Genomic DNA, 72089 nt, shown 5'->3' on the forward strand with positions numbered 1-72089 from the left:
CCCTGTTGATGCCATGGTGGTGGAGGCGGCCACCAAGGAGTAGTTATCCGAAACTTCTAAGTCTGTGTCCACCGAATAAAGATTCAAGAGTCATGGACAGATATGGAAAGCGCATGCTTACTTCAGTGACTTTTGCTCTTAGGTCACTGAATTATCTTATGCATTTCACTAGATTGCAAAGAGATCTCCTAAAAGACCTAGGAGATGCTCTACAGAGTTCAGTAGCTGCGGGGGTCTCAGATAAAATATCTTCACAGCTCTTTACCCTCAATTCCCTAACAAACTCGTCCATGCATTTGCTTTCGTATGCAGTTGATGGAGGGAGTACAGGAATTGCTCTTAGGAGACATTCCTGGATGCACTTATGTTCTTTTGTGGAGCCCTTTAAGTCATGCTTTATCAACACCCCTTTTGAAGATTTATCCCTTTTTAGACCCAAAGTGAAAGAAACACTTACCAGGTGTGAACAAGACAGGAAGACTCTGCTATCGGAGTCTGTTTTTCCACTCCTACTGGACCCTACCCCAAAGGTCAGAAAGGAAGAAAAATGTGGTTCCAAAAAACTCGAGGAGCCTTTCGAGACACACGTGGTGAAACCCCTTCCAGAGGCAGAGGAGGGGGTCATAATGGAAGACACTGTCCACACGATAGAGGGGGTCCGCAGAACCAGGGTGACAGATCAGTTCTTTGGGAAGCCCTACCAGCACTCCTGAGAGGAGGCCCACCTATCCATCTCTGGAGGCAGTTGGGGGACGCTTATCTTTGTACCCAGACTCCTGGCTAAAAATAAGACAGCTGGGTACAAAGTATCATATCCAGAGGTTACTCTGTTCTCTTTTTCGCCCCACCTCCCCCTGTAAAGAAAATCCCAGACATTCCACCCAGTCACAGGGAACAAGCAACCATAGAAGTTCAAAGGTTGCTAAACAAGAGTCATCCAACCGGTCCCCACAGACCAGATAGGATCCCGAACTTACTCAATGTTCTTTTTAGTTCCAAAGAAAACGGGACTCGAGACCCATTTTGGATCTTAGCAGACTGAACAAATCTGTAAAAAAGATGAAGTTGAGGATGATCACGCTGCAGTCAATGCTTCCTTTTCTAGGGAAAGACAATTGGATGTGCTCGATAGATCTCCAGGATGCTTACTACCACATAAAAATGGCCAGACCATCCAGAGATCATATGTGCTTTCGACTGGGGGCCAGTCACTATTAATTTCAAGCTCTGCCCTTTGGTCTCACTACAGCTCCCAGTGTGTTTACCAAATGCATGGCAGTAGTCATGGCTCACCTGAGACTTTTAGGTTTCCTAGTGTTTCCATACCTAGACAACTGGCTCCTAACCGCTACCACCAGGCATCAACTCATTCAAACAAGGGACACTGCTATGAATCTCTGCTGTCAGTTGGGTATTACCATAAACTTAGAAAAGTCTACCTTATTGCCATCACAACATACCGTTTTCATAGGAGCAGACTTGGACAACACCGCAATGACCCTAAAACTTCTGGCAGAAAGGGTTTGTGCTCTTTGACAACAGGTTCTAACTCTTCTGTCAAGACAAAAAGCCCCAGCCTCCATGGTTCTCAAATTGTTGGGTACAATGGCAGCAGCCATCATTGCAGTTTCACTGGGTCAGATGCACATGCATGTACTACAGTGGCTACTTTTCATGCAGTGGTCATTTCAAGATCTCCCAATGTCTCATCAGGTCATAATCACGAATTCTTGCAGAAAGGATCTCCAATGGTGGCTAATATCGCAGTGGGTAACAACAGGCTGTCCTTTTGTTCTACCTACCCTATAGCCATAGTGACCACGGATGCTTCCCTGATGGGGGGGCATTACCAGGGAAGAACAGCTCAAGGCACATGGAATCATTGAGGCCAATGTCCCATACAGTATCCTACAGATGAGAGCAGAACTTCTAGCATTGCAGTCCTTTCAGGACTCTCTTCCTCAGGGGACCATTGCAATACAGATGGACAACATGTCAGTAGTCTGGTACAGCAACAAACAGAGGAACCAAATCTTACCCCCTATGTTGAGAAGCCCTGAGAGTATGGCAGTGGGCAACCTCCACCCAGAGCTTTCTGATAGCAACTCGTATCCCGGGGAGGTCCAAAGTCATAGCAGACAAACTGAGCAGGGCAATTCTATTGCCTTATGAGTGGTCCCTAAAGAAAGAAGTAGCAGAAAGGATATTCCACAAATGGGGCCAGCCTTGCTGCGATCTCTTTGCCACTCCCACAAACACGAAATGTAGCAGCTACTTTGCCCTAATTCCTCCTCAAGGGGATGCCCCAAGGGATGCACTTGTTCACGATTGGCCCCTGGGTCTTTTCTATGCTATTCCACCATTTCCACTGATACCCAAAGTTTTACAGAAAGCCAGTGCTCCGGGAAGGACTATCATTCTAATAGCCCCCTACTGGCCTCGCCAGATTTGGTTCCCCTTTCTTCAGCCTCATCTGTTGGAAGAACCTTGGATCCTGGACCCAGTTTCAGACCTCCTGAGTCACTCATCAGGGGCTCTTCATCCATTCCTGCAGTCCCTGAAATTGACAGCTTGGCTGCTCCACTTCCAAACATAGCCAGGCTGCAGAATCTTTCAGCTGCAGCACAGCATATTTTGACATTCTCTTACAAATCATCTACCAGAAAGTTGTATCTCAGCAAATGGAAAATATTCTCAATATGGTCATTACAAAATTATATTGTTCCTTATTTAGCTCAGATATCCTCTATTTTGGAATTTTTGACTAGGCTTTTCAATGAATGAACAGCCACCGCTACTGTTAGAGTTCAGTTGGCTGCAATATCTAACTTTCATCTTGGTAATGAAGGATCCAATATCGTATCACATAGACTTTCCAAGGCATTTCTTAAAGTTACTATACATTTGAGACCACCTATTAAATCTCCAATTACTCTGTGGAATCTGAAATTTGTTCTTTCAAGAATCATCCTTCCTCCCTTTGAACCAGCCTCCTCATGTGACCTAAAGCATCTCACATGAAAAAACATATTTCTAGTAGCCATTACTTCCGCTCCGAGGGTTTGAGTTACAGGCCTTGTCCATTAAGCCCCCATATCTAATTTTTCATAATGATAATCTCTCTTTGGACTAACCCCCCCCCTTTTTTTTAATAACCAAAAATATGTTCAGAAACTAACCTCAGTCAGTCGATAGAGTTGCCAATCTTCTTCCCTAAATATGGCAGTAAGGTAGAGTATATGCTGCACAAGCTTGATGTTCACAGACAGCTTTGATTCTATCTAGGTAGGACCAAGGATTTCAGGAAAACAGAACAGCCCTTCATTTCTTTTTCAGATTCCAAGAAAGGAGCTCCTGTTGTGAAAACCACTTTATCAAAATGGTTATCTGATTGTATTTCCTTTACTTATAGTTCAGTGAGTATACTGCTACAAGACCAAATAAAAGCCCACTCAACTAGAGCTGTTTCCACCTCTTCATCCTTTACTGCCAAATTACCGATAGATACTATTTGTTCAGCAGCCACTTAGTCAAGGCTGCATACCTTTATCATTCATTGCAAAGTAGATAGGGCCTCCAGGGACAGAGCTTCCTTTGGTTCCACTGTCCTGAAGAATATACTCCTGTGAGCCACCCAAGAAAGATGGTGCTTGGGACACTAACCCATAAGTAAGAATGAAGGTGAGATAGGACAACTTCATATAAAGAAATTATGTACTCACCATAATGTTCCATGTGAGTTGTTCATCTTGCCGTCATTCTTACATCCCACCTTTCAACTCCCATCCAGGCTTCTTGAGGACGTAGTTTTAAGGCAAAGCATGGCTGTATGTGATCCTTATGTAGGGCTTTCTATACTGTTGGTATGTCAAGAGTGGCATATATTTTTATTAGCAGCAAACAAGATCTGAGGGAATCACCAGTGCATCATGGGATAAGGAGTAGGCCATGACCTGGTTGAAGACCTCGAGCTTTTGCATTTGGCTGTGTCAGAGCTGAAGATCGGCTTCAACCCCATCAGTAAGAATGAAGGCGAGATGAACAACTCACATGGAACGTTATGGTGAGTACATAACTTCTTCTTTTTTTTTTTTTTTTTTTTTTAGATGATTGGCCCCAACGAGTATTGGATCAGTTAGATAAGAAAATAAAATGCTTCAAGCTTATCAAATGATATATAAGGCTTAGTATATACCAAGAATATGTATATATTCCTTGTTCTGAAGGAGGCATGGGTCTCCTCGAAGTTGATTACTTGTATTAATCTGCAATCCTAGACCTCCACACACGCATGCTAACCACACAATTTTCAAACATAATGAATGTTTTAAAACAGGAGGAGCACAAGTCTAAGATGACTTGCCTGCTTAGATTAGCCAAAGCACAGCAGTATCAAGCGGGAATTTAAATCAAACCAGAAGTAGACAAAAATCAGACCACAACTGAATATGCCATAAAACAAAAGAAAGAATATAAGGAGAAGGATCAGATGAGAAAGCAAGAAATATGGAAAGGAACAACCTGTCAATCAGGATCTGATGCAGGAATGGTTTAGGAGAGGTGAATTTAAACCAAAAGATGAAAGGTTTAATATTGGTGGTCCAGGACAGTAGACTGCTTGCACATTGGTTTACAACCTCCATTGAACATATGGGAGAAATAGACAAATGTCAGTTTTGTAAAACATAAATGGAAACCGTCACATATGTTGTTTGCTGGGTGTGATGTACTAAAGGCAGAGGGCCTATATACTGAAAGGTATAATGTGGCAAGACTGTTGCATTGGGAATTGTGCAAACATTACAATACAGAAGTAGTTGAGAAGCATTGGAGATGTGAGCCACAAAGCATAATAGAAAACAAAGTTTATATCATAAGGCATCACCCATTACAACAGTTAAAAAAATAGATGTGAGAAAAACAGATAAAGTAGAGTAAAAGAAGACAAAAGTAGCATTGACATTGCTAATATGAAAGAAGGATGCCATGATAATTCCAGTAGTAGCAGTAGGAGCAAAGGGTCTCATAAAAAAGAATTTACATATGTGTTGTCCTATCTCGCTTTCATTCTATGCTGGCTGGGTTCAGAACCAAGCATCAGTTCTGACTCATCTTTACTAAAGCTTGAGAGCTTCCACTGGCTCGAGGCTATACCCTATCCCATCATGCTTAGGGAAGATTACCCAGATCTCATTTGCCGCTAAACTAGATTAGGTTGCTTCCTACTTGGCTCCAGGCTAAGTAGAAAAGTTTCTTTGTTTTGACCAATAATTCTTGTCCTTTTTTCTACTGTTGAGAATAATTAGTGTTACTATTACTTAGAGTTGTCAAATTTGCTTGTTTTTTTGCTGCGCTTTGTGTGTTGCTGGCCGTCGTCCTACCCTGTCTCATGTCCAAACTCCCTTTCTATCACAGGGTTTGTGTGGATTTTATTGTTGTAATTCTTCCTCTGATTTTGACAAGGAGTTCATTTAAGTTAGAGGACTCCTTGAATCGGCCTGTTTCAGTTAGAAGGCTTTCTCTTCCCCTTTCTCACCTATTTGCTTATTGGGAGTTGTTGAAGTTAGAGACTTCTCCTCTGGTTCCCCTTTCTACTGTTGTGGTGTGTGTTCCCTTTGCTTGATATTTAAAAAAAAAAAAAGGCTTGGTTTGTGCTTTAGTGTAGTTCTTGTTATAGCTAAAACCGTTAGTATAATTTGGTTTTGTCATAGTTTAAAAAATTAACAGTCATGTCTAAGGATGGTAAAGAACCGAAGCCTTCTGGCTTCAAGAAGTGTGACCAATGTACGCAGATGTCTTTAACGAATGGACACACGAGTTGCATTTACTGTTTGGGTGCTGTCCTCCTACAGGAATCCAGTGCTATTTGTCATGGGTTTAGTTCTAGTTTTTTACAGGAAAGAAAGAACAAACTCATTGTGAGAGGTCTTTAAGTCCTTTTTGAGGCTATTGAAGGACAACAGAGTTCTTCCTCTAAATCACCAATGTCAGACAATTCTTCTAAGGGAGCTTCCTCCTCAGTGCCAGCATCTGAACTGGCGAAGAAGCAGGCAAACAATCAACCAAGGGCCTAAAGGCTTTTGGGCCCGAGAAATCTCTCTTCAGCTCCACTGATCCCTTGGGAACCGATAGAGAGTCGTAGTCAGGGCCGGTTCCCTATATTGGAACCGGTCTCGTCAGTACTACATTCACCCATTCTGCAGTCAACCAGATCCTCTGCTCCATCCTCTTGGTCTTTCAGGAGCTGTCCGACGACATGGAGCGGATGGTTGAGACTGCTACGGGACACTGGCACTGGCCAAGATTCTGTTGAGCCTTCCCAGAATGGAGTCTGCTCCGACAACCATCGCCAACCCTGTGACAACTCCTCCTCTTACCCAAGTTGTGGCTTCAGAGCTGGAGGGCTTGGATTTGATAGTGGTGGAAACCTCAGAACCGAGACCTGCTCCAGGATCTTCAGTCCTGATTTCTGCTCCAACTTCCTCGGTGACATTCTCGGGAAAGCAGTCTAGGGGCCGATGCTCCCCCATAGGGTCTGGAGAGGAGGGTCAGATTGGACAGCTCTCTGATCCAAATCTACCTCTCGGGGCATCGGCGCAGGTCATCTCGGAGCCTACATCTGCCTCGGAGCCTACTGCCTTGATTCAGGGGCAGTCTCCTGGTTTTTTGGAGCCTGGGGCTCTGTCTGAATGGGATTGTGGTGCCTTCAAGCCATGAGTGTGCTGTCACCCCAGTCAGCTCCACTCTCGGATCCAAGCTCTCTTCCCTCAAAAGTGCTAGAGTCTGTCACTCTACCATCCACCCCTAGGCATAGAGACCCAAAGTCCCAGGACGCCCCAGTGGGCAAAATAGTCTCTTCTGTCCCTCGAAGGAGAACATGTAAGAAGAAACATCTTCACTGCCCTGAGGAGTCTGTCATTTCAGACATGGACCTAGATGATTCAGAATGGTCCCTACGGGTTACCCTCTAAGGATGTCTCATTTGCGGACATCCTGGACATCCTTAAACAGAGAGGTGGGTGGAAACCCATCAACCATTCTGAGGATGAGTCTGTGTACCTGGAGGCTTTTGGGTCTCACCCCTCCACCTCTTGGGTGACCCCACCTTTCGACCAGCTCCTTAATGTAGTCATTTGAAAGGCGCGGGGCTGTGCAGAATCTGTGGAACCCGTTCCGAGGAGACCCAACAAGTTCATTTCTGCCCTCTCTGACAAGGAATTTTTGTCCAACTGTGTCCCAGTAGATGCTGTGGTGGTGGCGGCGGCCACCAAAAAGGAATTGTCTGAGACTTCCACATCTGTCCATCGACCAAATAAAGAATCTTGCACGATGGACAGATACAGAAAGCGTATGTTCTCATCAGCAGCCTTTACACTCAGTTGAACTACTTCATTTCTGTAGACTTTAGAGGGATCTCCCGAAGGGGTTAGGTGATACCCTCCAAGGTTCTACAGCTGCTAGTGTTTCAGACAAGGTGGCCACTCAGCTTGCTACCTTAAACTCTTTAGTTAACTCCTTCATGTGGCTTATATCTTATGCAGCTGATGGAACGAGTAGGGTGGCGGGTACAGGAATTTTTGTAAGGAAGCATTCCTGGATGCACCTATGTGAGTTCGCAGAACCCTTCATCTTCCTTTACCAATAACCCTTCTGATGGCTCCTCCTTGTTATGGCCCAAAGTTGAAATAAACTCTGACCAGGTGTGAACAGGAGGATAAGACTCTTTCTGCCATGGGAACACATTTTTCTCTTCCTACCAGGCCTTACCCCAAAGGCCAGAAGGGAAGAAAGATGTCGTTCCATAAGTCCCAAAGAGTTTTCCCAGACGCATGTGGTGAATCTTCCCCTAGGGGTAGAGGGGGAAACAACGGAAGATGCCGACCTCGTGGCAGAGGGGGTCTGCAAAACTAGGATGACATAGATGCATTCTCTGCTAGGCCCTTCCAGCTCTCCTGAAAGGAGGCCCACCTGTCCACCTCTGGAGGCAGTCATGGGTCGATTGTCACTGTACCAAAATGCCTGGCTAAATATTACACAAGTCAAATGGGTACAGAAGATAATATCCAGAGGCTACAACATTTCCTTCACTTACCCTCTGTTAGAAAAAAGATCAGTCCCGGATGTTCCACCCAGTCAGAGGGTCAGACAATCCTAGAAATTTAAAGGTTGCTAAGAGAGTCATCCAAGACATCCCCACAGACCAAACTGGATACGAAACTTACTCGAGGATCTTTTTAGTTCCAAAGAAGACAGGGGACTGGAGGCCTATTTTGGATCTCAGCAGGCTGAACAAGTCTGTAAAAAAAAAAAAAAAAAAAAAAAAAAAAAAGAAATCAAAGTTCCGGATGGTGACACTGCAGAAAATACTTCCCTTTTTGGGAAAAGACAGTTGGATGTGCTCAATAGATCACCAGGATGCGTACTACCATATAAAAATGGACAGGTGATCCAAGAATCACCTACACTTTCGGCTGGGGGCCAGTCACTATCAGTTTCGAGACCTGCCCTTTGGTGTCACTACAGCCTCCAGAGTGTTCACCAAATACAAGGCAGTGGTCACGGCTCACTTGAGATGTCTAGGAATTCAGAGTGTTTCCATACCTGGATGACTGGCTCCTAACTGCCATCACCGAGCATCTACTAATCAATGCCACTCTTCACCTGTGTTCACAGCTGGGTATCACCATAAACTTCGAAAAATCTGCCTTGTTGCCATCACACCATATTACATGCATAGGAGCAGACCTAAATACAAAAGACATAGTAGCAAAACTTCCTTAAGATGGCCTACAAACACTGTGTTGTGTCCAGTCTGCTTGCAAAAAGGAAAGTACAGGCAAAGGTTGTACTGAAGGTTGTGGGTACCATGGCGGCAGCGATTACTCTGGTACCTCTTGCACGTCTACACATGAGAGTACTCCGGTGGTTACTTTTCACTCAGTGGTCCATGTCCCACAAGATCATCATCACAGACTCCTGCAAGAGGGACCTCAGTTGGTGGCTTAGATCCACCCAAGTAATTCTAGGCAGCCCGTTCAATCTCCCACAACCATTAGCTAAAGTGAACACAGACGCTTCCTAGATAGAGTGGGGGGGCATTATCTGGTAAAGACAGTCCAAGAACCTTGGCAAGAATGTGAATACCACTTGCATATCAATGTCGTAGAGATGAAAGCAGTGGTCTTGGCATTGCAACCATTCCAGAACTCCCTTCCACTAGGAACTATTACAGTTCAGACGGACAATATTTCGGTTGTGTGGTATATAAACAAGGCGGAACCAGATCTTACTCCCTGTGTCGAGAACTCAGAGTATGGCAGTGGGCAGTCTCTTCCCAACACTTTCTAATAGCAATGCATATCCTGGGGAAATCCAGCGTTATAGTGGACAAGCTAAGCAGAGCTATCCTAATGCTTCACGAGTGGTCTCTAAAACTGGAAATTGCATAACAGATTTTTCGCAAGTGGGGCCAGCCTCGCTGTGAATTTTTTGCCACATCTATGAATACCAAATGCAGCAGCTATTTAGCCCTGATCAATCCTCCAGGGGAGTTACCAAGGGATGCACTTGTACACGATTGGCCCCTGGGTCTTCCGTATGTCTTTCCTCCATTCCTGTTAATTCCCAAAGTACTCCAGAAAGCCCTTTTGTTGAGAAGCAGGATAATACTCATAGCCCTGTACTGGCCTCATCAGATTTTGTTCCCCTTGATTGGCCCCATCCACAACAGGAGCTGTGGACTCTGGGACCCAGTACCAGACCTCCTAACACATCCGTTGAACGCTCCATCCTTCGATCCATACCCTCAGATTGACAGCTTGGCTGTTCCACTTCCAGTCTTAGCTAGGCTCCCACACACATCCCCTGCTGGTTTCATCCCATAAGACCACAACTAGGAAACTTTGTTAGCAAGTGGAAAAGATTTTCTCATTGGGCTTCCATCAGTCATGCTGATCCTTTCACAGCAATGTTAGACTTCTCGACAGAACTTTTTAATAAAGGAGCAGCAGCAGCAGCTACCATTCGAATTCAACTAGCCACCATATCCAACTATCACATGGTGAGATATGGGATCAGAAATAATGTCTCAGACTGTGAAAGGCCTTTCTGAGAGGTACCGTTTTGATAAGGCCTCCAGTCAAGGAACCACCACCTCCCTGAGACCTCAACCTAGTATTATCCACCTTAATCCTTCCACCTTATGAACCAGTCCAGCTTTCTTTTGTCACCTTAAGTTCCTAACTTAGAAGACAGCATTTTTGGTGGCCATCATGTCACCTAGGAGGGTGTCAGAACTTCAAGCATTATCCGTATGCCCTCCCTATTTAGTTTTCCATAAAGATAGTCTCCCTTAGAACTAATCCATCCATCCTTTCTACCCAAAGGTTGTTCTGAGAATAACTTGAATCAATCCATTGACCTACCTGTTTTCTTCCCGAATTATGGCAACAGGGCAGAATATAAACTTCATCAATTTGATGTGTACAGGCAGTTATGTTTTTACCTACACAGGACAAAGGAACTCAGGAAATATGATCAATTATTTGTATCCTTCTCAGATAACAAGAAGAGTGCTCCAATATCAAAGGTCACTCTGTCAAAATGGCTTACGGATACTATTACCTATTCATACACTTCTCAAAGTAGACAATTGCCTGGTAAAATTAAGGGTCACTCAAGAGCTATTGCAATCTCAACTGGTTTTCAGGCTAGGTTACCTATGGATTCAATTTGTGCTGCAGCGACATGCGTTAAACCTCGTACCTTTATCAATCATTACAAAGTAGATGTGGCCTCCCAGAACAGGGCTTCCTTTGGATCCACTGTACTGAAGAGTTTGTTCCCTTGAGCCACCCAAGAAAGAAGGTGCTGGGGACGCTGTCCCAACCAGCAAAGAATGAAGGCGAGATGGGACAACATAACATAAAGAAGTTATGCACTCACCATAATGTTCCATGTTTGTTGTCCATCTCGCCTTCATTTGTGTGTCCCACCCTCCTTCCCCCAACCTCCTCTCTTGGAGGCTCGAGAGGCCTTTAGTGGATTTAGTACTCCATGTTCTCTGATTTCCTTCCTTAGTCCTATATGGCACATGTTATGGGTGTGTGTGTGTGTGTGTGTGTATGTATATATATATATATATATATATATATATATATATATATATATATATATATATATATATATATATATATATATATATATATATATCTGGGTAACCAGAATGAAGGCGAGATGGACAACAAACATGGAATCTTATGGTGAGTACATAACTTCTTTTTATATTCAGATATCCTACTAATACATATAACTGTTTGAATTGCAGGAGTCATTTCTGGGCACATTGTGGGTGCTAATAGCCATTTTGGCTAACATCAAAGACTGAAACAATATTAATTTCATAAATTGTAAAATTAGTTTGACTTATGAATGGGGTCCATTCCTGTCATGGAACTAGAAACTTAAAAGACTTGGAGAAATTAAACTGGCAGACGAGTTGGGCTAAGCCATGCTTTTGTGAACAAATTCTACTCTGCTGTATGGCATGTGCATCCACAGTAAATTTATGCAATGTCACACGATTTAATTTTGAGGTCAAGGACATTTTCATTATGTGGTTTTTGCCAGTCTAAGTATCCTGTATACAGCTTATGTATTATTCTTTTAACTAGGTTGCCCCTCAGAGCTCAACAGTGGTGTCTGTTTTAGGCAGTCTTGGAGCACATGCTCCTCTGTGATAAGCTAGTTGATACAAAATTAAAAGTGACAGAAACTGGGAGCAGATTAAGCTGATTGAATACAACTGCAACTGTGCAAGATATTGTGCATCTTGCAGAGTGGGACTGATCGGGGATTAGCCATTAAAATATAATATGAAGTGTTTTATAACAGCATTTTACTAACAGATGATTAAAGGAAAAATGCTAAAAAGGGTTAACTGAAATGTGAGCTCAGACCTTCCTAAACTGGATGAATAGTTACAGGAAATGTTGAGCAGATAAGATAAGAAACAAGACTGCCAAACAAGTGGCTTGAGTTTTTCTAAAATGCTCACATGCAACACTATTTGGTAATTATAATAAAACATCACAATTGTGCATATATGTCACTGATAAAAATAAAAAAAAACCTTGGTTACATCAAGTATAGCCAGCAGATGGGTTATAGTATACGTGCAGTTTAAATAAAGTAGACAGGAAGGTACAAATAACTACAACTAGTAGAAGTAGACAGCAAAGAAAACAGAAAAGATTATCAAATCAGACAGGGGTCTATAGTTTGGTAACCTAATAAAATAAATGTAAAACCAAAGTGTTGGGCTGACATACGTTCTATTCTCACAGTATAAAGCAGATAAACAGTGCTGCAGTACTACAGGGGGAGAGGTACTTTCTCAGTTTTACACTGACTGTATAAGCAGTATTGCACAAGAGTCAGAAATAAAGCTACAGAAAAAAATAAACAACAAAAGGAAGGAAAAAACAGGTATTAGTGTATTAGACATACTGCTAAACTGGATTAAACCTTACAAAATAAGATATTTTACAAGTTGCTAATAGCTATCATAATGGTTATTATTGTATTGTTTAGTATTAAATTGTATTTACAACCTGTTAAACTGTAAAGTTATACAAGAGATGGTTTAAAAAGCAAGAGATGGCTTAAAATTGATAACAGCTATACAAGAGAGAGTAAAGATATGTAAAAAAATTGAACAAGATTGGTCACTATTTCAATATGTTTTTGGCAATATTAATGCTGTTAAATTTGTAAGATTAGACTATATTTACTTTATAGTCTTTGTATGTACAAATACAGAAGAATTCAGTACAAATTAAATTAATGTCTAGCAATGAATGTGTCAAAAACCATGTTTTAAAAAAATTGGTTTCAGGATAGCTGCTAGATTGAAATGCATGAATAGCAAACAGTCTGTGTAAATACATACTGTACAGAATACATTGTAATAAGTTTACAAGTAATTTGTCAAGTTGTAATATCACTAGTTTTACCCCAGTAAAATAATTGCTTTCAAATATTTTATCTAAGCCCAGTTCAGTATTTTACCAAGATGTTAATGAGCAGTTCAAAAACATGATCACAATGTTATGGTTAAAATGACATTGAAACTGTATATTTTCAGTAGTGTATAAATGCTTGCAGTAGCACATGGTTCTTGTCTCTTATAGTTAATTCAACAAGTTGCAAAGAGTTAATGAAACAGTTCTAAGACATAAATTAAACTAAAGCAGACACAGCTCATAACTGATAAAATATTTTCACAGAATGGTCTGCAAAAGAAAAAGTTGTTAAATACATTCAGTTTTGGTAGTGATACTTAATATCATTGTACTAACTATGTAAAATTGCATTTTGATCAAAAGAAGACTAAAAGTTTGTTTCTTGTGTTTTCTATATAATGTGATAAAAAATACATATCAGTATAAAATGTTTTGAGTATGTTTAAAAACAGAGGGAATTGTTAGATATTATGAATTTAAGGTTGAAATTAATTCTGTTGTAAATATGCTGAAAAAAAAAGCTTGCTTAAATGCATAAACAGAGTTTAGTAATATGTGATCAGCAACCATACTAAATGACTGTGGCTTAAAAAAATAAGGAACTTACTTATGAGTGTATTACACACATCAAGAAAGCTGACTTCTTACAGATGTGACAAGAATGTAATCTGCTTTCACTGGACAACAGGACATGTTTTTCTAAGAAAGTTTAAAAATGTGCTTTTCTAATCCGCAAGGCGTTTCCTTGAAGACAGTTTACTTATCAGCATTTGCACAAGAACAGATGTGTTAGCATTTGTGTCATCAAGCCAGTATCTTTCCAAAACCAAGAGGGTGTGTGTTTAACTAAAATATGTATAAAAAGTCTATATTAAATCTAGTTATGTTAGAGGTATGGTAAGGACACAAGTCCTGAGGTAAATGTTATATCTCTCTCACATCATCTGTACTATATGAGAAGTAAAGTTGGAACAGTACTTTAAGCTGCAACGTTTGTCCAGTTTGGTTTATTATAAAAGTTATTGGTTACTGCTCTTAAAGACAGGTGCTGCAAAGTATATTATCTCATCACTGTATATTCTGAAAGTTTCTGTATGCGACAGACTGTGAATGCAAATATAACCAGACTTTGAATTTTAGCAGAATCCAGCCAGCAAGACTGAGTGTCTTAAGAAGACTTCAAATCCCACAGTAAGAGCAAGAAGCAAGAAGCAGCAGTGAGCAGATCAAAATATTTTTTCATACCCATCTATAACTATAATGTCATTAATATTTAAATTCATAAGTATACTAATACATTTGGTGTATTTCCAGTCAATCAAGGACTCTGATTAGCTAAAATGGGAAATGGATGTCCTGTAAGAAAAGGAACCTTGGAGATAACCCTCACCATTGTAATAATACAGAAAGTAGTGGTGCACTAAATTCCAAGTCAGATAGCATAAATTTCCTACAAAGATATTCAGCTTTAGCTTTGAAACCCCAGCAGGTAAAGACAGTACTACACTAGGCTTTGAGAACAGCCACCATTATATCATATCCTCAAGAAGATATAGATGTGCACAGTGGAAAACAGTAATGCTGTACAATATTCTTTTCTATTTCAAAGTTTGTTCATAAGCTATGGTAATGATCTAAAGTAGTTCCTATGTACAATGGAGAATCTGCTGCTTCCTTTGGGACATATAGAACCATTACTGTCACCAGTAAAATGTGCTAGGTAGAAGAGGATTATTGTACCTGTTCAGGCAGACATGGGTGGGCTTCTGCATCCAGATAATGTTATTGGGTAGGATGGTATCATGGAATAAATAAACTCAGATGAAAAAAGTGATGAGATTTGGTCCTTGTCAGTAGGGGGAGCTGTGCTCCCCACCAACTGTAAATTCCTCTATGGCAAATCGGACCACAAATTACTCTCAACCTCTTAGCATAAGAGATCTGCACAACACCTTCCATGACGTCAGGTAGTCAGGGGTATAAAGCATGCAGCCGACACCATTACATCAGTCTTTCTAGCCGTGTGGTGCCCGAAGCAGTAGTAGTTCACAAGTGCCGGTCAGCCAACTCCTGAAATTTTCATTTTCGAGTTTCAGAACCAAAGTCTTCAACTAAAGCCAAGTACCCCTTTGGGGAAACTTTTTCTTGCTCTAAACAGATGTCAGTAAAAGTCAATAATTGTATTTCTTGTGGAAAGCAAATACCTCATAAAGATTTTCATTTGTACTGTATTCCTTGCCTAGGCCCTGACTACGACGTTCCTCGCTGTCAGTTTTGTGCCTTATTTAAGCAATGAACCATTTGTCGTCGGTATATTTATGCTTCTAAATATTTTGGTACTCGGTTCAATTATCCAGATATGGCTTCGGTAAGCCACCCTACTACCAACATTCCAAAAAAAACACAAAGATAAAGACAGACAGACCGCAAAGGTCCAAAGCTGCTGACAGCACCACTTCTATGCTAGTCGCTAGTTCGCCGGTACTCAGTGAGGCGCTTTTGCAGCCCCTGATAGCTGCTACTTCAGATTCGCAAGCCTCTACTGAGAACCCTTCGGAGTCTGGTATGCCACAAAATGCTTCAACTGTAGAACCTACGGATGTCTCTACCTTGGATGGGTCTGAAGCCGCTGTGCAGGCACTGGCTTCTAAGGGTGTATTCAGGCCTACTGACTTGCATATTAAACTGATGCCATCTTCTTCTTCAAGGCCGAAAACTCGATCCATGCCTAGAAAACCAATGCCTAGACCGCATGGTCAGGCCTCTATGCCTAAAAAACAAATGATAAGAATGGCTGAAGACCTTATTAATTTAATCAGGGGAAGTCAACCTTCCCCCGCTAAGAGACCTAGGACTGAATTTTCTTATGATTCTTCAGATCAGGATTCTGAAATTTCTGTTTCCTCTGATGACCAGGATTTACCTTATCTACCTATAAGTATTCTGATGCAGAGGACTCTATTCCCTCTGCTTCCCCTCCAGAGGATTTCTCTTTTGGTGAAACCTTGTATACTCTTAGGGAGCATTTTCGCTGGGAAAGCCAGGATTACTCTGACTCCAAAAAGAGGCTTAGGGATTTCTTACTCCTGCCCCAACACAGGTCTTTAGCTATTCCCCTTGTATTGGACATTGTTGATGCCTTTTCGGAATCTAGCTTGGCCCCTGACTCCTTACCTCCTGCTCCCAGAAAACCAGATAGATATTACAGGGTTCCTGACTCAAGTTCCTCTTTAAAAATCCTACTGCGGATCCTGAGACCATTTCACAGGGACCCAAGGGCATTAAACGCTACTACTGCCAATAATCCTACCCCTTCTGATAGAGACTCCAGGGCACTGGATAGATGGGGTAAGAAGGTATACACTTCTGCAACCTTGGCCATTAGGGCCTTAAACTGCCAGTTTCATATGTTAAAGTATCAGCAGCATATTATTGGATTGCTTAAACAGAAAATGATGCTGATTCCTGACTGTGCTGAAAATAAAGATTTACAGGATTTAATGCATTCTGCTGAACAAGTTGAAAAGCATACTTTGCAATGTGGTTTTGATTCACTACAGGTATCTAGCAGGGCTGCTGTTACTGGGTCTCTACTTAGAAGGCATGCTTGGCTTAAGGAGCAGTCTTTGCCAAATCATGTTAAAGCTAAATTGCTAGATGCTCCCTTAAACCAGGACCACCTGTTTGGCAACAAAGCAGAAGTAGTACTTAAAAAGATGGAGGAAAAAGCTAAATCTATGAAAACTGTTAAAGATTTCCTGCAAGTCCAGCCTCCCAGATTTAGTAGGCATTGGCCCTCTAAGAATTGGTCCTTTCCTGCCTCTTCCAGGCCTTCTCAGTTGAAACCCAGAGCCAGCAGAACACCCAGGCTTCAGTCCCAAGGTACACACAGGACTAAGCAGTGGGGGGCTCCCGCTTCCAAAGCAAGGAGTAGTAAGGCCCCCCCCCATGATAAACTGTCTCAATGACTTAACTTTAAAACTTCCATGCCTTTCTCAACTGACTACTCCTTTAGGTGGAAAGATTGCTCTGCAGGCAAAAAATTGGGAACTCATTACCCAGGACAAATGGGTTTTAAATATAGTTTCCTAAGGATACTGATTCCACTTCCACACTTTACCAACCCAAAATGGTTGGCCAGATCTACCCCCAAATCAGTGGGCAGGGGCTCAAAAGCAAGTTTTCTCTCTCAAGTATCAGGGCTATTCAGACTGTCCCAGAAGAGGAAAGGTGGCAAGGTTTCTACTCAAGACTTTTCCTGGTGCCCAGAAAAGACAACTCCTGCCATCCTATCCTGGACCTCTCCATCCTAAACACATTTTTGGTGATCCCAAAATTCAAGATGCTAACTTTTCACCAGTTGTGTCCTATGCTAGGCAAGGATGCCTGGTTGGCAACACTGGATATAAAGGAAGCCTACCTGCACATCCCAATCAGGGAATCTTGCAGAAGATACCTATGCTTCAAAGCAGGCTTCATGCACTATCAGTTCTCTGCACTGCCCTTTGGCTTATCTACTGTGCCCAGGGTATTCACAAAGTGCCTAGCTCCAGTTATTGCATTTTGCAGGTAAAACAATATTCAAATATACCCATACCTGGATGATTTTCTAATTCAGGCAGAAAGCCAGGACATACTATTGAATCATCTGGCATTTGTACAGAAATTGCTAACTTCTCTGGGGTAAACCATAAATGAAAAGAAATGACATATTGTGCCCTGTCAACAAATTGTATTCCTGGGAGCAAGCTTGAACACAGTTTCCCAGATGGTTTTCCTCACGCCAGAGAAACAAGTTCATTTGACAGCCTACTTCAAACTAATGGCCACAAAGACCCTGCTATCTGCAAGACAAATACTGCAAGCCTTGGGGTTCATGGCCTTCTGCATTCTTCTAATTCCATATGCAAGACTGCATATGAGGAAACTACAATGGTATCTAAAAAGCCTATGGTGTCAACGTTCTCAGGATCTCAAATCAATGATTCCTATCATACCTTGCCTACAGATAGAGTTCCTTTGGTGGGCAGAGGCCTGCCACCAAAACAAGGGACTGCTATTCACTGTACCCCCTGCCACCCAAACCGTAACAGATGCATCAGACTATGTGTGGGGGCGTCACTTGGCAGGGAAGTGCATTCAGGGCAAATGCACCTGCATATCAATCAAAAAGAAATGTTAGCTGTACAGAATGCTCTGACAGCCTTCAAGGACCACATTCTTCCAAAACAATTAATGGTAAACATAGACAACACCACTGTTATGTGATACATAAACAAGCAGGGGGGAACCCACCCATACACTCTCTGCAGACTAGCCATGGCTCTGTGGAACACAGCCTTGAGCTACCAAGTACACCTACAGGCTCAATACCTGTCAGGAAAGCTAAATACACTGGCAGACGAACTAAACAGAAATCTCATGGACCCCACATGCTTGGAAACTGGGAGCAAAGAGATTTAACATGTCGATAAACAAATGGGGGAGCCCAGAGATAAACCTGTTTGCCTCCCCCCAGAACTACCAGTTGGACAAATTCTGCACAAGGACTGCCCACAAACAAGCTTGGAAAGTGGATGCTGTTAGAAAAATATGTATTAATGTGTGTATGCTTAATGCCAATTAATAATCAAATGATTTAATATGCTTTTCATTCTATTTTTCATGCACTGTGTTATATATAAATTGAGTTTCATATGAGACTGAAATGCTTTTTGAAAACTGCAGTATGCTTTCTGAAACTTGCAAGTTGCCCTCTGACCTAGTAACTGCTAGCACAGCAATATTCATGTTTATGCCTTTTGGAAATGTACTTGAGAAGCAGGTGCTTATCTGCTAGGTCAGGAACGAATGAATGAACAATACTATATTCTGTAAATGTAATGATTTTAGACAATCAGCTCTGTTCGAAGCATGAGAACATGTGCAGCTGCAGTAACTTAGAGATAAAGTAGACAAAGGATTATTAGAGAAATGAACTGCTAGCATTGTGGTTGAATTAGCCATAGTACCTTGAATGGTAACATAACATGTATCTAACTGAGAGTAATCAAGGCCATGTTGTTTTCCTCAGGAAGTTTCACATAAAAATTGATAAATCAGCAGAAATTCATGGGAATGATGGTCAACAGATGATGATGAGAAAGGTGGTAATCTGTTACGTCAGCTTGGTAGGCCATGACAAGTTAGAGAATGTATAAAAATGAAAGTATTTCCTGTTTCTGGTTAGACAAACTCTGTATTAGCATGTTTTTGTCTCCTTGCTGCAAGATTAAAGTGCCTTAACCTGAACCTACCGTGTTTTGATCATTTTTAAAGTATATTTTTCCTTTGACAGATGCCCTGTCCTTCACCTGGAAAAACCTATCAGTTTATGCCTTTCCTCCTCTGCCTCTCCTCTTCAAGGTACTACTAAAGATCAAACAGGACAAACCAAGGACGATTCTGATTGCACCAGACTGGCCACGCCAACACTGGTACCCCCTCTTGCGCAGTGTCACTGCTGGCACCATGGCACCTGCCTCAGACCCCTACCCTGCTGTCCCCGCAGGAGGGCCAGATTCTGCACCCTCAGCTTCAAACCCTGAATCTGGCAGCCTGGCTAATTACCTGATCTCTCCTTTACCATCCCTCAGTAAACAAGTGTTGGATGCCATTCTGGAAGCAAGGAGGCCTAATACTAGAAAATCTTATGCTGAAAAATGGAAAATATTCTTTTCCTGGAACCAAACTCAGGGGATGGGCACAACAGTGCCAATTTACCTCAGATTCTTCAATACTTAACTGAGATGCTTCACAACAGCCTTTTTTTTCCTCCATCAAAATTTATATCTCAGCCATTTCAGCTCGTTACAACAGAGAACCACCCCTCTTTTCTCATCCACTGCTCAAGCAGTTCCTCAGATGGGCCACAACCTTAAGATCATCCAGGAGAGCTCCAACTCCAGCCTAGGACCTTAACTTTGTAGTGGAAAAACGCACTCTACCTCCTTTTGAGCCAGCTGCAAATGCAGAGCTGAAATTCCTTTCTTGGAAAACAGCCTTCCTTTTAGCCATCACTTCAGCAAGAAAGGTATCTGAATTACAAGCCCTTATGGCAGTGGAGCCTTTCATCATCTTTCATGTGGACAGGGTGTCCCTCAGGACCAATCCCTCTTTCATGCCCAAGATGGTATCCAGTGTGGCACTTAATCAGTCCATTCATTTGCCAACCTTCTTTTCTAATCCACAGAACAAAGGGGAGCATATTCTGCACTCCTTAGATGTTCTCAGACAACTTGGACAGGACTAAACCTCTCAGGAAATCTGAACAGCTGCTGGTTGCATTTGCTGCAGGGGCAGAGGGGAAGGCCATTTCAAAGCAAACCATTTCTAAATGGATAGGCCATTGCATTCATTTATGCTATAAGCACCATGGAAAATCACATTCAACCAGGGCTGCATCTACCTCCACAGCCTTTCTCATAGGTGTCCCTACTAGGGACATCCTAGAAACTGCTACCTGGAGTTCTGTACATACTTTCTCCAAGAATTACCATTTGCCAATTTTCTCTAAATCCAGAGCTGGCTTTGCCACTGCAGTCTTGCAGGTCCTTATAGCTGGCCCTAATGCTATCTAATTTCCTCCTCCCATCCTTAGCTTTGAGAATCTACTCAAATGTGATGACTGCAACAGTGAAACATGAAGAACATAGTACAGTTGTGTACACTTACCATAAATGTAGATGTTCACGTGTATTCACTGTTGCAGTCCTGGTTACCCTCCCTCCAGCCCCCTGACTTCTTTTGGCTATACCTCTATTATTGTTTACTATGTTTTAAGCTTTTTAGTGTATTTGCATTTTTGTTGGAGGTGTAGCCTTGTGTATGTATGTATATATATATATATATATATATATATATATATATATATATATATATATATATATAAATTGCTTCCCATTATGGGGGCACCTGACATCTGGGGCAAGAAAAAACTGATGTAATGGCGCCGGCTGCATGCTTTATATTCCTGACTACCTGACGTCATGGAAGATGAGACAGCAACCGATGCAGGACCCAAGACTTTGATAATCTGGCCAACTGAGGGCTACTGCAAGCAGATAACCCAAATGTGATGACTGCAACAGTGAATACACTCTAACATCTACATTTATGGTAAGTGTACACAACTGTACTTTTTTGCAGTAGCATGCTTTTTCCGATGCATATGAAGTGAGAAACTCAAATGTATATCATTAATTAGTGACTTCAGTCTTAATTGATTTGCCAGAAAACCTCAAATTTGTATGAGGAACAGATCAAAAATATGAGTGAAAGATCTGGACATTGTGCAGAAATGTTCAGAGTTATGCCACAAATCATTCACATTCACCATAAGACTGAAGCCTGAAGCAATTTTGCAAACATCAGTATTCAGAAATTGTGCAAAGGCTTATATGTGAAACTGAATGATAACCTGTATATCCTTATATATATATATATATATATATATATATATATATATATATATATATATATATATATATATATCCCATTCAGAATCTTGAGTTTTCAGAAAGTTGAATTTCACATGGTTGAGACCATATGATCAACTTTCTGAAAACTCAAACTTCAGAAAACAACAAAAATCTACATTTTTCAAAGTTTTTGCAAGGTGACAAGCTCCCCCTCCACCCCCTGCATGTTGTATATGCCAACTCTAAGATTGCACTACTCTGGGGAAAAGGGTACATTTCCTGATTCTCACTATACCACGATTGCTGTTCAAAAGCTTTGAGTTTTTAGAAATTCGATCATACAGTCTCAACCATACGAATTTCAGCTTTGAAAACTAACTCGAGCTTCTGAAGGGGATCTGTGTGTGTGGGTATGTATGTATGTATGCATGCATGCATGCATGCATGTATGTGTGTGTGTGTGTATATATATATATATATAAAATGTGTTGTGTGTATAATTTGATTAGCTGAATTCTGCTCATATTTACTCACCACTTAATGAAAAATTTGTTAAAACTGAAATAAAATGGTCCTCTCCAAACTTCACCCATCAGCTTAAACTTAGCAGCCTAGTAAAATTGTATCAAGTGAAACAAGCCAAGTCAAATAGTCCTTCAAAACAAACTGTCCAGTGGTTTGAAAACCCTAGTGTATAGTGTTACTGACAATCAAGCATGCATATTTTCATTGTTTCTGATATTCTTTACAGCAGTCATAGTACCTCCACTCTTCCACAAGACGAGACTGTAAAAAAGAAAAAAAAAGAATGCATTTAACAAAAAGATTATAAGTCACAGATGGTAAGCATAATCAAAAAATGTAGAAGAGTTGATATACACAACATGTTTTATATTTTTTGCACCAATGTTGCTTTACTCTTTATATTTATGTGAATCCTAATGCATGTCTGCATATGGGTGTGAACATTTGTTATATTACTCAGAAGGAATGGGTGGTCCTTGCTACTGTGTATACTGGCTAGCAAGTGGTAGTCCCCTTCTTGACAATTGTTGCAGATGCTTCCACAGAGAGGTACTTAGTTGAGTCCCTCAGGGATCCATGTCAGGACTTCTTCTATTTAGCATATACTTCTCTGATCTCCAAATCATATAAGGTGTTATCTCCACGTTAACCAAATTTAAGGATGATTATAAACTTTGTCTCATCCTAAGGTCTCTGTGTAACTTGAACATACATGTTAATAGCTGGTGTTCAGAGAACAGGCTAAAACTAAATGCTAAAAAAAATACAATAATGTCACATATGGAAGACAATACCTCAGTAGAAAACACCCCTTTCCAAAATGAACATATTCTGAGAGACCTTGGAACATGGTAGATAATTCCCTGTCCTTTAATCATTTTCACAAACAGTGGCTATCACATTCAGTCTGTGTGGAACAGTTGATTACATCTCCTCAAGATCCAAGTAAGTCCTTACTTTCTATATTCTGCACTGAACAAACCTGTCATAGAATGCAGTGCCCCCTTTGGGATATGTATTAGACACATCAAGCAGTTGGTAAGACCTCAGTGGTTCTCAACAACAAAACAGATCATGGGCCTATAAGACTGAGCTGTCAGGTGCGACTGGAGGCTCTATCTCTAGTCAGTGATCTGTAAGCTCTGTAAGAGTGATGCATGCCTTGATTTTCAAGCTGTTAGGGATCTGGCAGGTCAAAGACCTCTTGTATATCCATAAATCAAACCATCCATCAAACAACAGCAGGACCAGAGAGCTGAACCAGTTTTGGCAAATAAATGGAGAGACAGATTCTTCATGCAATGTCTGTCCCTTCTCTGGAGTAAACTTCCACTCCAGATCAAGAAATGTGAAACTGTATCTTTCTTTAAAAAGGAGTTAGAGAATTGGATGGGAGTTCACAGTTTCACCCACAACTTGATTGGCCTAATGCTCTTTGAAAAAGGAGGTAAGGTCTAAGGGTGGTACTGGTAATTACAAGTAAATGGCGACATGTCTCATTTGCTTGTATTTCTATGATTCTACAACTGAGACTCAAATGACCCAAATAGATGTTCATAGCCTGGGGGAAGTGAGTGGCATTGGCATACATCTATCCCATCCTAGGGATGGGTGGAAATCTTCTGTGCAGCATTGTTTCATCTCACTGAAGATTGCAGGGAGGTATGAGTCAGCCAGGGGCACATGCTGAACTCCTACCAAGCTGCTTCATCAGTAACCTTCTGAGGAGACATTGTATTCTTAGGATGGCTTGCATGGAAGCATGCAAATATACCAAATGGAAGGCCATTGTAGGGCTGTCAAGGGGAGGATTGTTAGGGTTTCCAAGTAAAAGCCCCTGATGGCTACCTAAATAACAGTCCCTCTTTGCTAGCTATCACCTGGGAAAAGGAAATGGGTGGCTAATTGGTCAGTGGTGGGGAGGGATGATGGTTGGCTGGCAGCAGGGGAGAAGTGATAAAAAGAGAAACAAGAATTGAAGCCGAAAGTATTCCTGTAACCTTTTTTAATGCAATATAATGTTACTTGCAAAGTAAAATTCCAGGAAATTCCTACAAAACTGTAGGTTGATAAACAATAACAAATAAAACTGACTTGGGTTGATACTTGTCTGATACCATAGAGAAACTAGTAAGTTAGCACTGTGACAAAGAAATATAGAAAGTAAGCAGAATAATGGAGCATCTGAGGAAAACAGTTGCCAGGAGAAAATGTTATTTATTTATTTTTTAATCCATGTGTATAGAAGGTTTGCAATCACTATTTTAGTCTTATACTGCTAGTAAGTGCACTTTTGGAGAACCCATTTTAATATCAGGAACAAAAAATGGGATAACTCCGAATAAGGAAGAAATATGGTACACAAGTCTGCATCAGAAATCACAATCAAGGTATTTTAAAATCAGTTTATATTTATAATGCTGGGGAAAGAGGTAGAATGACAAGGACATTTATTCTAATATCACAAGAAAATCAAAATACTAAAATTGAGTTAATCATAGTTTTTATACCCAAGACAAATTCTGATTACTCGTGTCCAAATAATTCATAGTGGCTGTCAGACAAGCAAATGAGCAAAATCATCTCATACAGCATCCTTCCAGTTACACAGCAGCATACTTATCTGCCCTTGTCCAGTTACCAGTACATGTTATCTGTTACCTACAACTCCTCACAAATATATATGTACATCAACTGGTGAGGCCAGGTAACAAAATATTGCTACTTAAAAAGTAAGCAAATACTTTGTTTTAAACATTGTATTCTCATGATAATATTGATTAGTAATGGTGTTGTCTTACAATAGCAGGCCACATATTTTCCGGAAGATAGGCAAACATGTATGGCAGATGAGGCTGGCATTTCACACACATTACTTACATCTCCAAAGGTGGGTCCCCCACATTTCAAAATGCACACATTCTACAGACAATGCTACAGTAAAAAATAAAAATCTCCGCAAAATGTACATATAGCAGTCAGAACCTGGACTTCATGTTTACTTCAATAGAGACACTTTATTAAAACTAGTAAAAAATATACGGTAAGTGCTTTTGTTCTGTACATACTAGGACTTCATCACTTTTCAACAAAAACTCCTCTTTTTATATCATAGTGAGCCATTAATTAGTTAAGCAACTCTGGATGCAAAAACTATGTTGAAACAATTGGTTAGTTATAAAAAAATATATAAAATACATGCTCTCATATTCAGTAAAGGTTGTAAAGAAATGTTTTCATTTATCCCTGGAAACTGCAAAGCATGCAGCCTAAGCTGCCCGTTTCACTTCCTTTTTTTATAATCTAGCCTTCATGTCCCCTCCCCTAGGATTAAAGAAGGGGGCAAGTTTTAGAATGCTTATATAATGCATTATTCTCATTTTGTTTCACATTTTAAAGGGAAGCCATCAACACTGGGGAAATGGATGTGAGAAAGCATGACAATAAAGAGCGAGGTAGCAAAATTATAATTGCTTGCATCATTCAAATATATACCCAGAGTATTTATACACATTAATATATCTATAATGGCATTCATTTGAAGCCTTGTATACTAACTGTATAAATATAAGGAAAATGCTACCTCTCCGTCTTCTGCTGATTGTCTTTAACTCCAACTTATCCTTTTATTATGTAAACAAAGTGTATGAGAAATGTAAATCAGTATACATCTACCTAACTAGGCTGATGCAGACCAATATACAGCAGTAGGTCTTTTAAGTGTCTCACTGTGTAGTTTATATGCTATTAATCAAGGAAGATGCAGCTAGTAGTATACATGTTCCTGTCCACTACCCACAAACAAGGACTAATCTCAAACCACACACATGTAGACATGCACACTTACTGAAAAAAGCAAATGCTCAACTAATCTGTACAAGTAAGCTCAACATTTGGAAAATCCTACCTGTCTCTCTTCTTCTGTACATTAAAAGACATTGAGGCTTTGGTGTTCAGTTAAGTAGTTCTACATCAGGATGGATGGCAGGAACATTAAACTTGAACCTAACTGACTACATACTTGCATGCTGGCACTCTGGCTGCTCACTCAAAGTGGCAGTCTTGCTTGCACGTACTCAGTACTTATTCATGTGTTGACTCACTGGAAAGCTTCTTAAAGGTATATCACATACTCTGATCTACATCCTCTTTACTAAGCTGTCTCATATAAACAATGATGTTTTAATAGACATGCATTTATACAGACATTAATAAAGAAAAACAACAGTTGTGTCCAGGTTGCCGTGTATTTGGAAGTAGGTTTCGAGATGCGACCTGATCTTGTGATGTAATAGGACTGGGTGTAGCAACAGGGGTTCTATATTATGTGATCGAACATTTAGGTGATCAAACACATAAATGACACATAAATGTCAAGCTCTGACAATTGCGAATGGGCATTTACATGAATTTTTTCCTTGGGAAAAAAATTTGCTTGGCCGTCATTGGTAATTTGCTCTTTTCCCCAGTATAGAGTGATCTCAAAGTTGGTATATTTAGTTGGGGGGTGTGAGTGTTTAAAGGTTTTGGTTTCTTATGGCCAAGCAAATTTTTTTCCCAGGGAAGAAATTTACATAAATGGCCGTTCGTGGTTTTAAGGGTTCAACATTTATGACCCGCAACAGGGATAGTCACTGGAGAATGTTCTGCTTGAGGAATTTCAGGGATTTTATCAGGAATGGGGATTGTTGATGGAATGTTCTCTGGAACAGGAACATTGGAGAAGTCACTCTGAGAACTAGAGTCTGTCACAGGCAAGATGCTGTAACACTGGTTCGGACACTGTTAACAAATGCTTCTGATTTCATCTGAATTGCATTCCTTATGATTCCACAATGTATGATCTCAGCTCTTGACACACACTTTTCACAAATCTGATGCGATCAAAACCTTTTGCCATCCATCCTCACTATATCCCAGTTTTGTAAAGAACTGAGCTGTTTGCTGGTTTTATCGCAGTAAGACTTCTGGGACAAACGCTTTTTCAACAGTTGGGCTTTTACTGCTTTGTTGTTTTTGGCACTTGGAACCAATAAATTACTGCTGATTGGTAGTGTGGCTCTGGCTTGTCTTGATATAAGTCTCTGGGCAGGTGAACCAAGATGTTTTTCACGAGGAATGTTTCTTTGATTTAACACGCTGACAGAAACATAGGTATTGTCATGTATGGATTTTACTAACAGCTGTTTTGCACTTTAAACTGCCCATTCAGCCAAGCTGTTTGTTCATATTACGAGTAGTCCTGAATACCCTCAGTCAAAGTCCCACTGTTCTGAAAGTTTCTTGAACTGCTGACTTGTAAACTGTGCACCATTGTCAGAAATAACTGTGAACTACCCTGGCAACAAAATGTTGCTTCAACTTAGTAATGACAGTACTGGAAGTTAGGTTGGGAAGTAGGTCAATCTTGAACTAATCTGAATAAGAGTCTACTAACACCAATTAGTGTTGACAATTCCACTCAAAGATATATGTGGCTACTGTCGACCAAGGTAGTTCTTAACTGAAGTGTTTCTTTCGTTGATGCGACTTTGTACTATTACATACTGAACAGGATGAAAGTGCTTTCTCAATATCTCTTGACATAGAAGGCCAGAATACTAGACCTCTTGTCCTTTTGGTAGAATCAGTTCCTGGGTGGCCATGATGCAAGCCCTTAATGTACTCTTGTTGCAAGGATTATGGAACAATCACTTTGACCTTTCATGATGATACCATTATCTGACAAAATCTCATTTCTGTATGGAAAGTAAGGTTGCAGTTCTACTGGTAAACAAGATTGCTTTGATGGCCATCCTCAACTGATAAAGTGGTTGAGCTTCTGAAGAATTGGATCTGAAGCTGTATGAGTTCTGAACTCATCAAGATGTGTGGAAGAAAAATTTCTTACTTCCATGACTTCAAAATCAAGTTGCTCATTGTTATGCTCTTCTGTGGTCTTTTTGGGTGATCTGGATTAAGTATCAGCAAGATAAAGAAGTTTGCCTTTTGTGAAAACAAGACTGAAGTTGTACTTTTGCAATATGAGCATCATACATTGAAGTCTAGCTGGAACTGTATGCATAGCCTTTCTTAAAATTTTAACTAGAAATTGGTGGTCAGTTCGATCTGGATAGGTTAACCATAAATGTAATCATGAAACTTTGATCATGCTCTTTCCTCAGTCTGGGTATACTGCATTTCAGTCTTGGTAAGAGTTCTTAATTCATAGGCTACTGGTCTACCTTCTTGAAGAATGATTGCACCTAGACCAAGCTTAGAAGCATCCCAGGAAAGAGTAACTGGTTTGTGAAAATAATAGTAGCTGAGAGTTGGTGGGTTGGTGATTCTGTTTCAGGACATTAAATACTCTTTGGTGCTTTTCTAACCGTGACCAAATTACATCTGTGTATCAGTTCTCTGAGTGGTGCTGAAAGTTGGCTTAAAACTGGAGTGCTAGATAGTTAACCATGCCAAGAAAACGTTGTTGGGCTTAAACATTGTCTGGAGCTGGCATCTCAAGAATTACTATTTGCTTGGAAGGACCTGGTCGCAAACTTGAACTGGTAAACAAATCACCAGCATAAGTAACTTCTTGTAGCCTGAACTTACACTTCTGAGGATTCAGTTTAATATTCACTTCACTTGCTCTTTCCAGAAGTTTATTGAGATTTCTGTTATGTTCGCCTTCACCATTGCCTCCTATTAGAATATCATCTATTATAGTAGCACATGAATAGCCAGAAAATATTTGCTCCATCGCATGCTGAAAGACTAGCAGAATTTATTCCAAATGGCATTCTCAGAAGTTTATATCTTCCAAATGTGGTTAGCAATGAAGATTTTCAGTCAAGCAAAATTTGCCAAAATGAATTCTCTGCATCTAAGACAGAAAAAACTGGCATTTGGCATGAGGGCATCAACTTTGACTGTGTACATTGGATGATGAGGTCTTTTTAATGCTTTGTTCAGACATCTTGAATCAGTACATATTCTGATATCATCTGAGCTTTTCCTATGAGCTTACTACCATGGAGAATAACCACTCAGTAGGTTCTTCTACTAGACAAATTGCTCCTAGCTGCACCATTTTGTGTAGCTCAGCTTTGAGTCTGGTCTGCAGAGCTACTGGAATTTTCCATGCTGGGCTAACCTCTGGGTCTAACTTCATGGAGTACAGAATTGGTAGTTTGCCTAGTTTGTCTGCAAAAATATCAGCATACTCAGAAAAAAATAGTTTGGGTGAAATTTGAGTTGTTGTCATGCAGGCTTACATGGTGAATTTTATTAAATGAAAGTAGTCCCACTTTCAAACTGCCTCTGAGGCCTAATAATGACTGCATGTGTCTCTTGACTATGAAAAATTGCAAGTCATAGCTGTTCCCAGCAAATTAACATGAAAGCACTACAGAGCCTTTGTTTTGAATCTCTTCACCACCATAAGCAACAAGCTTCACACACTTTGTCAAATTAAGTTCTGGAGCTTTTAGTCTAGCAAATATTTCTGCTGGCATAACATTGGACTTTGAGCCAGTATCTACTTTGAGCTCTACAGGACTCCCATTAAACCAAACAGTACAAAAGATTGCATTCTTTGCCCACAGATCTACTGCATTGACTGTTTCACCAAGCACAGACACACCATCAACATAAAAAGTAGGGTCGCAGCTTTTTAATTGATCAACTTGCCTCATGGAATGACCTCTTTTAATAAAAGTACGTACCTTATTTGATTTACAAAACCTTTTGAAATGATTCCACTTATTGCAAGATTGACACTGCTGACCAAAAGCTAAGCACTTTTCTCTTTTGGGTTGGCGATTTCCACCACAATTACAACAGTTGACTATGAAGCTGGGTGGGGCATATGCTTTGAGTTTGCTGACTCACCCTTGTGCTTCACTGAGTATGTCTGCTTCACAGCGCATGCTGTAGAATTTGCTGGAAAGACTCTGGGTTTCTCGGGGACTGTTACTGGACCTGCAGTAGCTGCCATGTTTCTTTTAACCATGTGCTGCATACCATCAACATGAGCTTTGTCACTGTGCCTTCCACAGCTATTCTCATTTGTAAGCATACTTGTGTGCTTTTTTGAAAGATCATATATCTGACAAATCTCAGTGGCCGTATTTAACATTAAATTACTATCTTTCTCGCTGTGTCATTATTGATACCACACAAGCCTGTCTTTTTATCAACTCCTGTCTCAAGTCACCAAATCTGCATGTTTTAGCCTTTTTTCTCAGGTCAGTTATATAGGCTGCAGAAGTTTCACCAGGCTTTTGATCCCTTGTTTAAAATAAGTGCCTTTCCATTGTAATATTCAATTGGAGTTGCACATTTCTCTAAATTACATTTTAAGCATTCCGGGCCTTCCCCTTTTACAGACAGTACCACAATATGGCAGTCTTCCCCATCCCCTGCAAACACAGCTTATGCATACACAAATGAACACTCTCTTTCAATGGCCTCTGAACCAGCTAACTTAAACAGAATAAATTATTTTGTATGTGTGCCTTTGTCAGAAAAAGGTATGAAAATGTGGTATTCCTGCTCAGTCTCCAGTTTTCTGCAATATTGTCATCAAACAGAAGGGATGCAGGTCTGTGAAACCCTTCTGTAATACTCACAGATTATTCTAAAACACAAGGCAAAATGTCCCTTGTAATTATGTAAGAACAGTCACACACACCAGGTACTTGTAATAATAATCAAATAGACAGTAAGCCCTTTGAAATACTATACTCTGTGAAATATGCTTTGAAATAACTGTACTTTGCAAAATATTCTTTAAAACAACTTTACTTTGCAAAATAACCACTGTAATATTGCACACTTTGGATATTTTGAATAGCTTTAGTACAAAAAAGTAGCACATAGCAAAAAATAGCCATTTTTCCTTTTTTGTATACTTTATGCAATTCGGATATTATTTCAAACATTTTTGTAATTATTTTTAATATTTTTATCAATATGTTGCAGTTTCAGACATTTTATTTAATAAGAAATTCATTTTGAGCATGCTGAGTGCTTTGTTTTTATATTTGTAGCAAAAGAAACCATTTGAGCAAGTTTTAGTACCTGGAATTTGCTTCTCACCTGTTTTGCAAGTCGTTTGAGCAGTAGGGATGATCTTTCTTCTTTCGGCTTTTCCCAGTTAGGGGTCACCACAGCAGATACCTGTCCGCTCATGATTGGCAGAGGAGTTTTACGGTGTCGAGTTGCCAGCCCGGTGCCCAACCCTCCACAGAAGGCACACACATGCACTCACACCTAGGGCCAATTTAGAGTGTCCAGTCCACCTTTCCACTCCTGTATATTTCTCCAACGTTAACCGGTCGCCTCGTGGCTGTTACTCTGGATCCCATTCTGACACCATGTCGTTCTTATGTACATTAAGAAGATGTTGAGGCTTGGGTGTTCATTTAAGTAGTTTATTGTATACAAATACATCAGGATGGATGGCAGGAATATTAAAATTAAAGGAACTATTTCACCTAACTAATTGACAGACTATATACTTGCATACTCAAAATGGCACTTTTGCTTGCACATGCTCATTGCTTATATGCATGTGCTGACTCATTGGAAAGCTTCTTAAAGGTATATCACACGCTCTGATCTACACTGCCCTTATTTGGAAATAACTGCCCCTCCCAAACCACAGTTAGAGTAGGAAACTAAGATAAGTACACAAATAATTCAATACTGCAACAAACGTGTAGTAAACATGTACTTCATACTTCAATGTGTATGCAAAATACAACATCTGAAAATGAGTAATTCATCACAGTTCAAGGAAAAATGTCTCAGAAGTAATAAAGGTTGTACATACCTGTAATATTCAGTAGCAGTCTGGTGCAGTTATATTACATTGTGATGCTACAGCAGTCTTCTACTATGATTATCTATTTTTGAAACTACCTCTCAAAGACCTACCAAGTTCCCATGCAACAAAGCACCATCATTGTCCCTAAAACGTTCCTCAAAAGGGTCTAAATTCTTGACTATTTCTTTTATAAAATTCAACCATTTTTGTTCTAAATATATGAGAAAAAGAATTAAGCAATATAAAATGATCACACAAAACTCTCTTCTAACTTTTCCCTCTTGACTGTAAGTTCTCAAATGAAACCAAATTTTTTTAGGAAGTTGGAATCAGGCCCCATCAATAAAACCTTCTATGCAACTACTTGTACACTAAATTTGTAATCCTTTCAAGGAAAAGCACTTGATAGTAAGGAAATATCTCAGCCATACAGAGAAAGCTGTCTCCGCTGCCTCATCAAAGTGAGTGGACACATTTTCACCTCATTTCACATGTTTTGTGGAATTCTCTGTGCTATGGAAATGTTTTCATGTAGCTATTGAACTCTGACTTGTAGCCAACAATGATGAAACCAAGTTTGTAGTAAAACACTTCTTAGTAAGGCTTTCTATACCACATATTATGGTATTTTGTAGTAATATTGCCATTATTTGTATAGATTTTACTTAGCATGCAAGTAGAAAATCTTAGTTAAAATGTAGTTAGTGGTATAAATTGCAAAAACTGTTTTTGTGAAGACTGAGATGAAAAAAAAATCAACAAAATTTTGAAATGGTACTGGGCCTTAACACTAGATGCATAGGATAAATCACAGCTTCAACAGACAATTTGTAAACAAGCATAGTTTCCTGATATGGATACTAAGATACAAGCCATTAAAATGTTTTTAGTCCCTTTAGTGTTATATACAGGTCAGGCATACTTTTATCAACCAGAGGAGAAGTTGTGGATAGCAATTAAAAAAGAGTTGAAGGATTTTATCTGGGAAAGGAAAACAGCAAGGGTCAAGTGGGATAAACTGATTCTACCAGTAGAACAAGGTAGATTAGGATTACATAATTTGAGGGGGTATTTTTGAGCAGCACAGTTATGGTTCTTATACATACCGCAAGCAGAAAACTATAATTCAAAGCAGAAAGGAATGATGCTGACACAGGGAGGAAGCTCAAGAAATAAGGAGAGATTGTGATTTTGGATGCAGTCTCTTAAGGAGAACAACCGAAAATCATACAGAGTATTATTTTCATAAAATAGCAGGGAGTATTCTAAGAACCAAATCAGCATGGTACTGGAGAAGAGAGATTTTGCCAATAGGGTTGACTGTGGTCAGGGATACAGATAACAGGTAAGGGCTGGAATTTATTGGAGAAAACTGGCAAAGGAACCAAGGTATTGGGAGCAAATAACTAGAAAGAGAAAGGTAATAGAATGGGAAGAGACCAAGAATTTATTTGGACTGCAGGTTAGAGATTCCCTATCAAGGATTGATATCAGAGTATAGGCAAAGAGAAACAAATAGGAGGCTTCTAAATGAAAGACCAGCATTGGTAGAGTTTTTAATAGACTCTAGAACAGAAGCTGCCATTAAAGGAATAACTAGTAAAGCATATAAAATATTGCATGATTATAAGAATCAGAGGAGCTTAGAAAGGATTGGGAAGAGAGATTGGATAAGCAATTCACAGAGAGACAATGGGGAGATATATGTACATCTTCCAAATATGCAACAAAGTCTAGAAGATTTAGGATCTTTTCCTGGAAGTGTTTACATAGGTATTTTTATACCCCAAGTAGACTCCAAAGAATTTTTTCACAGGTGGATAGCAAATGTTGGAGGTGCGACGGGCAAGAAAGAGGTAGCTAGGAACACATTTTTTTGGAAGCGTGATGAGTTGGCAGACCTTTGAGAGCCCATGCAGACCACTCTGTGGGGTATGCTTGGTGAGTGGATTGGACAGGCTGAGGAGATGATTTTTTTGAGTTTTGCTACAGAATCGGAATTGCCTACACATATTAAAGCCTTGCTGAGTCTAATTATGATGGCTGCCAAAAAAGCAATTACTAGAAAATGGAAATCAGAGTCTAGACCAACTTTACTAGATGTAGTGAATATAGTAAGAGATAAAACAACCGGAATTGGGATCTTTACAAAAGGGACGGAGCAAACTAGATAGGAAAAATTGGGAATTGTGTAAACAATACATGCAGAGCAGGAATGAGGTTTAAGAGGCAGGATTTGAATGAGCTACATAATGCTTAACTGACAATGACTGGATGGCTTATAAGTGATGTCTAATGTTTACAACTATAGTTGTTTCAGTGATGTTCTTCATGTTTCACTGTTGCAGTCATTACATTTGGGTAATCTGCTGGCAGGTTGCCCTCAGTCGGCCTGATTAACAAAGTCTTGGGTCCTGCATCGGTTGCTGTCCCTTCTTCCATGACGTCAGGTCTTCAGGGGTATAAAACATGCATCCGACGCCATTACATCAGTCTTTCTTGCCGTGCGGTGCCGAAGCAGAAGCAGTTCGCAAGTGCTGGTTGGCCGACTCCTGAAATTTTCATTTTCGAGTTTCAGAACCGAAGTCTTCAACTTAAAGCTAAGTACCCCGTTGAGGAAACTTTTTCTTGCTCCTTACCAATGGCAGTAAAAGTTAATAATTGCATTACTTGTGGAAAGCAAATACCTCACAAAGATTTTAATTCGTACTGTATTCCTTGCCTAGACCCTGACCATGATGTACCTTGCTGTCGGTTTTGTGCTTTATTTAATCAGTGCACTATCCGTCGTCAGTACATTTTTGCCTGTAAATATTTTGGTTCTCGATTTAATTATCCAGAAATGTCATCGGTTAGCCATCCAACTACCGGGATTCCGAAAAAAGACAAAGATAACGACAGAGACAGGCCACAGAGGTTCAAAACTGCCAACGATGCTTCTCCTAAGCCAGTCGCCAGTTTGCCGGTACTCAGTGAGGCGCTTTCGCAGCCCCTGATACCCGCTACTTCTGATTCGCAGGCCTTTACTGAGACCCATTCGGAGTCTGGTATGCCACGAGATGCTTCACCTATGGAACCCGTGAATGTCTGTACCTTGGATGGGTCCAGAGCAGCTGCGCAGGCACCGGCTTCTGAGGGTGTATTCAGGCCTACAGATTTGCTTATTAAATCGACTCCACCATCATTACTAAGGCCTAAATCTCGATCTATGTCTAAAAAACCGACGCCCAGGCCCCTATGTCTAAAAACCAATTATCAAAATGGCTGAAGATCTAATTATTCTAATCAGGGGTAGTCAACCCCCCCCCCCCCAAGAGGCCTAGGGCTGAGCTTGATTATGAATCTTCTGATTAGGATTCTGTTTCTTCTGACTGTTCTAATGACTTGGATTTGTCCATGCCTACTTATGAGGATTCTGATGCAGAGGATTCCATTCCCTCTGCTTCCCCTCCTGAGGATTTTTCTTTGGGGGAACTTTACATACCTTAAGGGAGCATTTCCACTGGGAAAGTCAGGAATTTTCTGATTCAAAAAAAGTCTTAGGGATTTCCTTCTTCTACCTCAGCATAGGCCTTTGGGTGTACCTCCTGTACTAGACATTGTTGATGTGTTCTCGGAATCTAGTATGGCCCCTGATTCCCTGCCTCTGGCTCCTAGTAAACCTGACCGATACTACAGGGTTCCGGAGTCCCACAAGTTCCTTTTCAAAAATCCTGTTGCAGATCCAGAAACCATTTCTCAGGGGCCCAAGAGCATTAAGGCTTCTACTGCTAAAAGTCCTACCCCTTCTGATAGAGACTCCAGGGCATTGGATAACTGGGGTAAGAAGGTTTACTTCTGCAACCTTGGCAATCAGGGTTTTAAACTGCCAATTTCATATGTTAAAATATCAACAGCATATTATTGGACTGCTTAAACAGAAAATGATGCTGATTCCTGACTGTGTGGAAAATAGATTTACAGGATTTATTGTATTCTGCTTAACAAGTTGGAAAACATCCTTTGCAATGTGGTTTTGATTCTTTAGATGCCTCATGCAGGGCTGCTGTTACTGGGTCTGTGCTTAGAAGGCATGCTTGGCTTAAGGAGCAATCTTTGCCTGATCATGTTAAAGCGAAATTGTTGGATGCTCCTTTAAATCAGGATCACCTGTTTGGCAATAAGGCCGAAGAAGTTCTAAAAAAAGATGGAAGATAAAGCTAAATCTATGCAAACTGTTAAAGATTTCTTACAAGTGCAACCTCCCAAGATTTAGTAGGCACTGGCCTACTAAGAACTGGTCTTTTCCAGCTCCTTCCAGATCTTCTCAAGCCAAACCCAGACACACCAAAAGCACCAGGTTTCAGTCCCAGGGGACTCTCAGAACTAAGCAGTGGGGGGCCTCCACTTCCAAATCTGGAAATAAGACACCCCCCTATGGTAAACCGTCTCAATGACTTCCTTTTACAATTACCAAGCACTTAACTTTTAGCTGCCCCTTTGGGGGGGAAAGATTGCTCTTCATGCAGAGAACTGGGAACTCATAACCCAGGACAAATGGGTTTTAAATATAGTGTCCCAGGGATACAGATTTCATTTCCACACGTTGCTATCACCAAACAGGTGGCCAGACCTGCCCCCAAATTAGTGGGCAGAGGCTCAAAAACAAGTACTTTCCCTCTTAAACATGGGGGCTATTCAACCAGTACCAGAAGAGGAAAAGGGACAAGGTTTCTATTCCAGGCTTTTTTTGGTACCCAGAAAAGACAAATCATGGCGTCCAATTCTGGACCTGTCTACTCTTAACACCTTTCTGGATATTCCAAAATTCAAGATGCTGACTCTTCACCAGTTACTTCCTATGCTAGGCAAGGATGCCTGGCTGGCAACTCTAGATTTAAAAGAAGCATACCTGCACATCCCAATCAGGGAATCTTGCAGAAGATACCTATGCTTCAAAGCAGGCTACTTGCATTATTAGTTCTCTGCACTGCTCTTTGGCTTATCTACTGCACCTAGGGTATTCACAAAGTGCCTGGCTCCAGTTATTGCATTTTGCAGGCAAAGAAATATTCAAATATATCCATACCTGGACGATTGTCTAATTCAGACAGAAAACCAGGGCATACTTCTAAATCATCTGGCATTTATAAAAAGGGTTCTAACTTGTCTGGGGTACACCATAAATGAAAAGAAATCACAACTGATACCCCCTCAACAGATTACATTCCTGGGTACAAGCTTCAATACAACTGCCCAGATGGCTTTCCTCATGCCAGGGAGGCAAATTTATTTGGTAACTTACTTCAAACAAGTGGCCACAAAAACCCTGCTATCTGCAAGACAAATACTGCAAGCCTTGGGGTTCATGGCCTCCTGCATTCTTCTAATTCCATATGCAAGACTGCATATGAAGAAACTACAGTGGTACTTAAAAAGTCTATGGAGCCATTGTCACAGCCTGGAAACAATGATTCCTATCATACCTTGCCTACACCTGAAATTCCTATGGTGGTCAGAGGCCTGCCACCAAAACAAGGGACTGCCATTCACACTACCCCCCACCATCCAAACCCTAACTACAGATGCATCAGACTATGCATGGGGGGCTCACCTGGCAGGGAAGTGCACTCAGGGCAAATGGAACCCAAATCATATGCACCTATATATCAATCAAAAAGAAATGTTAGCTGTACAGAATGTTCTGACAGCCTTCAAGGACTACATTCTTCCAGGACAACTAATGGTAAAGATGGAAAACAACACGGTTATGTGGTACATAAACAAGCAGGGGGGTACACATTCTTATCCCCTCTGCAGACTAGCCATGGCATTGTGGAACACAGCCTTGAGCTACCAAGTGCACATACAAGCTCAATTCCTGCCAGGAAAATTGAATACACTGGCAGATGGACTAAGCAGAAATCTCATGGATCCACACGAGTGGAAACTGGAACCATGGATTTTCAACATGTTGACAAGCAAATGAGGGAGCCCAGACATAGATCTGTTTGCCCCCCCCCCCAGAACTACCAGTTGGACAAGTTTTGCACAAGGACTCCCCACAAAGAAGCCTGGAAAGTGGATTCTCTGTCCTTCAGCTGGAAAAACCTATCAGTCTGCACCTTTCCCCTTCTGTCTCTGCTGTCCAAAGTTCTGCTAAAAGTCAAACAGGACAAACTAAGAATGATTTTGATTGCTCCAGACTGGCCACGCCAACACTGGTACCCACTCCTGCACACTGTGTCGCAAATATCTCCATAGTACCTGCCTCAGACACCTTCCTTGCTGTCTCAGCAGGAGTACCAAATTCTGCACCCTCAGCTTCCAACATTGAACCTTGCAGCCTGGCTAATCACTTAAATTCACCCTTATCATCCCTCAGCAAACCTGTGATGGATGTCATCTTGGAGGCGAGAAGACCTAGTACTAGAAAATCTTATGCTGACAAATGGAAAAGATTCTGTGCCTGGAACCAGTCTTTAGGCATGAGCACAGCAAGGCCCAATTTACCTCAGATTTTGAAATACTTAACTGAGATGCTGCACAAGGGCCTGTCTTTTTCCTCTATTAAAATCCACACCAGCTATTTCAGCTCACTATAACACAGAACCACCCCTCTTCTCTCATCCCCTGCTCAGACAGTATCTCAGAGGGGCAAAGAACATGAGACCACCCAGGAGAGCTCCTACCCCTGCCTGGGACCTTAACTTTATTTTGGAGAAGCTCCCAAATGTAATGACTGGAACAGTGAATACAATCGAACATCTACTTTTATGGTAAGTGTACACAACTGTACTGTGTCTGTGATGTAAACTGTAACTAAAGTGATATGATTTTCTATGTTCTTCATTTATGTAAATGTAAGATTGTCTTTGTCATATGTGTAAATTGAATAAAGATGTTTGGGGGAAAAACAAGCATATTTTTCTATGTTCCATTGAGGTGACTGTGCAGTTACACCGTATCTATCAACCTGTTAGCTCTAGAAATCTGGACAGAGTCTAAAATAGTTGGAGAACAAATGCCCAAAAATAGACAGATTTTTAAATATTACTCATTGTTGCCTCACAGCAAGAGGTTCTCCCATTCGATTCTTAGCTAGTGTGTGGGGAGTGCCTTCTGTGTGGAGTCTGCATGTCCTCCCCGCGGGTCTAGTGGCGTTCTGAAAGACATGCGTGAATGGGTGTGCTTTCATTGAAGGTTGGGCATCGAGCTGGCAACTCGGCACTGTGAAAATCTACTGCCAATCATTAGCGGACCAGAGTCCGGACCCGTAACCGGGAAAAGCCGAAAGATGACAACAACTCTTATAAACTTAGAAAGTTGCTAAAATAACAGAACTTGTGTTACCGTGCATTTTCTGAAGAGACTGAATTTCTCTGTGATTTGCCAGAAGATTTCAAATTTTATGAGAAACGCATGAAAGTACAAGGAAAAAATCTGGATAGTCTATGAAAATCTGGGCAACTGAGAGATATGGTGGTCAGTGACACATGGCAAATAATGAAAAGAGGACTACAACCATACATCTTTACTGAAATGTTCTGAATCTTATTTTCTATGAATGAAATTACTACTGGAGTTGAAGCATGTAGAGTGATTAGGTAGTCAGTATTGGTTTACATTCCAAAGTCACCTAAATTTGAGGGGCTCCGCTAGCGAATGTATATATTTCAGTTAGCAGAAAGTAAGCAGTGTAAACAAACAAAATATTAATATTCAATGTAACCTATTACAAAACAATGTGTTAGTGGTAGAGCCTGGCTCCATGTCTTGATTACAATGTAACCTATTACAAAACAATATTAGTGGTAGAGCTTGGCTCCTTGTCTTGTTGAGTCCCAGTGACTTCATGTTAGGCAACACTATGTTCCACAACCTGCACTATAATCAGTTTGGGGAAGACAACAGTTAACTGATTTAGTATCTCACTCCATGGCAGAATGAGGAAATAAAGATGATAGTTGGGTCACCACAATAGAATGTCAAGTTTTACAAAGGAAAAGTCTTGTCTGTTGGTGCACTTGCACATAAAAGCTATTTAGAGCACTTTGCCTTCATAAATGTAACACCTACTGGTTCTATACTTGTAGAATAAGACTTCAATGATCACATGAGGCGATAGATATACCTAGCAGAGTATAGTTGGTGTAAACAGCTTGTTTAATGCTTCTCAGACAAAAATATCTAAAATCATACGGGTGCTCATAAGTGTACTCGGTGGCAGAGCACCTTGGTCCAAAGGCTGACTGGTTGTTTAGACATTTCATCAGAAGTAAAGCCATATGCCATCAGCAGTCAGCTAAGGAGAATACACAGCTGTCAAGTAATCTCCATTTAGTGCTGTCTTGGGTCACTTGGCAGGAGTGATTGCTGGGCAGATCCAAGAAATCACAATGTGCAAAGAAGGTATACTGACACCTGAAATTCCTATGGTGGTCAGAGGCCTGCCACCAAAACAAGGGACTGCCATTCACACTACCCCCTGCCATCCAAACCCTAACTACAGATGCATCAGACTATGCATAGGGGGCTCACCTGGCAGGGAAGTGCATTCAAGGCAAATGGAACCCAAATCATATGCACCTATATATCAATCAAAAAGAAATGTTAGCTGTACAGAATGCTCTGACAGCCTTCAAGGACTACATTCTTCCAGGACAACTAATGGTAAAGACGGAAAACAACACGGTTATGTGGTACATAAACAAGCAGGGGGGTACACATTCTTATCCCCTCTGCAGACTAGCCATGGCATTGTGGAACACAGCCTTGAGCTACCAAGTGCACCTACAAGCTCAATTCCTGCCAGGAAAATTGAATACACTGGCAGATGGACTAAGCAGAAATCTCATGGATCCACACGAGTGGAAACTGGAACCATGGATTTTCAACATGTTGACAAGCACATGAGGGAGCCCAGACATAGATCTGTTTGCCTCCCCCCAGAACTACCAGTTGGACAAGTTTTGCACAAGGACTCCCCACAAAGAAGCCTGGAAAGTGGATTCTCTGTCCTTCAGCTGGAAAAACCTATCAGTCTGCACCTTTCCCCTTCTGTCTCTGCTGTCCAAAGTTCTGCTAAAAGTCAAACAGGACAAACTAAGAATGATTTTGATTGCTCCAGACTGGCCACACCAACACTGGTACCCACTCCTGCGCACTGTGTCGCAAATATCTCCATGGCACCTGCCACTCCTGCGCAGTGTGTCGCAAATATCTCCATAGCACCTGCCTCAGACACCTTCCTTGCTGTATCAGCAGGAGTACCAAATTCTGCACCCTCAGCTTCCAACATTGAACCTTGCAGCCTGGCTAATCACTTAAATTCACCCTTATCATCCCTCAGCAAACCTGTGATGGATGTCATCTTGGAGGCGAGAAGACCTAGTACTAGAAAATCTTATGCTGACAAATGGAAAAGATTCTGTGCCTGGAACCAGTCTTTAGGCATGAGCACAGCAAGGCCCAATTTACCTCAGATTTTGAAATACTTAACTGAGATGCTGCACAAGGGCCTGTCTTTTTCCTCTATTAAAATCCACACCAGCTATTTCAGCTCACTATAGCACAGAACCACCCCTCTTCTCTCATCCCCTGCTCAAACAGTATCTCAGAGGGGCAAAGAACATGAGACCACCCAGGAGAGCTCCTACCCCTGCCTGGGACCTTAACTTTGTTTTGGAGAAGCTCACTCTACATCCTTTCGAGCCAGCTGCTACTGCAGACTTAAAATTTCTTTCTTGGAAAACAGCCTTCCTTTTAGCAATTACTTCAGCTAGAAGGATGTCTGAATTACAGGCCCTTATGGCAGTGGAGCCTTTCGTCTTTCATGCGGACAGGGTATCTCTGAGGACCAATCCATCCTTTATGCCCAAGGTGGTTTCCAGTGTGGCTCTTAATCAGTTCATTCATTTGCCAACCTTCTTTCCCAATCCACAGAACAAAGGGGAATGGATTCTGCACTCCTTGGATGTGCACAGACAACTTAGATTCTACTTGGACAGGACTAAATCTTGAAGAAAATCTGAACAATTGCTGGTAGCATTTGCTGCAGGGGCAGAGGGGAAGGCTATTTCAGAACAAACCATTTCTAAATGGATAAGCCATTGCATTCATTTCTGCTGTAAGCACCATGGAAAACGTATCCCCCAGGGGATCAGATCTCACTCCACCAGGGCTGCATCTACTTCTGCAGCCTTTCTCAGAGGTGTTCCTACCAGGGATATTCTAGAAGCTGCTACCTGGAGTTCTGTACATACTTTCACCAAGCATTATCATTTACCAGTTTTCTCTAAATCCAGAGCTGGCTTTGCCACTGCTGTCTTGCAGGGCCTTATAGCTGGCTCTAATGCTGTATAACTCCTCCTCCCAACCATAGCTTTGGGAATCTACCCAAATGTAATGACTGCAACAGTGAAACACGAAGAACATAGTACAGTTGTGTACACTTACCATAAATGTAGATGTTCGAGTGTATTCACTGTTGCAGTCCTGGTTACCCTCCCTCCAGCCCCCTACTTTTCTCTGGCTATACCTCTACCTTCTTTTACAATGCTTAAAAGCCTTTTTGGTGTATTTGCTTTTGGTTGGAGGTATATGTTTGTGTTTTTAATTTTATTTGCTCCCCATTAGGGGGGACTTGACATCTGGGGCAAGAAAAACTGATGTAATGGCGTTGGATGCATGTTTTATACCCCTGACGACCTGACATCATGGAAGAAGGGACAGCAACTGATGCAGGACCCAAGACTTTGTTAATCAGGCCAACTGAGGGCAACCTGCCAGCAGATTACCCAAATGTAATGACTGGAACAGTGAATACACTCGAACATCTACTTTTATGGTAAGTGTACACAACTGTACTGTGTCTGTGATGTAAACTGTAACTAAAGTGATATAATTTTCTATGTTTTTCATTTATGTAAATGTAAGATTGTCTTTGTCATATGTGTAAATTGAATAAAGATGTTTGGGGGAAAAACAAGCATATTTCCCTATGTTCCATTGTGGTGACTGTGCAGTTACACCATATCTATCAACCTGTTAGCTCTAGAAATCTGGACAGAGCCTAAAATAGTTGGAGAACAAATGCCCAAAAATAGATAGATTTTTAAATATTACTCATTGTTGCCTCACAGCAAGAGATTCTCCCATTCGATTCTCAGCTAGTGTGTGGGGAGTGCCTTCTGTGTGGAGTCTGCATGTCCTCCCTACGGGTCTAGTGGCGTTCCGAAAGACATGCGTGAATGGGTGTGCTTTCATTGAAGGTTGGGCATCGAGCTGGCAACTCGGCACCGTGAAAATCTACTGCCAATCATTAGCGGGCCGGAGTCCGGACCCGTAACCAGGAAAAGCCGAAAGATGACAACAACTCTTATAAACTTGGAAAGTTGCTAGAATAACAGAACTTGTGTTACCATGCATTTTCTGAAGAGACTGAATTTCTCTGTGATTTGCCAGAAGATTTCAAATTTTATGAGAAACGCATGAAAGTACAAGGAAAAAATCTGGATAGTCTATGAAAATCTGGGCAACTGAGAGATATGGTGGTCAGTGACACATGGCAAATAATGAAAAGAGGACTACAACCATACATCTTTACTGAAATGTTCTGAATCTTATTTTCTATGAATGAAATTACTACTGGAGTTGAAGCATGTAGAGTGATTAGGTAGTCAGTATTGGTTTACATTCCAAAGTCACCTAAATTTGAGGGGCTCCGCTAGCAAATGTATATATTTCAGTTAGCAGAAAGTAAGCACTGTAAACAAACAAAATATTAATATTCAATGTAACCTATTACAAAACAATGTGTTAGTGGTAGAGCCTGGCTCCATGTCTTGATTACAATGTAACCTATTACAAAACAATATTAGTGGTAGAGCTTGGCTCCTTGTCTTGTTGAGTCCCAGTGACTTCATGTTAGGCAACGTTATGTTCCACAACCTGCACTATAATCAGTTTGGGGAAGACAACAGTTAACTGATTTAGTATCTCACTCCATGGCAGAATGAGGAAATAAAGATGATAGTTGGGTCACCACAATAGAATGTCAAGTTTTACAAAGGAAAAGTCTTGTCTGTTGGTGCACTTGCACATAAAAGCTATTTAGAGCACTTAACCTTCATAAATGTAACACTTACTGGTTCTATACTTGTAGAATAAGACTTCAACGATCCCATGAGGCGATAGATATACCTAGCAGAGTATAGTTGGTGTAAACAGCTTGTTTAATGCTTCTCAGACAAAAATATCTAAAATCATACGGGTGCTCATAAGTGTACTCGGTGGCAGAGCACCTTGGTCCAAAGGCTGACTGGCTGTTTAGACATTTCATCAGAAGTAAAGCCATATGCCATCAGCAGTCAGCTAAGGAGAGTACACAGCTGTCAAGTAATCTCCATTTAGTGCTGTCTTGGGTCACTTGGCAGGAGTGATTGCTGGACAGATCCAAGAAATCACAATGTGCAAAGAAGGTATACTGACAATGTTTAGCTGATGCAGCTGTATGTGATGAGCTCAGCTTCAAGCTTTAGAAGATCTCCATTTACCTGGAGAGGCTGGAAATGGAATTCAGACTGGATCATGTTCATGATTTCAGTAGCTTAGGCAGTAGTAAGCATTAGTGGGCTAAAGTGGTCAGTGTTTCTCATGTCACTAACCTAAATTCTGCTGGTGGCCATCTGAGGGAGAGATACACACTCTGGTTAAAAAAAAAAAAAATAGTAGTATTGGAGGCTGAGGCTACAATTTTTTTTTATATCCCACTTGTTTTTCTCCATCAAAAAGGAAGTACGGTTGCCATCATGCCATGATATTGTGCTAAAAAAAATGCTTCTAATTGATGCAGCAATATACTGGGTGTTGGCTGGAAGACACACATTGCACCTTCCAACAATACAGTTTGCTGTACTGGGGCTTCATACATGTTTGATTGCTTTGTAACTTGCTGGTGCTGTTCCACATGCATAGAAATACCTGTCTTATAAAACACTTTCTGGAACAAGCTGTCATTACCTAGGATGTATTGTGGTACAAAAGCTGTACTGTGTGAGACTTGTGTTTAAGCCTTCATGATATTTACTTATAGGCCACAAAGGCTGCTGACCTCTACACCCTTCCATAAGTGTTATTGTTACCTACTGTTCATAATGATACTTATATCAAGGGTTTAAAGACATTTCTGATGAGTACAGTTCTTGTTCTGTATGCCATTCTTTGGCACAGAGAGTGTCCATCAGTAGGGTACATAGTCTATCCCACCCTGCTTAATCTCATACAGCTAAGCAAAATGTCCACCATAATGAAAGGCCACAGTGAAGATGGTAATCTTCACAGGCACAGAAACAGAGCAGGCTGGAACAATATTTTCCTATCCCAAGGAATCCTGTATTTATGGAATAAACTTCCAGTACATTTCAAGCAGTGCAGCATATTGGCTGCATTCAGTTTTGAATGAGTGGCTGGGAAGTCATAAATCCATCTTTAAGTATGTAGCAAGGTGCTCCAGGCCAGGATCAAGGTCAGGCTTAGCTGGCAAGGCTTCTCAGTGGTCTTCTTGACTATGCCTGCTTTGTACCTATGAACTTGAACTTATCAAGCTGGCACATTTGCTATAAAATGTTAATGTTTTTTCCTTTCTCTACCCACCGTTTTCACTTTTGAGTGCATTTCTATACCTGTTGGTATTTTTTTCCCTACCATTGCTGGTAGATGTTCTTCGTGTTTCACTGTTGCAGTCATCACATTTGGGTTATCTGCCTGCAGGTAGCCCTCAGCCGGCCTGAATACCGGAGTCTTCGGATTTCTGTGTCGGATGCTGTCACTTCTTCCTTGATGTCAGGTCGTCAGGGGTATAAAACATGCAGCCGACGGCATTACATCAGTCTTTCTTGCCGTACAGTGCCTGAAGCAGAAGCAGTTCGCAAGTGCCAGTCGGCCAACTTCTCAAATTTTCATTTTCGAGTTTCAGACCCAAAGTCTTCAAAAAAGCTAAGTACCCTATTGGGGATCCTTTTTCTTGCTCTAACAGATGTCAGTAAAAGTTAACAATTGTCTTACCTGTGGAAAGCAAATACCTCATAGAGATTTTCATTCTTATTGCATCCCCTGTTTAGGCCCAGACCACGACGTCCCTCGTTGTCGGTTTTGTGCCTTATTCAACACCAGAACTATCCGTCATCGAGCTCTTTTTGCAGCTAATTATTTTCGTACTCGTTCTGTGTACTCCGAAATGGCTTCGTCAAGCCATCCGACTACCGATCTTCTGAAAAAATGCAAGGATAAAGGCAGAGACAGACCACATAGGTCCAAAACTGCCGAAGGCACTTCCATTAAGCTAGTCGCCAGTCTGCCGGTACTCAGTGAGGTGCTTTCGCAGCCCCTCATACCCGCTACTTTTGATTTGCAGGCCTCTACTGAGACCCATTCAGAGTCCAGTATGCCGTGAGATGCTTCGACTATGGAACCTGTGGATGTCTCTACCTTGGATGGGTCTGGAGCCGCTGTGCAGGCGCCAGCTTCTGAAGGTGTATTCAGGCCTACAGACACTCATATTAAACCAATGCCATTGTTTTCATCCAGGCCTAAAACTTGCTCCCCGCCTAGAAAACTAACGACCAAACCATAGGCCCAGGCCCATATGCCTAAAAAAACAAATGCTTAGAATGACTGAAGACCTCATTACCTTGATTAGGAGAAGCCAGCCTTCCCCCTCTAAGAGACCTAGAACTGAGTTTCTTTCTGATTATTCTGATCAGGAATCTGATTTTTTGGCTCCTTCTGATTACCAGGATTTGCCCTTATCTACTTATGAGGATTCTGATGCAGAGGATTCCATTCCCTCTGCTTCCCCTCCAGAAGATTTTTCTTTCGGTGAAACCTTGCACACTCTTAGGGAGCATTTCTGCTGGGAAAGCCAGGATTACTCTGACTCCAAAAAGAGGCTTAGGGAATTCTTACTCGTACCTCAACACAGGCATTTAGCTATCCCTCCTGTTCTGGACATTGTAGATGATGCTTTCTTGGAATCTAGCCTTTCCCCAGACACTTTACCTCCAGCTCCCAGAAAACCTGACAGGTATTACAGATTACCTGACTCTGTCCACGAATAAAATACCCTAGGGAAGCCAAGAACAAATGGATGACCAGGTAGGCTGCCTTAATAAAGGTACGGTGGGATGTCGGTGAAGAAGCTGGGCTACCGGTAAAGCCTTGAGAAAGGCTGTGCATACCTGAGCGCTTGTGGTTGAAGGCTGAGTAAAGCCTTTAGAAAGGCTTCATATACAGGTCGTAGTTCCGGCTGGTCAGGTCGCCTGGTGAGAGGAACCGCTAGTGTAGCAGCTACAAATCAAAGATGAAACACACAGAAAAACAGGCAAAATAATGTAAATGTGGCTCAGCTAAGGAGCTCTGCTCGCCATGGTGGTAAAAAAATCAACGTAGTCGAAGTTCAGATTCTAGAAGGTTGTACTTTATTGAAGTATAAAGTACCAGAAGTACAATCACCATCGAAGCGTAGTTCCTTAATGGAAAGAGTGATCCGGAGGATTTCCTTTTATAAGAGTACCTGGGGGTGTGTCAGTGGCAGCCAATCATGTGTGGGTGAAAAAACCTTTATTGTGATTGGGCACGACAACTTGACATCACACCTTACAATCTGATAGGTTAGATACCCTGAGCCAGCTCATTTCTGGTTAGTAGAATCAATCTAAACCTACAATAGTGAAGTTCGGAGATTAGCTAAAATTAGCTAAAAAAATGTAGTTAACTAAAAATAGTCTTACTGGAAAAAAATCAACCCGTGCTGGTAAAATACATTGTTAGGCTACACTTTTTGAAATCTTCGTCAGGATGGTGGACGACCTAAAAAGAGCATAATAAGCAAAGCCGAGCTTACTAGAGAAATAGCAATAACATGTATGTAAAATAAGAAACAGGCTAGAAAAACAAAAAAATAAGAACCAGGCTAGATATCCAAAAAATAAGATACAGAAACTAAAAAGAGAAACAAAATAGTGAAAAATTCTTAAATAATGGATATCAATAGAAACTAATGTATGAAGATATGGAACTGAATGAGGGCTGTTAATTAAAAAAACAATCTTAAAATGTCACTGATATGTAACCTGAAAAGCTAGAAAGACACGAAAAAAAGTAATACTGAACCATTGTAGAAAACATGAAAGAAAAAAAAAATATATATATATATAGATGAACCATTGACCAAAAACAATTGAGTCCAAATTTGCCAGGGGAAGTATCAGACCATGGGCTGGAGGTCGACTGGTGAGATCAAAACTGGCTGTCGCACGAAAGGTAACATTTCATTGGTAAATCTGTTAGAGGTCCAGGCACAGAGGTTGTGGTATACGATGTTGTATCTTTCTGAGATACAAGACTGGGGTCAAAGATTCCGCATAGTTAAGGCCTGGTCTTTTCCTTGCCTGCAAATGTATTTGCCACTCGAGTTCCCTCTTCTCAAGCAGTGAGTTGTGGTCCCGCCTAAGCGAGATTTAGGGATGTGTTCAAGAACATGAAATTTGAACGTATTGTGTCCTAGGTTCCTGAGAGCATGCACTGCCAGCTGGTTTGTCACTTTCAAGCAGAGAGTTGATTCTGACAAGTTCCTCTTCAAGAATCCTTCTGCGGATCCAGAGACCATTTCCCAAGGACCAAAAGGTATTAAGGCTACTGCTGCCAAAAATCCTACCCCTTCTGATAGAGATTCTAGAGCCTTAGACAGATGGGGTAAAAAGGTGTACACTTCTGCTACTTTGGCCATCAGGGCTTTAAATTTCCATTTTCATATGTTAAAGTATCAGCAGCATGTTATGAAGCTACTTAAACAGAAAATTATGTTGATTCCTGACTGTACTGAACACAAAGAATTACAGGATTTAATGCATTCTACAGAACAAGTTGGTAAACATACTTTGTAATGTGGTTTTGACGCTTTACAATCATCTTGCAGGGCTGCTGTCACTGGGTCTGTACTTAGAAGGTATGCTTGGCTTAAGGAACAAAACTTGCCAGATCATGTAAAAGCTAAATTACTGGATGCTCCCTTAAACTAAGACCGCCTTTCTGGCAACAAAGCAGAAGTTGTCCTCAAAAGGATGGAGGAAAAAGCTAAATCTATGCAAACTGTTAAAGATTTCCAACAAGTACAAGCCTCCCAAATTCAGTAGGCATTGGTCATCCAAGAACTGGTCCTTTCCAGTCCCTTCTAGGCCTTTTCAGTTCAAACCCAGGAACAGCAGATCACCTAGGCTACAGTTTCAAGCTTTGTACAAACCTAAGTAGTGGGTGGCTCCCACTTCCAAAGCAGGGAGTAGTAAGCCACCCCCCTAAGGAAAAATGGTACGACTGACAACCTTAACCCTTCTAAGCCCTGCTCTACTACCTGCTACCTTAGGAGGAAAGTTCACCCTGCATGCAAAAAAATGGGAACTCGTTACCCAGGACAATTGGGTTTTGAACATAGTTTCCCAAGGATACAGATTCCACTTCCACACCCTACCAACACCAAATGGTTGGCCAGACCTACCCCCAAATCAATGGGCGGAGGCCCAACAGCAGGTTCTCTCTCTCCTCAATATTCAGCCTGTCCCAGCAGAACAAAGGGGACAAGGGTTTTATTCAAGACTTTTTCTGGTACCCAGAAAAGACAACTCCTGGCATCCTATCCTGGACCTCTCTATTCTCAACACCTTTCTGGTAGTTCCAAAATTCAAAATGCTAACTCTGCAGCAGCTTCTTCCCATGCTAGCCAAGGATGCCTGGCTGGCAACCCTAGACTTAAAGGAAGCTTACCTGCACATCCCAATAAAGGAATCTTTCAGGAAATACCTACGCTTCAGGTCAGGCTCCAGTTCTCTGCACTTCCCTTTGGCTTATCTACTGCGCCCAGGGTATTCACAAAGTGCCTAGCTCCAGCTATTGCATTTTGCAGGCTGAGAAATATTCAGATTTACCCATATTTGGATGATTGTTTGATTCAGGCAGAAAGCCAGGACTTGCTATTACAACACCTGGCATTCGTAAAGAAACTTCTAACCTCACTGGGGTACACCATCAACAAAAAGAAATCTCACCTAGTACCCTGCCAACAGATTGTATTCCTGGGAGCAAGCTTGAACACAACTTCCCAGATGGCATTCCTCACCCCAGAGAAACAAGTTTACTTTACAATCTGCTTCAAACTATTGGCCACAAAACCCCAGCTATCTGCAAGAAAAATACTGCAAGGCCTGGTGTTCATGGCTTCTTGCATTTTACTAATTCCATATGCAAGACTGCATATGAAGAAATTCCAATGGTATCTAAAAAGCCTATGGTGTCAACATTCTCAGGAGCTGGAAACAATGACTTCTATCATTCCTTGTATCAAGACAGAGTTGCTTTGGTGGACAGAGGCCTGCTACCACAAGGGACTCCCTTTCACTCTACCCCTGCCGCCCAAATCCTAACAACAGATGCATCAGACTTTGCATGGGGGGGGGCTCACATGGCAGGGCAAATGGAACCCAAGCCAGATTCACCTGCATATCAGTCAAAAGGAAATGTTAGCTGTACAAAGTGCTCTGACAGCCTTCATACTGTATTCTTTCAGGACAACTATTGGTAAAACCAGACAACACCAAAGTTATGTGGTACATAAACAAGCAGGGGGGAACCCACTTGTACCCTCTGCAGACTAGCCATGGCTCTGTGGAACACAGCCTTGAGCTACTAAGTACACCTGCAAGCTCAATTACTGCCAGACATACTAAATTCACTGGCAGACGACTTAAGCAGAAATCTCATGGATGCACATGAATGGAAACTAGAAGCCAAAATATTCAGCCTCTTGAGGAACAAATGGGGGACTCCAGAGATAGACCTGTTTGCGTCCCCTCAGAACTACCAATTGAACAAATTCTGCACAAGAACTCCACACAGCCAAGCTTGGAAAGTGGATGCCCTGTCCTTTACCTGGGAAAGCCTCTCAGTTTATGCCTTTCCACCTCTGCCTCTCCTCTCGAAGGTTCTACTAAAGATCAAACAGGACAAGCCAAGGACAATACTGATTGCACCAGACTTGCCATGCTGGCACTGGCACCCCCTCTTGCACAGTATGGCACTGCTACAACCATGGCACCTGCCTCAGACCCCTTCCCTGCTGTCCCAACAGGCGGGCCAGATTCTGCACCCTTAGCTTCAAACCCTGAACCTTGCAGTCTGGCTAATTCCTTGAGCTCTCCCTTAGCATCCCTCAGTAAGCAGGTACTGGATGTCATTCTGGAGGCAAGGAGGCCTAGCACTAGAAAATCCTATGCTGAAAAGTGGAAAAGGTACTGTTCCTGGAGCCTGGCTCAGGGGATGGGCACAACGGTGCCCAGCTTACCTCAGATTCTACAGTAATTAACATAAATGGGCCTATCCTTCTTGTCAATTAAAATTCATGCCTCTGCCATTTCGGCACATTATAATACAGAGCCACCCCTTTTCTCTCACCCCTTGCTAAAGCAATTCCTTAGAGGGGCCAAAAATTTAAGACCTCCCCAGGAGAGCTCCCACTCCAGCCTGGGACCTTAACTTTGTATTGGAAAAGCTCACTCTTCCCACCTTTGAACCAGCGGCTACAGCTGAGTTGAAATTCCTTTCTTGGAAAACAGCCTTCCTTCTAGCCATCACTTGCAAGAAGAGTGTCTGAATTACAGGCCCTCATGGCAGTGGAACCCTTCATTATCTTCCATGTGGACAAGGTTTCCCTCAGGACTTATCCTTTATGTCCAAGGTGGTGTCTTCTGTGGCCCTAAATCAGTCCATTAATTTGCCTACTTTTTCTCTAATCCACAAAACAAAGGTGAACAAATACTGCACTCTCTGGATGTGCACAGATAACTTAGATTCTATTTGGACAGGATTAAGCCTACCAGAAAATCTGAGCAGCTGCTAGTTAGCTTTGCTGCAGGGGCAGAGGGGAAAGTCATTTCAAAGCAAACCATTTCAAAATGGGTAGCCCATTGCATTCATTTCTGCTACAATCACCATGGAAAACCTACCCCACAGGGGATAAGATCACATTCCACCAGGGCTGCATCTACCGCTGCAGCATTTCTCAGAGAGGTCCCTACCAGGGACATCCTAGAAGCTGCTACCTGGACCTCTGTACATACCTTCACCAAGCATTACCACTTGCCTATCTTTTCTAAATCCAGAGCTGGATTTGCCACTGCAGTCTTGCAGGGATTAATAGCTGGCCCTAATGCTCTAAATTGCATGACGTCAAAACAAAAAGAGGTGAAACCATCTGGTTTCAAAAAATGTCCTAATTGCTCTCAAAAAATGCCCATCACTGATGAACATACTGAGTGTGTTTATTGTTTAGGGCTGATCCATTTACAGGAGACATGCTCCATTTGTCATTCTTTTAGCTCAAGAGTTTTACAGGAGCGTAAAAACAAACTTATTTTGAGAGGGTTACTTAAGTCTTCTTTTGACGAAGCCTTGGACAATGCTCAAAGTCCTCCTGAATCTCATGGTCAGTCCACAAAAAGGTCATCTACTACTTCTTCGTCATCAGAGCCATTGACTAAACAGCCCAGGATGTCTCCAACAACCTCGAGAAAACCTAATCATGGTAGACCTACTGTCTCCGCGCCATGTTTACCAGAACCGATGACCGTTACAGTTGGCTCACTTGCTTTGGAGCTGGTCTCCCCGACTCTTAGGTCTCCGATACTTTAGTTGGTAGCATCTGCTCCATCTTCCAGATCCTCCAGGAGCTTATCTGATTTTGATGTGGATCAGGTGGTGCAGAGGTTACTCAAGACACCAGCGCTTGCCAAATTGGAACCGAAGGTACCCATTCCCTTATCTTCCATTCCTCCTCTGACCCCAGTACAGGTTTCAGAGCCAGAATTCTTGGTATCAACAGTGTTGGAACCAACGGAGCCAAGAACTGTTATAGCTTGTTTGTCTTCGATCACTCTGAATACCTCAGAGCCTTCCGAGGCACCTAGGAGCCAACGCTCACCGGTAAAGTCCAGGGGGGATAGTCGGGCCAAGATTCTTTCAGCTCCAACTTTACTCCTTGGTGCCTCGGCTCGGGTGAGCTTGGCTCCTACCTCAGCTTCAGAGCCAACCCCCATGGTACTGGGGGGATCCTCAACACTAGGGATTACCATGGACCATGGGAGGGGGGCCTTCACAGCCCTGAGGAGACCCTGTCCCCATGGACATAATCACTGTTGGAACCAAGTGCTCCATCCCAGGAAGCACCAGTATCTACCTCTACACATTCGATCCCTGAACAGCAGAGAGACCCTAAGTCTCAGGACACCTAGTTGGGTGAGAACTTATCTTCTGAAGCTTCTCCAGAATGTCCCAACAAAGAGGTTCCCTGGAAGAAGTCATGTAAGAGGAAGCATGTAGACTCCCAGGATGAGTCAATCACATTGGACACAGACCTCAGGGAGTCAGAAGGGTCCCCACAGTCGCCGTCTGAGGATGTATCCTTTGCGGACATCTGGAAATCCTTAAACAGAGAGGTGTCTGGAAGCCCATTACCCCTTCTGATGAGTCCGTGTACCTGAAGGCTTTTGGGTCTTGACCTTCAGCCACCTTGGTGTCCCCACCTTTCGACGAACTAATGGACTTAGTTTGTTGAAAGGCATGGGAGTCACCAGATACAGTAGAGCCTGTCCCTTGGAAGCCTAGCAAATTTATCACCGCCCCAGATGACAAAACCTTCTTAACCAAAGGAACTCCCCATAAATGCTATGGTGGTGGTGGCGGCCACAAAGAAGGGACTATGTGAGACTTCCACATCTGTCCATCCCTCTAATAAGGAGTCGCGGATGATGGACAGCTACAGAAAGCACATGTTTTCTTCAGCAGCCTTCACCCTAAGGTCCCTGAATTACCTTACACATTTTACAAGACTTTAGAGAGATCTCCTAAAAGAGCTTGGAGATACTCTACAGGGTACAGTAGCTGCGGGGGTAACAGATAAGGTATTTTCCCAGCTTTCCACCCTTATTTCAGTGGTTAACTTGTCCATGAGGCTCGTTTCTTATGCAGCTGATGGAGCGAGCAGGTCAGCGGGTTCTGGAATTGCTGTTAGGAGACATTCCTGGATGTGCTTGTGCAATTTTGCGGAACCTTTCAAGTCATCCTTTGTCAGTAACCCATTTGATGGCTTGTCCTTGTTCGGGCCTAAAGTCAAGGAAACGCTTACCCGGTGTGAACAAAAGAAGGACTCTCACTGCCATCGGAGTCCATTTTTCCACACCTTCTAGACCCTATCCCAAGGGTCAAAAAGGTGGAAAAATATGGTTCCGTAAAACCCAGAGGGCCTTTCAGGACATACAAAGTGAATTTTCCTCCAAGAGCAGAGGAGGTAATAGAAGACGCTGCCCATGCAGCATTGGGGGTCTGCAGAACCAGGGTGACTGAGGATCCTTCTTCAGCAAGCCCTATCAGCATTCTTGAAAGGTGGCCCGACTGTCCCTCTTTGGAGGCAGTTGGAGGATACTTATCTTTGCACCTACAAGCCTGGCTTAACATAATGAAAGACAAGTGGGTGCTAAGTATCATATCCAGAGGTTACACAATCCCCTTTTCCATGCCACCTCCCGGGATAAAGAAAATCCCGGATGTTCCACCCAGTCACAGGGAACAAGCAACATTAGAAGTTCAAAAGTTGCTTCAAAAAAGTCATCCAATCAGTACTGGCAGACCAGATAGGATCCGGAACTTCCTCAAGGTTCTTTTTAGTTCTGAACAAGACAGGGGACTGGAGACCCCTATTGGATCTCAGCAGATTAAACAAATCAGTAAAAAAGACAACGTTCTGGATGGTCACGCTACAGTAATTTCTTCCCTTTTTAGAGAAAGACAATTGGATGTGCTTGATAGACCTCCAGGATGCGTACTCCCATATAAAAATGGACAGGCTATCCAGGAGTCATCTGTGCTTTCGGCTGGGAGCCAGTCGTTTCCAATTTCAAGCTGTGCTCTTTGGTCTCACTGCACCCCCAGAGTGTTCACCAAATGTATGGCAGTAGTTACGGCTCACTTGAGGCGTCTAGGATTCCAGGTGTTTTTTTATCTAGATGAATGGCTCCTAACCGCCACCACCAAGCACCTACAGATTCAGACAAGAGACTACCCTGAAGATATGTGCTCAGCTAGGGATTTCAGTAAACTACCAAAAATCTGCCTTATTGCCATCACAACTTATCGTCTTTATAGGTGTAGAAATAGATACAAAAAGCATGATAGTCAAGTTGCCATCAGAGTTCAGAATCTTCGTTTCCAAATCCAGGACCTCCTCTCCAAGACAAAAGTTCAGGCAAAGACCATCCTAAAAGTATTGGGCATGATGGCAGCAGCAATGATGGTAATTGTCCTAGCGAGATTACACGAGAATCCTCCCAGTGGATGCTATGGTCCATGCAAGAGCTACCTGTGTGCCATTTCATAACTCTGACGGACACCTGCAGGAAAAGACCTTCATTGGTAGCTTCACTCTGACCAGGTAACGATGGGCTGATCCATCTCTCCCCCTATCCTGTTAGCCACAGTGACCATGGATGCTTCCCAGATAGGGTGGGGGGCATTATCAGGGAAGAACAGCCCAAGGCACTTGGCAAGACCATGAGGCTCACTTGCATATCAATGTACTAAAGATGAGAGCAGTGCTGGTGGTGTTGCAAGCATTCCAGGACTCTCTTCAGATCAGTACAATTGCAATACAAACAGACAATATGTCAGTAGTATGGTACATAAACAAGGAGGAACCAGATCCTACCTGCTCTGTCAAGTGGCCTTGAGAGTATGGCAGTGGGCGACATCTTCCCCAGCATTTTCTAATAGCAACGCATATTCTGGGAAAATCCAGTGTGATAGTGGACAAACTAAGCAGAGCCATTCTGATGCCACATGAGTGGTCCATGAAGAAAGAAGTAGCAGAAAAGATTTTCTGCAGATGGGGCCAGCCTGGCTGTGCTCTATTCACCACAGCCACAAATGCAAAGTCCAACAGCTACTTCACCCTGATCTGCCCTCTGGGGGAGTCCCCCAGGGATGCACTAGTACACTATTGGCCCCTGGGACTCCTTTACACATTTCTTCTCTTTCTTCTAATACCCAATGTTCTTCAGAAACTCAGTAGGCTAGGAAGGATCTAGATTCTAATAGCCCCATTCTGGCCTCATCAGATATGGTTCCCCTTCTTGAAGCCTCATCTTCTGGAAGAGCCTTGGATTCTGGACCCAATACCAGACCTCCTGACACTCGTCGGGGACTCTTCATCCATCTCTTCACTCACTAACATTGCCAGCATGGCTGCTCCAATTACCAGAATTGCCAGGCTACACAATTTCACTCTAGAAGTCTGGCACATATTAATTTCTTCTCATAAGGTTTCTACGAGAAAACTGTACCACAACAAATGGAAGAGGTTCTCATTTTGGGTTTCACAACACTTAATTGACCCTTCTTCAGCACCCTTAGCTTTCATTCTGGAATTTCTAACTAAGCTTTTTAATGAGGGAGAGTGGCTGCAGCAACTATTCGAGTTCATTTAGCAGCAATATCCAATTTTCACATCGGGAATGAAGGTATGAATATCATGTCTCATAAACTGTCAAAAGCCTTCCTGAGAGGCACCAATTTGCTAAGACCACCTCTTCCACCGTGGAATCTTCATTTCATTCTTTCTCACATCATTTTGCTGCCTTTTGAACCAGCATCATCTTGTGCCTTGAAATTTTTATCCTCAAACTGTTTTTCTGGTAGCAATCACATCAGCTAGAATGGTTTCAGAGTTACAAGCTTTGACAATCAAACCTCCATACATGGTATTCCATAATGATAGAGTTTCATTATGCACAAACCCTTCCTTTTTACCAAAAGTATGTTCAGAGTTCAATCTGAATCAATCTATAGATCTACCAGTTTTCTTCCCCAAATACCGCAATAAGGCAGAATACATGCTTCACCAGCTTGATGTGCATAGACAATTATGCTTCTACTTGCATAGAACAAAACCACATAGAAAATCTGATCAACTCTGTCTCTTTTTCAGAAAACAAAATAGGTTCAGCAGTAACAAAAACAACTTTATCCAGATAGTTGTCAGAATGTATTTCATTTATTTATCAGTCAGCAGACAAACAGTTGTTAAATAAAGCTAAGGCACATTCTACCAGATCTGTGTCAACCTATCAGGCCTTTAAAATGAGGTAAGTAATTCATTGTGCTGCAGCAACATGGGCAAGACCTCACACCTTTATCACTCATTACAAAATAGACTTGGGCTCCAGGGACAGGGCCTCTTTTGGTTCTGTACTGAAGAATATTCTCCCGTGAGCCACCCAGGAAAGATGGTGCTAGGGACGCTGTCCCATCAGTATAGAATGAAGACGAAGTAGGACAACTTTACATAAAGAAGTTATGTACTCACCAGACCATTCCATGTGAGTTGTCCATCTCTTCATTCTTATGTCCCTCCCTCCACCCCCCTGCCTTGTTAACTCCTGGAGGATCTAGAAAGACCTACTGTCCCTTGTAAACCTTTGATCCTTGTCCAGGTTTGTGTATATTGTACATATGTATTTCTATAGGAAGTGTGTAGATAGAGACATAAATTTCACCAACAAATAAGATCTGAGGAAGGCACTGCAGCATCATGGGATAGGGATGGAGCCATGAGCTAGTTTGAGATCACAAGCTTTAGTAAGCGGCCGAGTCGGAACCGAAGATTGGTTCCGAACCCCATCGGTATAGAATGAAGATGAGATGGACAACTTACATGGAATGTTATGGTGAGTACGTAACTTCTTTTTTGCTGCCAATGTCTCAATCAGCACCGACATCAAGAAAACAAAAGACCTCTTCTGTTGGTTCCTCCTCAGAATTGAGAGCTAAGGTTCTGAAGCTCTCTGAATGGACTCATTCTTCGCATCAGTCATCTCTTGCCTTCAGTATCAGCACCATCTTCTTTAGATTCCACATCGGTGCCGACATCTCCTTCTGCACCACAACAGATCATACACCCCCCCTTCGGTGCCGAAAATTGTTCTTGTTTATACACCCGGCCAAAGTGTTCCCCTTCCATTGACCCCCTTCTTTGGCAACTTCCCAATTCCTTTACAGAAAGGCTAGAATCTCCCTCTGGATTGTCTGTTTGCTCCTCCTGGACTCTCACTGAAGTTGATGTAGTGAAATTGGTGGACTGGCTCCTCATGGCTAGGGGTCTTTCTACTTCTTCCCTACCCCCTCTCCGTCGTGGAGCAGGGATGTTTCTCCCAGGACTTCTCCAGTCCTTCCTCGTCTGACCTCCTCAGAGGCTTTAGAGCTCCCGACTCTGACCACTCAGGTTCCCACTGCTCCAGCATAGACAGCCCCCTTGCCTTCGGTTCCGGACTCAGCTCTGTCTTCCTTGGTTCCCTTTAGAACCAATGGATTCACAAGATTGTGTCTTCGCTGTTAGGCCCAAGAGGTTTGAGTGGACTCCTGTATTTTATTCAGAGTTGTCTTTGTCTCTTGCAACTCCATCGGCTGGGGGTCCTTCGACTCTGGTTTTGGAAGTGGGTCTTTTGGGGGTGGGGTGTGACCCTGGTTCTGAGTTCATCTTTCTCAGTTCTGGGCTCCCATCCCTCCTTGGGGGAGCCTGCTTTCCAGGCTCTGGAGAGAGCATTGGCTACTGCAGGCTGCCAGGTGGCTCCTGCTGTATCGGGAGTTTCATCCACTGACCCCTTCTTACTGGGAGCTTCCACCAACCTCTGCACCCAGACACTAAGCTCCAAGGTTGCAAGATATCCCATCTGAGGACCACCCTTTTTCTGAGACCTCCTCAGACATTCCCACTGAGGAGCTTCCTCAGAAGAAAAAATGTAAGAGGAAACACGTGGACTCCCCTGAAGAGTACTTCACTGAGGACACTGATTTTGATGACAGGGAGGGTTCCCCTGTCACCCCCGGAGAAACAAAGTGATCCTCATTGCACCCTATTGCCCTCAACAAATTTGTTTCCCCTTCCTATGGCATCATCTAGTTCACTGTCCATGCATTCTGGACCCAGTTACAGACCTGCTGTCTCACCCTCAGGGACTGGTGCACCCCAACTTTCAAAATCTCTAGCTGACAGCTTGGTTCCTCCAATTCCGCTAGTCACCAGCCATAATGATATATCTACCTCGGTGCAGAAAATTCTGCTGGCTTCCCATAGACCATCTACCAGGAAACTCTACCTTAGTAAGTGGAAGAGGTTTTTAACCTGTGCTTATGATCTTTTTTCACTCCTGTAGAAAAAGTTCTAGAATTTCTAGCCATTCTTTTTTATCAAGGGGCTTCCGCCTCCACAGGTAAAGTCCAATTAGCTGCCATGTCTAATATCTATAATGGTTTTGGGGACCTTCCTCTAATTTCACATAGACTATGTAAAGTGTTCCTTAAAGGAACTCTGCATTTAAAGCCTACATTTAAAGACCCTCTACTCCCATGGGATCTGACCATTGTTGTTCATTCTCTGATGTTTACTCCCTTTCAGCCAGCAGCAACATGTAACATAAAGTTTCTTTCATGGAAAACACTTTTCCTCATAGCTATAACTTCCACAAGATGAATTTCTAAGATGCAGGCTTTATGCTCAAAATTGTCTTACTTAATTTTCTATAAGGATAGAGTTTCACTCAGAACCAGTCCATTATTAATCAAACTATAGACATGCCTGTTTTCTTCCCCAATTTTTCCAACAAAAGTGAATATTGCCTACAGTTGCTGGATGTTTACAGACAAGTATGCTTCTATCTCAACAGAACTAAAGAATTTAGAAAACCAGAACAATTTGCATCTTTTCCAGCCTAACTTTAGGGAACTCTGTTTCAAAAGTTACATTGTTAAAAATGGCTGAGTTTGTATTACATACGTATATAATAAAAAGAGTCACAAGTTACCTGTGTAAGTGCATTTCACCAGATCAATGGCCAGTTCAACTGTTTTCCATTCCAAGGCTTCCACGAATTAAAGCAGCAACGTGGGCTACTGCACATACCTTTATTACTCATTACAAATTGGATCTGGTCTGCAGGGAGGAGCTTCCTTTGGTTCTCAGGAATATGCTTCCATAGGGGCACCCAGGATCTAAAGTAGCTGGGGATTCTGTCCCAAGCATCAAGAATAGATGAAGTTTGACATCATCAGATAAAGAAGTGATGTTCTTACCATAACGTTCCATCTATGTTGATGATTTTCATCCATTCTTGCCATCCTACCCCCTCCTGTAAATTCCTGAAGGAATGAACATTTGTCTTGGGCGCCTTGTTAGGGTTTGCCTTGGACGTGGCTTCTTCATTATTGCTTATGGTTCTTCTGGCTATCTATAAGTCTGCAAACTCAGTCTGAGATGATTTGGAGAGGGGCATTATGAGATTTTTGGCAGGTGTGAGTATATAATGGCTGGACTGGAAGTGACTACCCAAGAGTCAAGAACAGATGATCGACAACACAAATGGAAAATTATGGTAGGAACATAACTTCTTTTTTCATCTTCTGTCAAAGCTGGTGACACTCATCTGAAATGCTCACTCCAGCAGAGCTGAGACTTTATATCCCTCAAGGTATGGAGAACAGATGTTGATGCCCTTGCATAAAGGACATTCTCTGCTGACCTTCAGAATCACAGGTCTATTAATCTACTAGAAATATTTACAAGACTAATGAGTACATTTTAGTTGAAGTAATTCACAGTGAAATAGATTACCTGATATGTCTGATTGCTAAATAGTTTACAGCTGAGAAATCATGTCTGCTTGCCTGGATTGAGCTCTTGGAATGGGCTAAACCAGCCCCAGATCATTGACATATAGTCCATGCTGCCTACTAGGACCCTGTCTAGGTTATTGACACTACCTTCCATTCGGGAATTTTTGACAAATTGTCCCAATTCAGGATTAACTCATGTACATTGCTGGATAGGTAATTGGCTTTGACAGAGACCCTACCATTAAAGTCAGGAGTGTTTGCTCTAGAAGGAAATAGTGGCACCAGCGGTGTCCCACTGGGTTGTAAACTGGGCACCCTTGCCTTTGATATACAAATATGTACAGCTACAAAGAGAAATATAAATAGATTTAATATGGTGCAATATTTATGCAAAGGAGTAAGCAAAACTAATCAGTACAAAAAGAGCAGCACCAAAGTTATTTGAAGAAAACTGCAGGCAAAGGCATCTGGGTATAATAAAATTTACAATACAAAAAAAAATAAATAAAAGAGAGGAAAGGTGGAAAAGAGGATTAGTAATGGAGAAGTTAAAGAAATAGAAACTGAGGTTATTGATAACCTGTGAACTGAAGGATTTAGTGCTGAAAATGTAACTCTGATAACATCACAGCAGGATAGAGCAGTGGATACCCAAATTAAGGAGAAACCAGCGGAGCAGGAACGTTCTGATCAGATGCCATTTGAAGATACTTTGGAGCCTTTCATAGGAAGCCAGTACAAAAGTTCAGTTGGAGTTGCCACAGTTCAGTTTCCTGATCCTTTCCTTGCTGTGCAACTCTGACACAGTCAATGTTGTGAAGTGATAGGCCAATGAGTTCCCATATAAAAGAGCAGTGGATAACACTGAAGAGAATGTGACACAAGAAGATGCTTTGGAGCTTTCTATAGAATGCCCACAGGAAGTGGAGAACAAAGAATGTGCAATCAGTTTAGATGAAAATTATCTAAGAGAAGAGTTGCTTGATTTAATAGAGATGAACAGACATATTAAGGTCACTGAAAGAAACAGACCACAGAAAGTCAATAAAACAAAAAAGTTAGAAGTTTGATAAAACAGATGAACATAGTAATTAGGACTGTTCATAGAAATCCATGCAATATTACAGAAGTAAATAGGATATATTACTGTGCAGCTGAATTAAGATAGTCCTACCACAAAAATGCAGCACAGTAAGAGAAAGGAAGGGGAGAAATCAAATGCCATCATGGAAGTATCGAATAGAGAAAAACTATAAAGCAATTAAGACAGAAAGTGTCACTGTTAGAGTATAGCAGAGGGAACAGAGCAACACAAATACTCAGATGTGATAAAAGCAATTTGCAGTATCAGAACAGATCAAGATCTATCATACACTATCACAAATAATAGATTAAAAATATCATCGCAGGCAGAAAAACTTAGAAGATATGCAGATCCACTGAGTTGATCAAAGGAAAGACACTGAGGAAACTCGGAGCTATAATATATAACATTAAGTATCCTGTTTTTTATTTTGTTCTTTATTTCTTTGTTATTTATAGCACTTTGTGTACTGTGTATTTTTCTAGATAGTTTCACTGTGTGTGAGGTATTAAGTGGAAATTGTCCACTTTTATTAGGCATCTGTTGGGTTTGTTTCTGATAACTTGTTGCAGTTAAACCCTTTTTTTCTAGAGGCTCCTTTAGCTGTTTAAAACTGTTTAAAACTTTCATTTAAAGGCTCACTGCTGCTTTTCAGCTGTGAGAAACATTTCTGCAGTTTGTTTCCCACCTTCCCTCCCTGTTGGTATAGTGTTTTATAGTTGGTGGCTTTGCAGTTGCCCACCCCTAGTGTAAATTTGATCTGGGACCCTCCTCCCAGTCTAGTGTCATTACCTCATTCTACCAAGTACAGGGAGAACATTTGAGAAGGCCAATCAGCTTAGTTTCTGCTGCTCCTTTCTCTCTTTCCTTTCTCTCTTTCCACTTAAGAAAAAAAAAATCTGCTTTTACTGTATTTATTTTGCTTTTGCGTCATCTTAAAAGTACTCAATTGTATTTATTACTACTTGGTGTAACTCATTCTAAGCGTTTTAGTTTAAGCACTTGGGCTTCAGACCAGTTGTTTTACATTAAGAAGGTTTGTGGTCTGCACTGTAGTGGCAGAACAGGTAGCTTACATCCTTCTAAGTTGGGAACTGCTGACTGAGGGCTCAGTGTCTGTTATTCTAAAAGTGTATTGATTCTGGTTTAAGCACTTGGGCTTCAGGCCAGTTATTTTACATTAAGAGGGTTCGTGGTCTGCACTCTTGTGGGAGGAGAGGCTGGACTCTGCCCTTCTGAGCTGGGAATTTCTGGTTAAAGGCTTATAGTACCTGCATATTTGAACTGCTTCTTACTGAAATTGGTACACCTTGTTTGCTGTAGCATAGACTAGATCCAGGCCTGCTGAATCTAGCTTTGTTTGTATAACTTGAGCACTAATCCAGGCATTCTTTAAAGTATTCAATTGTATTTATTACTGCTTAGTAGTAACTTGATTAAAATGTAGCTATCATTCTAAGTCTTTTGGATTAAGCACTTGGGCTTCAGACCAGTTATTTTACATTAGGAAGGTTTGTGGCCTGCACTGTGGTGGCAGGACAGGTAGCTTACATCCTTCTAAGTTGGGAACTGCTGATTGAGGGCTCAGTGTCTGTTATTCTAAAAGTGTATTAGTTCTGGTTTAAGCACTTGGGCTTCAGGCCAGTTATTTTACATTAAGAGGGTTCGTGTTCTGCACTCTTGTGGGAGGAGAGGCTGGACTCTGCCCTTCTGAGCTGGGAATTTCTGGTGAAAGGCTTATAGTGCCTGCATATTTGAACTGCTTCTTACCGAAATTGGTACACCTTGTTTGCTGTAGCATAGACTAGATCCAGGCCTGCACTGAATCTAGCTTTGTTTGTATGCTTGTTATTTCCCTGAAATGCTAATTCCATCTAAAACACGGCTTTTCAGTGCTTCTGTGGATCCCTAGTGATATCTGCATTGCTTACTGTACTTATTTCCTTGTTTCACTTGAAAGAAAGTTACTGTTTGTCGTTTTTGCATTTAAGTTACCTGGCACTTGCTCACTAAGTCAGCACTAAAAAATTAAAAGCACTACACCCTCACAAACTCCCCTCGAGTACCTTGTTCCCCATTGGCCCTTTTTTTCAATTATAAAGGAATTCCCAATACTATTCTAGCATGTCCAAAGGTCAGTTGTCAATCTCCTCTCTGGTCCAGCTGGTGAATCTGGGAATCTTGAGGCAATGTTACAACTGCCTCATGTACACAGACAACCCTCTCCTCCTCCCAACAAATTCCAACACATGTGAGAGATGCAGCCATATAGCCAAACTGGAGGCTAAGCTCTCTCAACTCAGTACTGGTGTAACCAGTCAGGAGGAGAAGGAAACCACACTCACTACAATTCTAGTCTCACATAGACCTACCACGACAGCAAACCAAACACATAAACACAGAAAAACATACTCGGAGGCTCTAAATAAAAATCTGCCTAAGCAGCAGAGACCTCCAAAGCAGACACCCAAGCAACCGCTACCCCAAAACAAAACACGTGCAACACATAGCTCACAAAGCCAGTGTGCCGAACAGTCACAGCCCTTAAGGCTAAACAACACACCTGATACACTTGTAATAGGTGACTCTATTGTCAGGCACACTGACGTCCCGCTCACCAGGTTGAACAAGGAGAAGATCATGGTGAGCTGCCTGTCTGGCGCTAGGATCCACCACATAACACAAGCACTCCGGTCACTCCAAAGCAAGTACAAATATGACTCATGGACGGCTTGCACCTGTCACCCCTGGGCTTTCGGATATTGGCAAAGGATCTTGCTACCCCCATAGTGCCTTTTTTAGGCAAGGCTCAAAAGACAAACCCACCTCCATAGGTTTCACAAGGGATAAGAAACTAAGAGTAATGCTACTCAACGCCAGAAGTCTAAACCTCAAGATGCACGCACTCAAAACTCTCCTTAGCATGGAGAACATCGATATCTGTGCAGTAACAGAAACCTGGTTCAAGGCTCCCGAGAGCACCCCAGCACTACCAGGTTATACCTCATACCATGCTTTTCGGCCCCAAAACTTGGACCGAACCACAAAAGGAGGGGGAGTATCAATATTCGTCAAAGATACCCACACCTCCAGGTTGGTGGCACAGCACGAAGCATCAGAGACTATCCATGTGCAACTAACAGTGGGTAAAACTGCCTTCCAGTTTATAGCCTGCTACAGACCACCCTCCCAAACCTAGGAACCCCACTCAGCCTTCCTAAGAACACTGGAAAATACGAAGGTCTCTCCAAACACCATTATATTGGGTGACTTCAACTACCCAAACATAGACTGGGAGCATTACTCTAGCTCCAACACCCTAGCCCAAAGGTTCCTAGAATTTATAAACTCAAATGCTATGGAACAACTTGTTACCACTCCCACAAGAGGGGAAAACATACTGGACCTGATCATCACCAACATGGGGACTCTATGCTCCAGACCAGAAGTGTATCACTCACTGGTAAGATCAGACCATAAACTAATCTCACTGGATATTCACATCCCGACCCCACCCCCAGCCCAGAAAACCACAGTGAAAAACTTCTCTAAAGCAAATTTCACACTCCTCAAAACTGAGGTGGAATCCTTCAAAGCCCCCGGGCCTGTAGAAAATACGGCCCAGACCACAGAATCCTTTATAAACGCATTCTATGAACACCTTCAGGAATGCATGGATCATGCAATCCCAAATAAAACCAAGACCCAATCTTCCAAAGGCAGACGTCCTGTCTGGTGGACCCCAGCCATAAACAAACTATACAATAGAAGGAGGAAGCTACTACATGATAGAGCAAAATCCCAAAAAGGGAAGGCATCTCTGATCAGTATTAGTAAAAAACTACGGGCACTCATAAAATCGTCTAAGGCCAGCTTCGAGACAAATATTGCACAGGACACTAAGGATAATCACAAGGCTTTCTTTAGTTATGTTAGGAACCTGGGTGGGAATTCCCAGATATGCTCAGAATTAGTCCAAAATGACAATAAATACACCGAACCCACAGACATTGCCAACATCCTAGCTGACAGGTTCAGCACAAACTTCTCCCCCCCTCCCCACCAAAAGGGAAATATCTATCCCAGCAGAGTGCTGCCCCCCTGACATCTCATTTGCTCAGGTAAGAGCCGCCCTCTCCAAAGCAAAAAACACAACACCAATGGGACCAGACGGTGTCCTGGGCTGCATCCTATACATGAACTCCAAGAAGAGCTAAACCCAAACATAAAACTACTGTTCAATCTCAGCCTTACTACAGGATATGTACCCAAAGAGTGGCATACAGCAACAGTGGTCCCTCTCCACAAAGGTGGTGCCTCAACGGATCCTGGAAACTGTCGCCCCATAAGCCTGACTAGCTTGGTCTGCAAAGCTATGGAAAGGATCATCATGGACCTCATAAATAAAGATATTGGGGACCTACAGAGACTGGATCCTACCCGGTTCGGCTTTGTTAAGGGCAGATCCTGCCTCTTAAACCTGGTCGATTTCTTTGAAACAGTCACCAAGGCCATTGACGAGGGGAAGATGGTCCACACAGCCTACCTGGACCTCGCAAAAGCCTTCGATACAATACCCCACTTGGGCATTATAGACAAGCTCACCAGCTTAAATATAAACCCCTATGTCACTAGATGGGTTGGAAACTGGCTCAAGGACAGGACCCACATGGTTAGAATTGCTGGAGCCATGTCAGACTCCAAACCAGTTACAAGTGGCGTCCCACAAGGCTCAGTCCTGGGACCTCTCTTGTTCAGTATATATTTCTCGGAGGTACAGGCCAACACGGAAGGACTGTGGCTGACCAAGTTCACAGATGACTGCAAACTGGGCACCATAATCGACTCTCTAGCCGACACAAGCATCCTCCAAAAGGGCCTCATACAAACAGACAACTGGTGCCAGAGCCATGGCCTCAAGCTAAACGCCAAAAAGTGTATAGTCATCCCCTTTGGCAAAAACAAAGTGCCCACAAATTACCACATAGGTGGTAATCCATTAAGTACAGAAGAAGTAATTAGGGACCTGGGGACCCAAGTTGATAGCAATCTCTCATTTGACAACCACGTGGCCAACGTGGTTAGAAAAACATTTTATATAACCCACCTAATCATGAAGGGATTCACATCTAGATCAGGGGAGGTCATCGTGCCTCTTTACTCATCCCTCATCAGGCCCATAATTGAGTACAATGCCCCTTTTGGGATGTACCTTACCAGACACCTGGAGCAACTGGAAAGACCCCAAAAGTACCTCACCAAGAGGATCAAAGGGCTCAAACAGATGCCATATGCTGCCCGGTTAAAGAAACTCCAGCTCTACTCAGTGGCATTCCGCCTGCTCAGAGGCGATCTATGCCTGACGTATAAAGCCATGTCCAACCCAGAATTAATGGACATGCTGCACCTCAGAAAATCCAAATCCCATCAAGCTACGCGCTCGAGAGACTTGAACCTCAGCACTGAAATAAATAGGACATGCTGGAGGGACAGATTCATAACCCAGAGGCACCCTTCACTCTGGAATAAAATCCCAGTCCAGGTTAGGCAGAGTCCCTCATTGACTCTCTTCAAGAGGAATCTTGATGAGTGGATGGGAGATCGTAGTTTTACCCCGGGTATCGCTTCTGTGTCACTGTTAGACAGAGGCACAGTATACTATCCTCGAAAAAGGGCATAGCAAAATTAATTTAAAATGGGTGGCGAAAGCCAAACACACTCTGGCTAGGCTTATAAATGCCCTAGGGCAGATAGCCTAGTATGAACCTATGAACCTAAGATAAATATAAAGGAAAAGTACAAAATAAGCAATTTATTGAAGACCCAAAAATGTTTTATAGAGAATTGGGAAACAAGGCAATAGGAATTGAAATACCACCAAAAAAAGAGCAATTAGATACATGTTTGAGAAATATGTATAAAGAGCCTGTGGAACTACTTATATTTGCACCCTGAACAGGCACCAATCTGGTTAACAACAGAAAAAAACAATACTTCTACTTAAGAGTGAACCTGCAAGCTATCCTAAAAACTATAGACCAATAACTTGCCTTCTGATGATGTATAAAATATTCACTGGAATTGATGCTGACACAGTTTATAGTCATTTAGAAGAAAAGTCAATCATGGCAGTAGAACAAAAGGGTAACTGAGGAAAGTCATATGCAGTAAAGGATTATTTGTTGTAAAAGTCATAAAGGAGAATGGAAAAAAGGGGAGGAGTCTAAGTACGGCATGGGTAGACTACAAAAAAAGCATTTCATAGTATCCCACATTCATGGATGAAAAGTTGCACCCTATAGTGATCTTTTACATTACAAAGACCATGAAATAGTGGCAAACCACTTTGCAGTTAAACCATGATAAAGGACCAATTATTATTCCAAGGACAAAAATTCAAAGGGGGATATCATTTTCTGTTTGTACTGTGGCATCATCCATGAAGGCAGTGGAATGCTGCTCAGTAGCAGGCTCATACCTGCCTGTGTCACATATTCTGAGAGCTCAATCATGTCTCTCTTCATATAGTCCAGGGAGGTATGTTTCAGGTCATTTACATCCACATGGACTTTGAGTCATACTGGTACTTGAGGTTTAGTGACCTAAGTGCTTGCATGATGTGATTAATCTTGGTCCCTGACAGGCAACTAACTGTAAACTTCTCCTTATCCATCCTGGTGAGAGAGACATTATGTCTCACAAAGGAGTTTCCTATGACCAAAATATTGGGTTGTGTAGTGTTACACTCCATGGACTTGATAGTTGAGGCACAATGATATCTGGTTCTGTGTGTTGTGGTGGGGGTTGTCTTGTGTGCATGCAGTGCTTCTGAAGACTGCATTTTAGAGGACTTTGAGGTTTGGGTAAGTTACGTTTGGGCATATACTTATATGTGGGTCAATGTGTCTGGTCCTTTGTGTGTGTCACTGACAACCTGTTTGGTGTTTCTTTGTGTCTGTGTCTATATATATATATATATATATATAGATATAGATAGAGAGAGAGACATATACATATGCACAGATATATATATATATATATATATATATATATATATATATATATATATATATATATACTTCCCTGGCATAAAGTCTGATGATGATGGCTGTAGTTGTCTCATTTGCTTTGTGTGCTATTCATGCGCTTACCTTCAGTGCTGCATTGTTTATGTTGGTAAAGCTTGTATCTGTACACTTACCATACAAATATCTCACTCTGGCACAGTCACCGGGTACTATTGTCTGTATATTGCTGACAGATATGCCTATGACTACCATGCCTCTGTGGTTGTTGTAAAACCCTTCTAATTTACACAGCTTATCCTTTATGGTATCTCTTCAGGTTCCAGATAAGTTATACCCTTACTGTATTCATCCTTTAATAGGCATGTCATTGAAAACAATGCACCCATTGGGACATACCTCACAACGTACTGTAAGTGGCTCAAAATACTTCAGTGTTTACTCAAGAAAAAGATGGCATGTCTCACTAACCCTAGCTACTCTGGTAGACTGAAAGACCTGTCTCTTTACAAAGTGTTCTACACATTCCTGAGTGGGTCATGTCCACATGCTATGAAGGACCCAGCACTCTAAGATCACCATAAGCACAATAAAACTAGCTCTAAACCTATACTGTCACATCAATAATACCAGATGGCATGACAAGTACCTTACCCAATGCATTCCACATTTGTGAAATAGCTTTACTTGACATGTCAAACACAGTACTTCTGTTGCAACATAGTTTGGACAACTGTAAGAATTCAGAACAAAACCTCAAAGACCTCCTAGCCAAATTGTTTTTTCTCAGAAATGTGTTGTCTTCCCCTCCCAAAAGAAAAGTAAATATTATTTTCTTTTAGTCTTTTGTGGATAAAATCATTGTTTCATTTTTCTGAACTTGTTATATCTACCAGCAGGGAAACTACAAATGGGAGTTTGGGTGTGTTATGTACTGCCTGATTAACGTACAAAAATAGTAATAAAATGTATTACTTAGGTCAGTTGTAGTTCATAATACATTTTTTTTCAGACAGTTTAGGTCTAAGTCATTTACTCACATCATATTCATACCCAAATTTGTCTCAGCTTATTTTTTCTTTGTCCTTAATTCAGAGGTAAAAGTTGAAAGACATGAGACAATACACACACAGTTCATTCTAACATATATGCAGCTATTTACCACATTAGAGGAGTGGGACACTTTTTCCCTTTTGTCAGGTTCCAACTTGTTACAGAACAAAAAACATGTGCATTACAGTCCTTTGCAAAAACTGTTTACAATTAATTAGTACACAACAAAACAAGTAAAATGTCTCCAACTGTCTAATGAATAAAAAGGGTCTGTTGCCATGGATATGAACTTTCACATTACCTGTGTTAGCAGCTTTGTGGATATGGGTATCCTGAGGCAATGTAGAAATTGCCTCATACTGACAACCAGTTAATTCTTAAACTGATATAGTATGTGAGAGATGTATTTACACAATGTCACTGAAGGCAAAGCTCTCACATAAAAGCACTTCTAATGTCAATAAGGTTGTCAGTAGTGCAAACAATGCACCGACCACATACATTTCAAAGCAGACACATAGACCCACATATGCTGAGGCATTTAAATGTAACATGCTTAAACCTCATAGACCTCCTAGGTGTAATACACACACACTCCCTCAGCAACCCTGAATGCACTCTTTCAAAACAACACCCACATCAACCCATACAGCCACATCTCATGGAGCCTCTACATCTAAATCCATAAGGCAAGCCACCACAGAATCCAACATTATAGTCATTCGAAACCCCAATGTGAGATATACTGATGTCCCTGTCACCATGCTGAGTAATGAGAAAGTCACAGTCAGTTGCTTATCAGGGACCAGGATCTGACACTTCACAAGCACACTCGGGTCATTGAACCACAAGTACCAGTATGACTCATAGTCCACATGGGTGTAAATGACCTAAGATGTACCTCTTTAGCTGATATGAAGAGGGACATCATGGAGCTCTCACAATGTATGTCTCAGGCAAGTATGAGCCTAGCATTAAGCAGCATTTTACTTTTTCCAGGGATGATGCCACAATATGATAAAAGGATGACTAACTTTAATAATTGGCTTAGTTTGTGGTGTCATTCTAAGGGGGTGCAATATTTGTCAGCATGGAAGGAGATGGTTAAAAGACCATGCTGCTTTGCCAGGGATGGCCTGCACCACTCCTTTCTAGACTGTCAAATATCAGCTAAAAAAATGTACTTCCTGCATAGTGCTTTTTTTAGGTAATGCCAAACTGAAAGTACTTCCGAAATAGCAAATCAAAACCAAGAAAATGTAAAGGTGTTACTGCTCAATACTAGGACTCTAAACAAAAACCTCACTCAGTAGAAGCTCTCTCTACCCTAGAGAATGCTGACATCTGTGCGATCACTGAGATATGGTTTAAAGCTGGTGACTGAAGTTTAGATTGCTATCAACCTATGTTCCCAAATCTTGCGCCACTGGGTTTGAGCTTGGGGGGGTACTGTCCATAATGTAATTTGCAGGGACTTGCTCTTTGCCAAAGGGGATAATGAACTTTTTTGTATTTAGTTTTAGAATGTGGCTTTGGCATCAGTCATTTGTCTGCGTTATGCCCTTTTGTAATATGTTAACATTGTTTGGGTACTCAATGATTGTGCCCAGTTTGCAATCAACAGTGAAGTTGGTAAGACACAGGCCATCTACTTTGGCCTGGAAAATTGCTGCAGTAGCCCTACCTATATGGGTTATATCTTGCATAGGATATAACAGACGGTCTGCTTCCAAAGCTTCAGGGTACTTTTCATGGGCCCAAACCATCAATCAGATTCAAATGAGGTAACTAAAAAGAGGTTTATGCACCACGCCCTTCAGAGCTTTCCTGCCATCGAACAGAAAACTCTTCTGAGGAATACAAGGATTGATAGTTGGCTTGTGCTGCATTTTTGCTAGGTAGATGAGTTCCATTTGTGGAAAAAAACGTTTTCTATTTTAGAAAATTGTTTTTATTAATACATTCCTGTTAAGCAAAATTATCCTAACACTATGAGTTTGTATTTTAACTGTCTGCCAAAAGACTGTATTGGACTTTTAGACAAGTGCTTTTTTTTTTCTCCCTGTCAGTTTAAGAACTGTTTTAAAGGACCACTACAGGCAAACAATCAAAAAACATATATTTTTATCTTGCCATGATTTACTGCACTTCCTAAAGCTGCCTGCAGCAAAATAAGTGCTCATTCCTAATTTTATTTATTTTTTTACTCTTGTCTGCCCTCATGGGGGCAGACATTGTGATTCCTTTGGAAAGCTAAATCTGTCTCAATGCACAGATCGTGAGAACAAATAGCCCTACCATTTGTTGTCAGACTAGACTTCCATTCACTTAGAATGGACCACCTGAAAAAAACTGCCAAGTTTGAGAGTC

Source organism: Protopterus annectens, chromosome 6.part0 (assembly GCF_019279795.1).
Source record: "Protopterus annectens isolate FY-2018-M chromosome 6.part0, PAN1.0, whole genome shotgun sequence".
NCBI classification, from domain to species: domain Eukaryota; kingdom Metazoa; phylum Chordata; order Ceratodontiformes; family Protopteridae; genus Protopterus; species Protopterus annectens.